The sequence below is a fragment of the Eleutherodactylus coqui genome, chromosome 6, assembly GCF_035609145.1.
Source record: "Eleutherodactylus coqui strain aEleCoq1 chromosome 6, aEleCoq1.hap1, whole genome shotgun sequence".
Taxonomy (NCBI): domain Eukaryota; kingdom Metazoa; phylum Chordata; class Amphibia; order Anura; family Eleutherodactylidae; genus Eleutherodactylus; species Eleutherodactylus coqui.
This window is the reverse complement of record NC_089842.1, coordinates 223,663,113-223,734,390: the sequence shown is the minus strand read 5'-3', so window position 1 is coordinate 223,734,390 and position 71,278 is coordinate 223,663,113. Positions and strand designations below refer to the sequence as shown.

The following is a 71,278-nucleotide window of genomic DNA, read 5'->3' as shown; positions in this document are numbered from 1 at the left end:
CTCCATGGGTGATGGGTGACGCTTCTTCTGTAGGTGATGGGTGACGCCTCCTCCGCGGGTGATGGCTGAGCCCTCTTCCATGGGTGTAACACCTCCTCTGCGTGTAACGAGTGACACTTCTGCATGTGACGGGTCTGCTTGTGATAGGTGACGTCTCCACTGTGAGTGACGGTTGTTGCCTCATCTAGGTTGAAGGGATGACGCCTCCTGCGCATGAGATGGATGACGCCTTCTTTGTAAGTGACGGCTAACGCCTTCTCCGTGTGTGATGGGTGATGACCCTTCACCCCCTGCTAGGTTAGGGCCAGGCTTCCTTCTCCCTGAAATGGTGCTACTGTTCAGCATAGCGTGGTGTGTGTCTCTTTCCCGCAGTGTGTATGTCTCTGATGCCATGCTGAATTTAGTACTCTTGTGCCACACTGGCTTTACATACTGGTTTTCAAACTCCTGTTGTGGTGCGCACTGTTCTACAGTGCATATGGATTATCAACTGCAGTGGTTGTGAGCGTCACCCTGCGTCCGTGCTGAGCGCGGTGCTTGTGTGCCGCACGGACGTGACATCACTATTACTACTGGGATTGATATAGGGGACACCATTACTACTGAGGGCCACTGTGGGGGACACTATTACTACTAAGACTGATATAGGGGACACTATTACTACTGAGGGCCACTGTGGGGGAAACTATTGCTACTGAGGCCACTGTGGGGGACACTATTACTATATGGGGACACTGTGGGGGACACTATTACTACGGAGGCCACTCTGCATGTGACAGCATAAATCAAGCTGACTTAGGGCATGTTTAAATGTGGTGGAAATGCAACTGAATGTCCGTAGGTGAAATTTCCATGGAAAATTCCGCAGCATTTCTGCATCCAAAAAAGCAGGCCAAATCAGTGCCATTTCCCATCGTTCACCTCCTGGAAGGTAAAGCAAACATTTATCTCTCAGTAGACCATAGGCTGTTATCTGCACATGAGTTGGTGGATAACATTGTAACCTGCTGACAGCCACAAGGAGAACAATGCAGTTGTGTGCACAGCTGGGCATGGGATTAATCCCATGCTGGGCTCTGCAAACAGCTCCTGGAGGACCTTTTACATGCAAATGAAGATGATGGCCATTAACACTTTATGCAAATAGATCGCAAAATCTTTCAGTCTTTTGAATGATAACACTGTGCAACAAATTTTTATAACATTTTCATAACAGAAAGTAATTGATGTTTCTGTAAAACGAAAACCTGCTGATTCCACTGGTAACATTGAATACTAGCAGCACGTCTCACTTTCAAATTACAAACCATTTCCTTTATTTAAGATAACAGTTTGGATGTGCCGTAATATTGCTATTCCACTGTTTTTGGTGGAAAATGACGCTTGTGTAGTAGCCCGAAGTCTATATTTCTGGCGCCTCCATAATTGTCATACATGTCATGTCTTCAATGTAGATGCACTGTCTTGTCTGCTGATATGCGTATTGCACAGCGGCCGCATATGAGAGGTTAAGTGGCTGGGATATGTCTGGAAAAGTATCAATATCTGTCTAGTCCCACGATGTCTGTACCCTATAAATGTGAGTGATTGGGGTGTAGTGCGAGAGTCCATGATCTTCAACGGTAGTGCGAGGAGTGATAGTGCTGGCCACATGGGGGTACCTTTGACCCTCATGTTGTGAAGAGAATGGAGGCTGAGGAAAGGTATCCTGATGTCCCTATCCCAGGAACCTTCATTTAAGAGTGAGAGGTGAGTGGTGAGAAGAGTCTGCCGTGCAGTGATCCAAGTTTTGAATCAATTGTGTGTCTGTGGAGTGTTCCTACCCCGTCTTCCTCCAGAGTGTTCCCCTTCCAGTAGCGGTACCTTACAGATAACGTGGACTGTAGGAACGGTGTCATCCTGAGTCTCCTCCCTGACCTCAAGTCTACTGTCCTGCCTGCAGCGGTGTGTATTAAGCTGTATGCTGTCAAGCTTCAAGTAAGGTTTTTCCAGTCTCTGCCCGTTCCCAGGGACTGAGGTACTTAAAGGGGTTGTCCCGCACCGAAACGTTTTTTTTTTTTTTCAATAGCCCCCCCGTTCGGCGCGAGACAAACCCGATGCAGGGGTTTAAAAGAAAAACCGGATAGTACTTACCTGAATCCCCGCGCTCCGGTGACTTCTTACTTACCTTGCGAAGATGGCCGCCGGGATCTTCACCCACGGTGGACCGCAGGTCTTCTCCCATGGTGCACCGTGGGCTCTGTGCGTTCCATTGCCGATTCCAGCCTCCTGATTGGCTGGAATCGGCACACGTGACGGGGCGGAGCTACGAGGAGCAGCTCTCCGGCACGAGCGGCCCCATTCAGAAGGGAGAAGACCGGACTGCGCAAGCGCGTCTAATCGGGCGATTAGACGCTGAAATTAGACGGCTCCATGGAGACGAGGACGCTAGCAACGGAACAGGTAAGTGAATAACTTCTGTATGGCTCATATTTAATGCACGATGTATATTACAAAGTGCATTAATATGGCCATACAGAAGTGTATACCCCCACTTGCTTTCGCGGGACAACCCCTTTAAGTTAACTGTGTGTGTGGACTCTTTTCATTTAACCGCCGGGTACAAGCTACGGTGAGAAGGAACGGTGGCGTCACGTGTGACAAGTCTACAGTCTACCACACATATACAGGTAACCGCTGTCGGTATTAGTGTATCTTGATGCCACCGGAAGCTAGGGGTTTAACAGGAGGAACGCCTCTCTTACACCCCTAGCTCCTGATAGGGTCAAGGATGGCAGATCCTGGTAGCTTACATTATGAGCTGTAAATGCTGCCATGTTACCGGTGTAACATGCCACCATTAACATGTACTAATGTAAGCCTAAACATAGATGTTACCCTCACCCTAAGGTCCCCCGCTCACAGGTGCTGGCCTCATCGGGAATGCACTACTGCCTTAACTGTAAGGTTCATGTGAGCTGCTTCCGCACTCACTGCTGTCGTCCTTAGCAGTTAGCCTCCACCGGCGGGACTGTGACATCCGGGCCAGCCCGTCCATCACTGATAGCTGCGGCCGCTAGGAAATGCACATCTGGTGGGGGGTGGAAGGCATCCGGGGTGTGCTCCTGCACTGTGTGGCTGACGCATTACATTCTCTTTCCCCCCAGTCCTGTCGCCTCTCTGCAGCCGCCGGTCTGTTAAATGGACATCGGGTGGTGGTGGTGAAGCGCTGATTCCGGGACAGTACTAAGTGCTTCAGCAGAATGTTAACTGACATCGGGTGGGGGTGAAGCGCCGATGCCGGCACAGTACTAAGCGCTTCAGCAGAAAGTTGTCTCTGTGCTACACCTGTCAGGCTCTTAGCGCCTTGTGCCTTGGTAGGCAGCCTGCCCGTTTGCACCACGGCCCGCAGGAAGTTTTTTAACACTAATTTTACTGGCCTTCCAGGACCTATTTGGCAGGCTGATGTGCAGCCAATGAGGTTCAGGGGGCGTCAACCCCCTGTCAGTCTTGACTCCACCAGGACTTCCTGGTGGCGTCAAGATACACTAATACCACGGCTGTCCCAGCGTTGCCTGAAAGAGGCCTAGCGGTATTTGGTCTAGGGTTGTGTTTGCTCTGCGGGGAGGAGTCTGGTAAGAGCCACTGTGACAAGTGCCAACTCTACCCTCCCAGCACCACACTTGTATCTTGACTTCCTCCTGTAGGAAACATTACCTTCCCTTTGTAAGAACCAGCAATAGTTATCCATCATATTCAGATTGTACTTTCCTTTGTAACGGTCTTCAATGACTGACAAGTCTTGTGTGTGAAATACGCAGTGAATAGAACCCATTGATTTCATGTACAATCGCCTGAAAAAATACGCAACATGACCTTGGTGGGGCGTATTACACACTGCAGTAAGCCATTATAGTGAATGGGCGGCACAAATACACAGTGTATTGGTGCACTTAAAGACACGCCAGAGCAGGCTGAAGCGATTTTTGGTTGTGCAAATACATATCGTATTTGCACAACTGAAATGCACTTACGTCCATGGGAATGAGCCCCAATAGTGACCCCCACACTGGCCTCAGTAGTAATAGTGTCCCCCAGAGTGGCCATAGTAGTAAGTGATCCCCATAGTGGCCCCAGTAGTAACAGTGGCTCCTACAGTGGCTCCAGTAGTAACAGTGTCCCCTATAGTGGCCCCATTAGTTACAGTGTCCCCTATTGTTGCCTCAGTAGTAACAGTGTCCCCTATATTGGCCCGAGTAGTAATAGTGACCACCGTAGTGGCCCCAGTAGTAACAGTGTCCCCTATATTGGCCCCAATATTAATAGTGACCACCACAGTAGTCCCAGGGATGCTGCCCAGCCACATGCCAATAGCAACCCTCCCATTGGATCAAGAATAGGTAATCTGGTGTCATGAGGCACAGGTTTCATTGCAGAAGGTATATCTGGATACAGAATGTTATCCTTCTGTTTACTGGAGAAACTTTGGTATTTGTCAGGCAGAAATACCAGTCAGTATGGTGGTCTCCTTGTTCTCGCCATACCATCGGATTATGTGTGGTGCCACTGCTTGTATTGGTCGGCAAGCTTTATTCTGAAATACTTGTGATGGGCCCACATTACCAAGGATGTTATTTTCCTCCGCTGTGTCTTTGTTGTCAACTGTCTGCAAACATTGCAGAAATTGTCTGGGTTGTTCAGACATCCGCGCCGCTCAGCCATATTGTTATTAAATGTCTAAAAACACAGTTCATCGTCACGTGGAAACATACCTTATATGTTACATAAACCTACCCTTAGGTTGGGTTCACACAAGGCTTATATTGCCAGCCTCTCTGCTGTTAGAGCCTATCCAATGTGTCACCGCATGCATTACTGGCTTTAGCCAGCATATAGCGCCGTTGTATAACGGACGAAAAAGAGTAAGCCCCCTAGGAAAACCAGGATACCAATTTGATTGGAAAGGATTAATGACGAGCCGACCAATTATGGTTTTCCAATTATGGTTAATTTCCCCATAATTGGAAAACCTTACGTGGCAGAAAAAAATGAATATCATGTTTGAATGCAGCGCACTGAAGTTACTATAAGCCGTCTATCTGCTTATCGGTTACAAAAACTGTGTTGCACAGTGTTATCTTTGCGTGTAAATGGGCCTGAACACTTGCTGCAGTTGGTGCAATACACTGCTATATACTGAAGACAGCAGGCTCTGTGCTAAAAGAGCAGCCTAAACTTTTGTGGCATCTCACAGATGGGTTTGGGTCCACAAAAAGGAAATTTGGATAAAAAATGATTAAAAGAGGAAGTTAGGGGAATTTTCCATCTTAGGGCGCCCACCCACTGGCGATTTTTTTCCCTGCGAAATTCGCAGCATTTTTTTCTCTGCAGGGGTCTATGGGACTTGTAATGTTAAAATCGCGATCGCGCAAAATCGCGATTTCGCGGTAAATTGCGATTTTGCGCGATCGCGATTTTAACATTACAAGTCCCATAGACCACTGCAGAGAAAAAAATGCTGCGAATTTCGCAGGGAAAAAAATCGCCAGTGGGTGGGCGCCCTTAGAGCTTTTACCCACTAGCGTTTTTTTAACGCTGCGATACCGCTGCGTTTTTTTCCTCTGCAAGTGTCAATGGGACTTTCTAATGTTAAAATCGCGTCGCACAAAAATCGCAGAAGCGCAAACTTGCGATTTTTGTGCGATGCGATTTTAACATTACAAAGTCCCATTGACATTTGCGGTAAAAAAAAATGCAGCGGTATCTCAGCGTTAAAAAAACGCTAGTGGGTAAAAGCCCTTAGGCGTGCTTTTTGCGCATGAATAGGCGAGCAAAAAGATTGCGTCTATTAGAACTATTGGTTTCCTATGAAGTGTTCACATGTCCATTTTTTAGAGGCGCAAAATACTCGCACCTGCAAAAGAATGGGCATGCGAGTGCCAATGCACCCCTTCACACACATTTTGGAAATCCGTGGAGCGCGTTTTTCTTTTGCGCACATAGGCACGCAAAGAAACACACTCATCTGACTGAGGCCTCAAAAGTAAAACCCCTCTGGGACTGAATGAGGATTTCTCCTTCGTTGTCTTTATCTAGCGCAGGGCATCCCAAATTCTGAGGTAATAGAGAAAGCTGCGTTACAAGAGTAATTCATTCATTTTTGCAGCAAGTGTTACAGGTGTGACCCCGATGATTGTATATATTCAGCTAGGCAGGATAGTGTCTCTTAGACTGCTCTCGTCTCATGTATCACACTCACTCACACTATATTGAAACTCAGATCTTTTTAACTTATCGCTACTCTATTTATTACATATCGATAAAAGTTACTTTTTAAGGGGACCCAACTGTGGGTTTGAGTTTATTGCAAAGGCTGTGGTGAGATTGGTTACAATTCAACCCTAGTGGGCCCTTGAGCCCCCCCCAATTTTTGTTCCTCCATGGGTGACGCCTCCTCCTTGGGTGACGGATGATGCTTCAAGGTGAGACAGGTGATGCCTCCACTAAGTGTGACGGGTAACTCTTCCTCTAGGTATGACATGGGTGACAGGTGACGCCTCCTCAAAGAGCACCAAACAACGCCACTTTAAGGTGACCTGGGTGACACCTCTTCAAGGAGAGCCAGGTGATGCCTTCTCAAAGTGAACAAGGTGACACCTTCTCTGTGTGTGATTTGTGATGCCTCCTCCCCTGTTTGGAACTGGTGACACAACATAACAGGTGATGCCTCCTCCATTTGTGACGGTGACACAGTGGCGTAGCAAGGTCAGGTGGTACCCAGTGTGGAAGTCCTTTTTGTCACCTCTCCCCAATATTGAAATTATTAAAAAAAAGAAAGATAAGATACTTACAGTTGCGAGCGTAATTTTCAGGTTTATTTACTTAACATTGTAATCATAAACACTTAAAACCTTTGTCTTCTAATTTTGTTCTCGCATCATCAAAATCAATTCCTTTTGCTACTTTGTTTTCAGTTGACGAGATGGCTAAGCCGGAGAGCCGAGCCTGACTCATAGTCAGCTCCGCTACATCCATCTTGACCTCCAGACATCACATACACAACTCTGCTACATACATCCTGATCCCCAGACATCACACACACAGCTGCGCTACATCCATCCTGATCCCCACACATCACACACACAGCTCTGCTACATCCATCCTGATCTCCACACATCACACACAAAGCTCCACTACATCCATCCTGATCCCTACACATTACACACAGATCCGCTACATCCATTCTGATCTGCAGACATCACACACACAGCTGCGCTACATCCATCCTGATCCCCACACATCACACACACAGCTCTGCTACATCCATCCTGATCTCCACACATCACACACAAAGCTCCACTACATCCATCCTGATCCCTACACATTACACACAGATCCGCTACATGCATCCTGATCCCCAGACATCACACACACAGTTCCGCTACATCCATCCTGACCCCCACAACTCTACTCCATCCATCCTGATCCCAAGATATCACACACACAGCTCCGCTAGATCCATCCTGACCCCCACACATCACACACACAACTCTGCTACATCCATCCTGATCCTCAGACATCACACATACAACTCCACTACATCCATCCTGCTCCCCAGACATCACACACAGCTATACTCCATCTATCCTGTTCCCCAGACATCACACACACAGCTCCGCTACATCCATCCTGATCCCCAGACATCACACACAGCTCTGCTACATCCATCCTGACACCCACACATCACACACATAGCTCCGCTACATCCATCCTGATGCCAAGACATCGCACACAGCTCTGCTACATCCATCCTGACCCCCACAGCTTCATTCCATTAATCCTGATCCCAAAACACACACAGCTCCGCTACATCCATCTTGATCCAAAGACATCACACACAACTCCGCTACATCCATCCTGATCCCCACACATCACACACAAAGCTCCACTACATCCATCCCGATCCCCACACATCACACACACAGCTCTGCTTCATCCATCCTGATCCCCAAACATCACACACACAGCTCCGCTACATCCATTCTGACCCCGCACATCACACATACACAACTCTGCTACAACCATCCTGATCCCCACATCACACACACAGCTCTGCTACATCCATCCTGACCCCCACAGCTCCACTCCATCAATCCTGATCCCAAGACATCACACACACAGCTCCGCTACATCCATCTTGATCCACAGACATCACACACACAACTCCGCTACATCCATCCTGATACATAGACATCACACACAGTTCCGCTACATCCATCCTGAAGCCCACACATCACACATACACAGCTGTGCTACATCCATCCTGATCCTGACACATCACACACACAGCTCTGCTACATCCCTCCTGATCCCCACACATCGCTCACACAGCTCTGCTACATCCATCCTGATCCCCACACATCACACACACACAGCTCCGCTACATCGATCCTGATCCGCACACATCACACACACAACTCTGCTACATCCATCCTGATCCCCTGACATCACACACACAACTCTGCTACATACATCCTGACCCCCACACATCACACACAGCTCCTCTACATCCTCCTGATCCTCACACATCACACACTAAGCTCCGCTACATCCATCCTGATCCCCACACATCACACACACAGCTCTGCTACATGCATCATAATCACGACATCACACACAGCTCCGCTACATCCATCCTGATCCCCAGACATCACACATACAACTCTGCTACATCCATCCTGACCTGCAAACGTCACACATACAGCTCTGCTACATCCATCATGATCCCCAGACATCACACACAGCTCTGCTACATCCATCCTGCTCCCCAGACATCACACACAGCTCTACTCCATCTATCCTGATCCCAAGATATAACACACACAGCTCTGCTACATCATCCTGATCCCAAGACATCACACACACCTCCTCTACATCCATCCTGATCCACCAGACATCACCCACAGCTCCGCTACATCCATCCTGATCTCCAGACATCACACACACAGCTCCGCTACATCCATCCTGATCCCCAGACATCACACACACAGCTCAACTACATCCATCCTGACCCCCACACGTCACACCCTCAGCTCTGCTACATCCATCCTAATCATCCCACACATCACACAAACAGCTCCACTACATCCATCCTGATCCCCAGACATCACACACGCAACTCTGCTACATCCATCCTAATCATCCTACACATCACACACACAGCTCTGCTACATCCATCCTGACCCCCACACATCACACACATAGCTCCGCTATATCCATCCTGATGCCAAGACATCACACACACAGCTCTGCTAAATCCATCCTGACCCCCACAGCTCCATTCCATCAATCCTGATCCCAAAACACACACAGCTCCGCTACATCCATCTTCATCCACAGACATCACACACACAACTCCGCTGCATCCATCCTGATCCCCACACATCACAAACAAAGTTCCACTACATCCATCCTGATCCCCACACATCACACACACAGCTCTGCTACATCCATCCTGATTCCCAAACATCACACACAAAGCTCCGCTACATCCATCCTGATCACCACACATCACACACAGCTCTGCTACAGCCATCCTGATCTCCACACATCACACACACAGCTCCGCTACATGCATTCTGTACCCGAGACGTCACACTCAGCCCTGCTACATGCATCCTGATCCCCAGACATCACACACAGCTCTATTCCATTCATCCTGATCCCAAGACATGACACACACAGCTCCGCTACATCCATCCTGATCCCAAGACATGACACACACAGCTCTGCTACATCCATCCTGACCCCCGCACATCACACACACACAACTCTGCTACATCCATCCTGATCCCCACATCACACACACAAAACTCTACTACATCCATCCTGATCCCCACATCACACACACAGCTCTGCTACATCCATCCTGACCCCCACAGCTCCTCCATAAATCCTGATCCCAAGACATCACACACACAGCTCTACTACATCCATCCTGATACATAGACATCACACACACAGCTCCGCTACATCCATTCTGTACCCGAGACATCACACACAGCTCTGCTACATGCATCCTGATCCCCAGACATCGCACACAGCTCTACTCCATTCATCCTGATGCCCAGACATCACACACACAGCTCCGCTACATCCATCCTGTCCCCCACAGCTCTACTCCATCCATCCTAATCCCAAGATATCACACACACAGCTCCGCTACATCCATCCTGATCTAAAACATCACACACACAGCTCCGCTACATCCATCCTGACCCCCACACATCACACACACAACTCTGCTACATCCATCCTGATCCCCAGACATCACACATACAACTCCACTACATCCATCCTGCTCCCCAGACATCACACATAGCTATACTTCATCTATCCTGTTCCCCAGACATCACACACACAGCTCCGCTGCATCCATCCTGATCCCCAGACATCACACACACAGCTCCGCTACATCCATCCTGATCCCCAGACATCACATACACAGCTCTGCTACATCCATCCTGAGCCCCACACATCACACACGTAGCTGCACTACATCCATCCTGATGCCAAGACCTCACACACAGCTCTGCTACATCCATCCTGACCCGCACAGCTCCATTCCATCAATCCTGATCCCAAAACACACACAGCTCCGCTACGTCCATCTTGATCCAAAGACATCACACACACAATTCCGCTACATCGATCCTGATCCGCACACATCACACACACAGCTCCACTACATCCATCCTGATCCCCAAACATCACACACACAGCTCCGCTACATCCATCCTGATCCCCACACATCACACACAGCTCTGCTACATCCATCCTGAAATCCACACATCACACACACAGCTCCGCTACGTCCATTCTGTACCCGAGACGTCACACACAGCTCTGCTACATGCATCCTGATCCCCAGACATCACACACAGCTCTATTCCATTCATCCTGATCCCAAGACATCACAGACTCAGCTCCGCTGCATCATTCTGATCCACAGACATCACACACACAGCTCTCCTACATCCATCCTGATCCCCAGACATCACACACACAGCTCCACTACATCCATCCTGACCCCCACAGCTGTACTCTATCCATCCTGATCCCAAGACATGACACACACAGCTCCGCTACATCCATCCTGATCCCAAGACATGACACACACAGCTCCGCTACATCCATCCTGACCCACGCACATCACACACACACAACTCTGCTACATCCATCCTGATCCCCACATCACACACAGCTCTGCTACATCCATCCTGACCTCCACAGCTTCACTCCATCAATCCTGATCCCAAGACATCACACACACAGCTCCGCTACATCCATCTTGATCCACAGACATCACACACACAACTCTGCTACATCCATCCTGACCCCCACACATCACACATACACAGCTCTACTACATCCATCCTGATCCTCACACATCACACACAGCTCCGCTACATGCCTCCTGATCCCCACACATCGCTCACACAGCTCCACTACATCCATCCTGATCCCCACACATCACACACACAGCTCCGCTACATCCATCCTGACCCTAAGACTTCACACACAGCTCTACTCACTCACTCCATCCAATCATCCAGGCCCCCCACAGCTCCAACACACACAGAACACAGCAGAGTCCTTCATTTACTGATCTCCCCATGGTCATGTTATCCCTGACTCCTCCTACACAGTGTATTACATGAGAGTGACATCACCACAGGTCCTGGAAGCTGCCGGCTCTGCAGGTCTGTCTGTCCCCTCATGACAGGGCTGCCGGGGAAGGATTAACCGGCACTAGGGGGCAGTGCAGGCTCTGTGAGGGTCTTCTGGCAGACTGGGCTGTACGGAGAAGGCCTGTATGACAGTCAGTCACACGTGGCACCGGGCAGAGTGCAGACAGGGCTGATGGCAGGTGCTGGTTCTCCTGCAGCAGCTTCAATAGTAGCTTCCCCACCCGCTGCCACAGCTGACTGGCTGAGCTGTCACCCCCTCACTGATAGCACCCGGGGCGTCCCGCACCTCCTGCACCCAGCTTGTTACGCCACTGGGGTGACGTCTCCTTCAGATGTGATGAGTGATTTCTCCTCAAAATGTGATCGGCGCCACCTTTTCTGGGTGTGATGGGTAATGACTCCTCTATGTATGACTGCGACGTCTCGTCTGTGCATGACAGTGACATCTCCTCCATGCCTCCTCTGTTTATGATGGATGATGAGTCCTGTCCTGACAGACGACACCTTCCAGGTGTGACCGCTGAATGCTCCTCAAGGTTTGTGACATGATGGTGAGGGAACAGAATGGAGGTGCAGGTGATATGAGGCGTGCCACAAGGAAAAGCAGTCTCCTGTAGAGGGGACATCCATGACACTAGGATGAGGGAGAACAGTGTGCAGCACCAAGGACATACCATAGATGACACAAGGAAGAGTGTGCTATGGATTAGGAGTGTTGACTCACTGGACCAACCAACCAGCCTGGCCTGGCTGACAGCTGACTCTTACAGTAAGAGGGACTGTTACCAGTAAATGAGAGATGAGAGTCTGACCTTTGGCTATAAAGGAAATGGAAAAACTGCTAACTGCAAGCAAGACGATCGCCCCGATAAGGACGGCCCTGCACTGGAACCTTGGGTCTGACTATCCCTGATGGGGTATCGAACGCAGAGGTTGGCAGCAGTCAGACGTACATGCAGATGCAAGAAAGGACAGGAGCAAACCATTCAACAGGAAAGGAAACTGACAGAAAACAAACATACACATGGAAAGATATTCAAGAAGCCACACAGAGAGGCTGAAGGAGACCTGCAAGACACAGAGCAGACTATACACACAGAGGTAGGCAACCTAGAATAGCTGAGTGTCAGAACCTAACACGCATCAATTTCCAGGCAAAAAGGAAGTGCCAAAACCCAGCTTAAATAGAATAGTAATGCCTATTAACCCCAGAGCTGATCTGAGAACTGGTTAACCCTCTCAGTGCTGGACGAAAACAGACATATAGGGTCCATACATTCAGGAAGAGCACAGCCATGCGTGCGTCTGCCGGAAACCGCAAGAGGGCGGCAGACATGATAGGCGGAACTTACAGATGGAAAGCAGTGTGCAGCAGAAAGGACACCCATGACATGGGGAAGAAAGAAAGCAGTGTGCAGCAGAGAGGACACATATGGCACAAGGGGAAATGGTGTGCAGCAGGAAGGACACTGGTGACACAGGGAAAAGGGAAAGCAGTATGCAGCAAAAAGGACACCCATGACACAAGGAAGAGGGAAAGCTGCATGCAGCACTGAAGACACAGGTGACACAAGGCAAAAAGGAAAGCAGTGTGCAGCAGAAAGGACACCCATGACATGGGGAAGAAGGAAAGCAGTGTGCAGCAGAGAGGACACATATGGCACAAGGAAGAGGAAAAGCAGTGTGCAGCACAGAGGACACAGATGACACAAGGAAGAGGGAAAGCAGTGTGCAGCATGGAGGACACGAATAATAATAATCAACTTCATTTGTATAGCGCCAACATATTCCGCAGCGCTTACATAGACAGGGGATACAGAAAGACAAAAGTACAAACATTACAGAACCACGGTTACATAGTAATCAATTGATGGAAACAATAGGGGTGAGGGTCCTGCTCCAACGAGCTTACATACTACAAGTAATGGGGTGATACAGAAGGTAAAGGGGCTGGAGATGTGCAGGTATGGCGGGGTGGAGAGTGAGGGATGCTATATACAGACAATGGTCAGACATTTAGCCGTGTGACGGCAGAAACAGTATGACTGCAGGAGCGGTTTATGATGGCTAGCAGGGATTGCAGTCAGTAGGTCAGGGAGCATGTTATCAGGCGGAGTACAGAGGGGTTTGTTTAGGGAATGCGGTATGCCTCCCTGCAGAGGTGCGTTTTTAGAGCACGCCTGAAGTTCTGCGAGTCCTGGATTGCTCGGGTAGCCTTTGGTAGTGCGTTCCAGAGGATCGGTGCTGCTCTGGAGAAGTCTTGGAGGCGGGAATGAGAAGTTCGAATTAAAGGGGCGCTCAGTCTGGTTTCGTTAGCAGAGCGGAGAGCCCGGGCTGGTTGATGGATTGAGATGAGGGAGGCGATGTAGGGGGGCGCTGCACTGTGGAGGGCTTTGTGGATGAAGGTAGCAAGTTTAAATTGAATTCTGTATTTAACGGGCAGCAGTGCAGTGACTGGCACAGGGCAGAGGCGTCCGGGTAGAGGCTGGACAGGAAGATGAGCCTGGCTGCCGCATTCAGGATGGATTGGAGAGGGTAGAGTCTGGTGCAGGGGAGGCCGATCAGCAACGAGTTGCAATAATCGAGCCGGGAGTGGATGAGGGCAACAGTAAGCGTTTTTAGCGTGTCCACAGTGAGAAAAGAGCGGATTCTTGCGATGTTCTTGAGGTGCAGCTGACATGTTCGAATGACACAAAGTAGAGGGAAAGCAGTGTGCAGAAAAGAGGACTCTCATGGCACAAGGTAGATGGAAAGCAGTGTGCAGCGGAGAGAACGCGGATGACACTAGGAAGAAGCATACCATATTTCAGTTAAGCACATTAAAGTTACTATGAGCCAGCTATTTGCTTAGCTGTTACAAAAAATGTGTTGCAGTGTTACATGAGAAAAGCATAAGCAGTGTGCAACACAGAGGACATCCATGACACAAGTAAAAAGGAAAGCAATCAGGAGTACATTGTCCTCCGACACACAAAAAGGAACTTATCCCTGTAAGGTAGGGAGCTGTGAGACCTGCTGACATGTGCGGACCGCGGACAGGATACAAATCCCCAACACACAGCAGAACTATAAGATCCCCGGGGACATTCGCATGTTCCACGTCTGATGTTGTACCTGACCCTGTGCAGTAAATGTCCTGTTAGGGGGGGCTTTATATTGGGGAAACAGGACAAAAACTGAGAGCGAAGATGAGATCTCATCGTCACACGATTAGAGAGGGAAAGATGGAATTACCTGTGGTGGACTATTTTTGTGGTCACGGACACAGCATAGAGCAGATGAGAGTTATCATACTGAAGGGCAACTTCAAGTCGCAGCGTCACAGAAGAATTTGAGCGTATACATTTATGGACATTTTTGATACCCTCAAGAATGGAATGAACCTCGGAGCTGGGTTCTTGCATCAGTGGAGAATATGAAAGTTCTGAAGGAGGTCAAAAATGTTATCCTCTTCCCAATCATTGTTTTTAAAAACTTCATAAAAATGTATGCATTGATTTGCAGGAATGCTGCCACCCAACAGGTGGCAATGCAGAGGTATTGTTGCATCTCCTGTATGTGTAGGTCTGAAGAAAAGATACCACACATCATAAGTATTTACGCCTCAGCTTGTCTGGTATTGTTTTAAGTGCAAATCAGTCTCAAATTTCTGTGTGTGAACTTTGTATTTAGATCACGAGGGTTGTCTTCTCTGCATTTGTAAATATATATATATTCTAGCTGATTTAGGCCGCCTGCAGACGAGCGGGTCGGATCCGGCAGCGAGAAATCTCGCCGCGCGATCCGACCCCAGAGCCTGCAGGGACGAGCGCGTACTCTCCCGCGCCTGGCGGCCCCGGCTCTTTGATGTGTCGGCTGCCGCGCAGCCGGCGCATGCGCAGACCGGAGCCGGCGGCCGGGTGAGTGCGAGCCCCGCAGAAAATTAGAACATGCCGCGGTTTGTTTGCCGCGCGAGATTTCGCGCGGCCAAACCGCGGCCGTCTGCATAGGAGTGCGTATTGTAATGCACTCCTGTGCAGACTTTCAGCGGCGGAAATCCCGCGGGAAATCCCGCGGCGGGATTTCCGCTCGTCTGCAGGCGGCCATACCCGGCTTCGCCCGAGTTAATTTGGTACTGGTGTTTATGTGGTGTTCACACGGAAAAGCTTATGAAGTCATGGTTACTTTAGAGATACCGAGGAAAAAAATATGTTCACCATTTTGCATAGTTCTCTGCGTTACCCAGGAAATACCACGGGGAGGCAACCATGCAATGTTTCCTTTATATAAAATGACATCAGGAAGTGAGAGAATTAGATTTCATACGTAAAATTTGGATGCTAATTCTTTTGCGCTTAGAATTGAACAATCAAGTTGGGACCCATTAGCTTTTCCAATTTATGACATAATCAATGTCCATTCCAAATTTCATGTTTCTATGACACCAAGAAGTGAGAGAATTAGATTCCGTACGTAAAATTTGGACGCTAGTTCTTTTGCGCTAGAATTGAATAATCGAGTTGGGACCCATTAGCTTTTCCAATTTATGACATAATCAATGCTCGTGCCAAATTTCATGTTTCTATGACACCGGAAAGTGAGAAAATTACATTCCGTACGTAAAATTTGGACGCTAATTCTTTTGCGCTTAGAATTGAATAATCGAGTTGGGACCCATTAGCTTTTCCTATTTATGACATAATCAATGCTTGTGCCAAATTTCACGGTTTTATGACGCCGGAAAGTGAGAAAAATACATTCCGTACATAAAATTTGGACGCTAATTCTTTTGCGCATAGAATTGAATAATCGAGTTGGGACCCAATTACTTTTCCTATATTGGAGATAATCTATGCCTCTGCCAAAATTCATGTTTCTACGACATCGGGAAGTTGGAGAACTTTTGGCGAGTCAGTGAGTGAGTGAGTGAGTGAGTCAGCCAGTCAGTGAGTCAGTGAGGGCTTTCAGCTTTATATATATATATATATATATATATATATATATATATATATATATATATATATATATACTGTATTAGTGTTAGGGGGTCACCAGGCCAGAGTTTTAGCTGTGCTATACATTGCTCATAATTCCCAGTGACACATAAATCCTCTTACAGAATGTCAAGACTGTCACACTCCTAGCTTTCGGTGGCGTCAGGATACAACAGTACCTATACTGCCATGGAGGGATGTCACAACCCTAGCTCCCAATTGGGTTTCAAGAAACTTTGGGCATCCGCTGTGCTGTAGTTCCGAGAAGAGGCCGTGGAGGGCTACTCCACTCCCCATCTGCCTCTGAGCAGCGGCGGCCGTGCCAGCTGCCGAAGGGAGAGGAGGCAGGGGAATGGAGTAGCCATCAGCGGCCGCATCCCGGCTCTGCCGGCGCTGTAGCCTGCCAGCCCTCTGACTCTGATCCCCGCTCCCTTGCCGCAATAGTAGCTGTGCTCACCAGCCTGGTAGCTCTAAAGGCAATCTTTAGCCCACGCTACTTATGTGCTGCGCCTCTCCATCTCGCCACCGCTGCTCATCGATCTCAGAGCTGCTCCGCTGCTCCGTTGCCAAAGCCCACTGCTCCTCCGCTGAGCGCACGCAGCACCTCCGGCGCTCAGATGGCCTCACAGTATCAATGGCTATACCATGTGCAGTGGTCCGCCGTTGCCAGACAGTTGTGCTCCTCTCAGCGGCCTCCGTCCCGCAGTGTGCAGCACATACATGGAGACACAAGCTCTGTGCGGACAGCCAATCACACGCTGTGGGCGTCACCAACATGTCATGGCACCTGTATTATGTCACCACCCCTAACTTCCGGTGGCGACATAATACAACAGTACCAGCAGCACTGAAGACACAAGTGATACTCAGCACAGAGTACACCAATGACACAAGGAGGATAAACAGCAATATGCAGCCGAGAGGAGACCCATGACACAAGGAAGAGAAAAAGCAGTGTGCAGCAGTGAGGACACCCGTGACACATGGGAGAAGGAAAGCAGTGTGCTGCACACAGGACATAGATGACACAAGGAAGAGGGAAAGCAGAGTGCAGCAAAGAGTACACATGACACAGGGAAAGCAGTATACAGTAGAAAGGACACAGATGACACAGGGAAGGAGGAAAGGAGTGTGCAGCACAGAGGACGAGGATGACAAAAGTGAGAAGGAAAGCAGTGTGCAGCACAGAGGACAGGGATGACAAAAGTAAGAGCGAAAGCAGTGTGTAGCAGAGAGGACACAGATGACACAGGGAAGAGGGAAAGCAGTGTTTAGCACAGAGGACAGGGATGACAGAAGTAAGAGGGAAAGCAGTGTGCAGCACAGATGACACAAGGAAAAAGACAAGCAGTGTGCAGCACAGAGGACACATGATACAACAGAAAGCAGTGTGCAGTAGAGAGGACACCGATGACACAGGGAAGAGGGAAAGCAGTGTGCAGCACAGAGGACAGGGATGACAGAAGTGAGAGGGAAAGCAGTGTACAGCCGAGAGGACACAGATAACACAAGGAAGAGGGACAGCAGTGTGCAGCACAGAGGACACATGATACAAGGGAAAGCAGTGTACAGTAGAGAGGACACCTATGACACTGGGAAGTGGTAAAGCAGTGTGCAGCAGAGAGGACAGGGATGAAAGGGAGGAGGAAAAAGCAGTGTGCAGCAGAGAGGACAGGGATGACAGAAGTAAGGGAGAAAGCAGTGTGCAGCAGAGAGGACACAGATGACAGGGAAGAAGGGAAAGCAGTGTGCAGCACAGAGGACACAGATAACACAGGAAGGAGGGAAAGCAGTGTGCAGCAGAGAGGACAGGGATGACAGAAGTAAGAGGGAAAGCAGTGTACAGCAGAGAGGACACAGATTACTGGGAAGAGGAAAATCAGTGTGCAGCAGAAAGGACACATTTTACACAGGGAAGAGAAAAAGCAGTGCGCAGCAGAGAGGACACAGATGAAACAGGGAAGAGGGAAAGCAGTGTCTAGCAGAGGCGACAGGGATGACAGAAGGGAAAGCAGTGTGCAGCACAGAGGACAGGGATGACAGAAGTAATAGGAAAGCAGTGGGTAGCAGAGAGGACACAGATGACACAGGGAAGAGTGAAAGCAGTGTGCAGCAGAGAGGACAGGGATGACAGAAGGAAGATAAACAGCAGTGTGCAGCCGAGAGGAGACCCATGACACAAGAGAGAAAGTAGTGTTCAGCAGAAAGGATAAGGATGACAGAAGTGAGAGGGAAAGCAGTGTGCAGCACAGAGGACAGGGATGGCAGAAGTAAGAGAGAAAGCAGTGTGCAGCACAGAGGACAGGGATGACAGAAGTAAGATGGAAAGCAGTGTGCAGCAGAGCGGACAGAGATGACAGAAGAGGGAAAGCAGTGTGCAGCACAGAGGACAGGGATGGCAGAAGTAAGAGAGAAAGCAGTGTGCAGCACAGAGGACAGGGATGACAGAAGTAAGATGGAAAGCAGTGTGCAGCAGAGCGGACAGAGATGACAGAAGAGGGAAAGCAGTGTGCAGCACAGAGGACAGGGATGGCAGAAGTAAGAGAGAAAGCAGTGTGCAGCACAGAGGACAGGGATGACAGAAGTAAGATGGAAAGCAGTGTGCAGCAGAGCGGACAAGGATGACAGAAGAGGGAAAGCAGTGTGCAGCACAGAGGACAGGGATGGCAGAAGTAAGAGAGAAAGCAGTGTGCAGCACAGAGGACAGGGATGACAGAAGTAAGATGGAAAGCAGTGTGCAGCAGAGCGGACAGAGATGACAGAAGAGGGAAAGCAGTGTGCAGCACAGAGGACAGGGATGACAAAAGTAAGAGGTAAAGCAGTGTGCAGCACAGAGGACAGGGATGGCAGAAGTAAGAGAGAAAGCAGTGTGCAGCACAGAGGACAGGGATGACAGAAGTAAGATGGAAAGCAGTGTGCAGAAGAGCGGACAGAGATGACAGAAGAGGGAAAGCATTCTGCAGCACAGAGGACAGGGATGACAAAAGTAAGAGGTAAAGCAGTGTGCAGCACAGAGGACAGGGATGAGAGAAGTGAGAGGGAAAGCAGTGTGCAGCACAGAGGACGGGGATGAGAGAAGTGAGAGGGAAAGCAGTGTGCAGCACAGAGGACAGGGATGACAGAAGCGAGAGGTACAGCGGTGTGCAGCACAGAGGACAAGGATGACAGAAGTAAGAGGTAAAGCAGTGTGCAGCACAGAGGACAGGGATGACAGAAGTAAGAGGTACAGCAGTGTGCAGCACAGAGGACAGGGATGACAGAAGTAAGAGGTAAAGCAGTGTGCAGCAGAGAGGACACATGACACAAGGAAGAGGGAAAGCAGCGTTTAGCACAGAGGACAGGGATGGCAGATGTGAGAGGTACAGCAGTGTGCAGCAGAGAGGACATGGATAATAGAAGTGAGAGGCAAAGCAGTGTGCAGCAAAGAAGACAGGGATGACAGAAGTAAGAGGTAAAGCAGTGTGCAGCAGAGAGGACAGAGATGACACAAGGAAGAGGGAAAGCAGTGTGCAGCAAGGAGGACAGGGATGGAATATACCAGTATACTGTTTAGAATGTAAAGCATCTGTGGCATTGGAGGCCTCCCTGCTGCACACTGCTTCTCCTCTTTTTCATATGAGGGGGCCTAGGTTACATAAAGGGTGTGTACAGGACTGTTGTGTCGGGGGTCACCGGGCAGGCGGGTTGAGGGGTCACGTGAGGTGCTGATGCCCGGGCAGCAGTGGGTTAAGCGGCGGAATGCGGGGCGGCGGTCGGGGGCGGGTCCGGGCAGACAGGAGCCGCTGTGTCCGGTGCTCTGCGCTCCCAACTGCGCTCCGATGTCGCCGCTGTCGCTGACCGTCCTGCTCCTCCTCTACCTCAGCGGCGCCGCCGCCCGCCAGGAGCTGCAGGGTGAGAGTAGGAGACCGCCCGATATACCGGGGCTGTAGGGGAGCTGCATGTATATATATATATATACCGGGGCTGTAGGGGAGCTGCATGTATATATATATATACCGGGGCTGTAGGGGAGCTGCATGTATATATATATATACCGGGGCTGTAGGGGAGCTGCATGTATATATATATACATACGGGGCTGCATGAGTATATATATTGGGGCTGCATATATATATATATACATACACACACACGGTTGTACGGGTGCATGTATCTATATATTGGGCTGTACTGGGGCTGCATATGTGTGTATATATATATTTATGTACCGGGCTGTACGGTGCTGCTTGTACATATATGTATATATTGCCTGTTTCCCTGAAAATATGACAGGGTCCTATAATAATTTTTGCTCCAAAAGATTTGACTTTTTTACATGTATTGCTGCCTAGATACTATTCAAACCCTTTTTGAGTAACTGTATCTAGGGCTTATTTTTGGAGTAGGGCTTATAGTTTAAGCAGCCCTAAAAATCCTGAAAAATCATTCTGCATATGAAAATTCCTGATTTTTTTTTTTTGCTAGGGCCTATTTTTGGAATAGGTTTTATTTTCAGGGAAACAGGGTGTATATATATATATATATATATATATATATACACATATATATATATATATATATATATATATATATATATATATATATATATATATATATATATATATATACACACACACCCTGTACGGGGGCTGTTTCTAGGTGGGGACCCCTAGTGCCTCTCCTTCTTCATGGACCACTATGTAGACTTGAGCCCCTAGTGCCTCTCCTTCTCCAAAGGCCTCCTCTTAGGCTGGGACCCCTGGTGCTCTACTTCTCCACATACCTCCTTTTAGGCATGGACCCCTAGTGCCTCTCCGTCTTCATGGACCTCTATGTAGGCGGGGACCCCTAGTGCCTCTCTTTTTTATGTACCTCTATGTAGGTGGGAACCCCAAGTGCTTCTCTTTCTTCATGGACCACTATGTAGACATGGACCCCTAGTGCCTCTCCTTCTTCACAGACCATTTCTTAGGCAGGGACCCCTAGTGCTTCTTCTTCTTTATGGACCTTCTCTTAGCCGGGCACCCCTCGGGTCTCTCCTTCTTCATGGACCTCCTCTTAAGCAGGGACCCTTAGTGCCTCTCCTTTTCCACTGACCTCCGTGTAGGCAGGGACCCCGAGTGCCACTCCTGCATGTAGGTAGGGACCCATAGTGCCTCTCCTTCTCCACCGACCTCTATATAGGTATGGACCGCCAGTGCCTCTCCTTCATTGACCTCTATGTGGGTAGGGACCCCTAGTGCCTCTCCTTCTCCATTTATCTCCGTATAGGTGGGGACCCCTAGTGCTTCTTCTTCTCCACTGACCTCTATGTAGGTGTGGACCCCTAGTGCCTTTCCTTCTCCATTGACCTCTGTATAGGTGGAGACCCCTAGTGCCTCTCCCTCTCCACTGAACTCCATATAGGTGGGGACCCCTAGTGCCTCTCCTCCATTGACCTCTATGTGGGTAGGGACCCCTAGTGCCTCTCCTTTTCCATTGATCTGCGTATAGGTGGGGACCCCTAGTGCTTCTTCTTCTCCACTGACCTCTGTGTAGGTGTGGACCCCTAGTGCCTTTCCTTCTCCATTGACCTCTGTATAGGGGGAGACCCCTAGTGCCTCTCCCTCTCCACTGACCTCCATATAAGTGGGGACCCCTAGTGCCTTTGCTTCTTCATGGACCTCTATATAGGTGGGGACCCCTGGAGCCTCTCCTCCAGTAACCTCCATATAGACAGGGACCACTAGTGCCTCTCCTTCTTCATGGACCTCTATGTAGGGAGTTAGACCTTCTTATGTCCAGATCCCTCATTCCTTGGATATGTTCCTGCTCTGCACAGCGCTATGGAGTTAAACCCCTTTGTCTTCCATACTTTTAATGTTATGATTTGACTATTTGGGGGGGGTGGGGGAAGCTCTGACAACGTCTTGTTGACCTGGTGCTCTGACAACCTCTGTTATTTCCTCCACAGTGGTGGACCTTATGACAGTCAGTGAGTCTCGTCACATGAGCAGTGCAGTGGAGAAGGTCCGCTCGGAGATGCTGACTGTCAATGACATTTATTTCCTGGCGACGCTCCGTCTTCCTGCCAAAGCTGGCGGGGTTCTTTTTGGCTTCTACTCCAAGAAAGATAACACCAAGTGGCTGGAGGCATCCATAGTGGGGAAGGTCAACAAAGGTAAAATGAGCAGGTGGAACGAGACATGAGCCAGGCGTCTGTGTAGGGGGGACGAGACTCTATCTGGGTGTCTGTGGGGCGGGGACGAGACATTATCTGGGTGTCTGTGGGACTGGGACGAGACACTATTCGGGTGTCTGTGTGGGGGGGGACGAGATACTATCTGGGTGTCTGTGGGGTGGGGATGAGACATTATCTGGGTGTCTGTGGGGCGAGGACAAGACATCTGGGTGTCTGTGGGGCGGGTACGAGACATTATCTGGGTGTCTGTGGGGTGGGGACGAGACATTATCTGGGTGTCTGTGTGGGGGGGGGACGAGATACTATCTGGGCGTCTGTGTAGGGGGGACGAGACTCTATCTGGGCGTCTGTGGGGCGGGGACGAGACATTATCTGGGTGTCTGTGGGACTGGGACGAGACACTATTCGGGTGTCTGTGTGGGGGGGGACGAGATACTATCTGGGTGTCTGTGGGGTGGGGATGAGACATTATCTGGGTGTCTGTGGGGCGAGGACGAGACATTATCTGGGTGTCTGTGGGGCGGGGACGAGACATTATCTGGGTGTCTGTGGGGTGGGGACGAGACATTATCTGGGTGTCTGTGTGGGGGGGGGACGAGATACTATCTGGGTGTCTGTGTAGGGGGGACGAGACTCTATCTGGGCGTCTGTGGGGCGGGGACGAGACATTATCTGGGTGTCTGTGGGACTGGGACGAGACACTATTCGGGTGTCTGTGTGGGGGGGGACGAGATACTATCTGGGTGTCTGTGGGGTGGGGATGAGACATTATCTGGGTGTCTGTGGGGCGAGGACGAGACATTATCTGGGTGTCTGTGGGGCGGGGACGAGACATTATCTGGGTGTCTGTGGGGTGGGGACGAGACATTATCTGGGTGTCTGTGGGGTGGGGACGAGACATTATCTGCGTGTCTGTGGGGCGGGGACGAGACATTATCTGGGTGTCTGTGTGGGGTTGGGACGAGACATCTGGGTGTCTGTGGGGCGGGGATTAGACATTATCTGGGTGTCTGTGTGGGGTGGGGACGAGACATTATCTGGGTGTCTGTGGGGTGGGGACGAGACATTATCTGGGTGTCTGTGGGGCGGGGACGAGACATTATCTGGGTGTCTGTGTGGGGCGAGGACGAGACATTATCTGGGTGTCTGTGGGGCGGGGACGAGACATTATCTGGGTGTCTGTGTGGGGTAGGGACGAGACATTATCTGGGTGTCTGTGGGTCGGGGACGAGACATTATCTGGGTGTCTGTGGGGTGGGGACGAGACACTATTCGGGTGTCTGTGTGGGGGGGGACGAGATACTATCTGGGTGTCTGTGGGGTGGGGATGAGACATTATCTGGGTGTCTGTGGGGCGAGGACAAGACATCTGGGTGTCTGTGGGGCGGGTACGAGACATTATCTGGGTGTCTGTGGGGTGGGGACGAGACATTATCTGGGTGTCTGTGTGGGGGGGGGACGAGATACTATCTGGGCGTCTGTGTAGGGGGGACGAGACTCTATCTGGGCGTCTGTGGGGCGGGGACGAGACATTATCTGGGTGTCTGTGGGACTGGGACGAGACACTATTCGGGTGTCTGTGTGGGGGGGGACGAGATACTATCTGGGTGTCTGTGGGGTGGGGATGAGACATTATCTGGGTGTCTGTGGGGCGAGGACGAGACATTATCTGGGTGTCTGTGGGGCGGGGACGAGACATTATCTGGGTGTCTGTGGGGTGGGGACGAGACATTATCTGGGTGTCTGTGTGGGGGGGGGACGAGATACTATCTGGGTGTCTGTGTAGGGGGGACGAGACTCTATCTGGGCGTCTGTGGGGCGGGGACGAGACATTATCTGGGTGTCTGTGGGACTGGGACGAGACACTATTCGGGTGTCTGTGTGGGGGGGGACGAGATACTATCTGGGTGTCTGTGGGGTGGGGATGAGACATTATCTGGGTGTCTGTGGGGCGAGGACGAGACATTATCTGGGTGTCTGTGGGGCGGGGACGAGACATTATCTGGGTGTCTGTGGGGTGGGGACGAGACATTATCTGGGTGTCTGTGGGGTGGGGACGAGACATTATCTGCGTGTCTGTGGGGCGGGGACGAGACATTATCTGGGTGTCTGTGTGGGGTTGGGACGAGACATCTGGGTGTCTGTGGGGCGGGGATTAGACATTATCTGGGTGTCTGTGTGGGGTGGGGACGAGACATTATCTGGGTGTCTGTGGGGTGGGGACGAGACATTATCTGGGTGTCTGTGGGGCGGGGACGAGACATTATCTGGGTGTCTGTGTGGGGCGAGGACGAGACATTATCTGGGTGTCTGTGGGGCGGGGACGAGACATTATCTGGGTGTCTGTGTGGGGTAGGGACGAGACATTATCTGGGTGTCTGTGGGTCGGGGACGAGACATTATCTGGGTGTCTGTGGGGTGGGGACGAGACATTATCTGGGTGTCTGTGTGGGGCGGGGACGAGACATTATCTGGGTGTCAGTAGGGGGGGACGAGACATCATCTGGGTGTCTGTGTGTTGGGGGGGATGAGACATTATCTGGGTGTCTGTGGGGTGCGGACGAGACATTATCTGGGTGTCTGTGTGGGGCGGGGATGAGACATTATCTGGGTGTCTGTGGGGCGGGGACGAGACATTATCTGGGTGTCTGTGGGGTGGGGACGAGACATTATCTGGGTGTCTGTGGGGCGGGGACGAGACATTATCTGGGTGTCTGTGGGGTGGGGACGAGACATTATCTGGGTGTCTGTGTGGTGCGGAGACGAGACATTATCTGGGTGTCAGTAGGGGGGGACGAGACATCATCTGGGTGTCTGTGTGTTGGGGGGGGACGAGACATTATCTGGGTGTTTGTGGGGTGCGGACGAGACATTATCTGGGTGTCTGTGGGGCGGGGATGAGACATTATCTGGGTGTCTGTGGGGCGGGGATGAGGCATTATCTGGGTGTCTGTGGGGTGCGGACGAGACATTATCTGGGTGTCTGTGGGGCGGGGATGAGACATTATCTGGGTGTCTGTGGGGCGGGGATGAGACATTATCTGGGTGTCTGTGTGGGGCGGGGATGAGACATTATCTGGGTGTCTGTGGGGCGGGGATGAGGCATTATCTGGGTGTCTGTGTGTGGGGGGGACGAGACATTATCTGGGTGTCTGTGGGGCGGGGATGAGACATTATCTGGGTGTCTGTGGGGCGGGGATGAAGCATTATCTGGGTGTCTGTGTGGGACGGGGACGAGACATTATCTGGGTGTCTGTGTGGGGCGGGGACGAGACATTATCTGGGTGTCAGTAGGGGGGGACGAGACATTATCTGGGTGTCTGTGTGGGGTGGGGACGAGACATTATCTGGGTGTCTGTGGGGCTGGGACAAGACATTATCTGGGTGTCTGTGGGGCGGGGACGAGACATTATCTGGGTGTCTGTGGGGTGGGGACGAGACATTATCTGGGTGTCTGTGTGGGGCGGGGACGAGACATTATCTGGGTGTCAGTAGGGGGGGACGAGACATCATCTGGGTGTCTGTGTGTTGGGGGGGATGAGACATTATCTGGGTGTCTGTGGGGTGCGGACGAGACATTATCTGGGTGTCTGTGTGGGGCGGGGATGAGACATTATCTGGGTGTCTGTGGGGCGGGGACGAGACATTATCTGGGTGTCTGTGGGGTGGGGACGAGACATTATCTGGGTGTCTGTGGGGCGGAGACGAGACATTATCTGGGTGTCTGTGGGGTGGGGACGAGACATTATCTGGGTGTCTGTGTGGGGCGGGGACGAGACATTATCTGGGTGTCAGTAGGGGGGGACGAGACATCATCTGGGTGTCTGTGTGTTGGGGGGGACGAGACATTATCTGGGTGTTTGTGGGGTGCGGACGAGACATTATCTGGGTGTCTGTGGGGTGGGGATGAGACATTATCTGGGTGTCTGTGGGGTGGGGATGAGGCATTATCTGGGTGTCTGTGGGGTGCGGACGAGACATTATCTGGGTGTCTGTGGGGCGGGGATGAGACATTATCTGGGTGTCTGTGGGGCGGGGATGAGACATTATCTGGGTGTCTGTGTGGGGCGGGGATGAGACATCATCTGGGTGTCTGTGGGGCGGGGATGAGGCATTATCTGGGTGTCTGTGTGTGGGGGGGACGAGACATTATCTAGGGTGTCTGTGGGGCGGGGATGAGACATTATCTGGGTGTCTGTGGGGCGGGGATGAAGCATTATCTGGGTGTCTGTGGGGGACGGGGACGAGACATTATCTGGGTGTCAGTAGGGGGGGACGAGACATTATCTGGGTGTCTGTGTGGGGCGGGGACGAGACATTATCTGGGTGTCAGTAGGGGGGGACGAGACATTATCTGGGTGTCTGTGTGTTGGGGGGGATGAGACATTATCTGGGTGTCAGTAGGGGGGGACGAGACATTATCTGGGTGTCTGTGTGGGGCGGGGACGAGACATTATCTGGGTGTCTGTGTGGGGCGGGGATGAGACATTATCTGGGTGTCTGTGTGGGGCGGGGATGAGACATTATCTGGGTGTCAGTAGAGGGGGATGAGACATTATCTGGGTGTCAGTAGAGGGGGACGAGACATTATCTGGGTGTCAGTAGAGGGGGACGAGACATCTGGGTGTCTGTGGGGCGGGGATGAGACATTATCTGGGTGTTTGTGGGGCGGGCACAGGTCTTGAGCCGCTGTCTTCTTGCAGTCCTAGTGCGCTACATGCGGGAAGACTCCAAGCTGCACTTGGTGAGCTTACAGAATGCCAACCTGTCCGACGGGAGCCCCCACAGTGTGATCCTGCGGCTTAGCGGTCTGCGGGGTGACACTCTGACCCTGGAGCTCTATGTGGACTGCAAGCAAGTGGACACCAGCCAGGGGCTCCCCGAAATGATGATCATCCCACAGTCTGAGGTGGAAGCGGGCGAGATCCGCTCCGGGCACAAGGCGTACCAGCGAATGCAGGTATAGAGGGGGAAGGGCAGGGGGGCCTGTATTATGAGCGCTGTAGCTTTCTAATACACTATATGAGCTCCTTACTATCTCAGCTTGCTGTCAGGGAATTGGTGTATTCCAGCCTTTTACAACTGTTGACCTGTCCTGCGGCTCCGCCACTCGGGATCCCAGTCTATCAGCTGATTGCCTGGCCTGCTGTCCGCTGTCAGTGGTCACAGCAGGAAGTGTAGTAGAAGAGCGGCGCACCCACTTCCTGTTCTGACCACCGGCAAGGAGTTACCATGGCAGCTGGAAGCCTAACAAAGGCCTCCATGTCTGCCGTGTGACTTAGCCTGTTAGGCCCTGCCTCCGGCAGAGTCTGATTGGCTGCTGAGGCATAGTAGAAGGCGCTACATAAGTCATGAAGATGCGATTTGTGCAATCACTGGGATAATACACTCCAAGTCCACGAGGGATGAAGAATATATCATTTATCTGTGTATCACTATCAGTGTGACGGCCGCCTTTCCCATGTAATGACTCCTTTTTGAAAAGGATTGCAAGTTGTAAACGGGTATCCACTTTAAATTGGGGGAGAGGGACCCCCATATCCGTGTATTCATAAAGAGATGGATATGAGCCTCCCTGACGATATTAGGTATTGGTGACTGTGGTGCCTAATTTGATGTCACCAATATGACCCGGCGTCCTTTTGATGGTTAATCTATATGGTGAAAGGAACAGCAGAAATCCTTAAAACTAGAATTTTAGGGATTTGCATTAGTCATATTTCAGAATCGCATAGGATCATTCACGAAGTGAGAGAATATATGCCTAAGGCCGCCTGCACACGGGATTATCCGCGGGATTTCCGCCACTGAAAGCCTGCATAGGAGTGCATTACAATACGCACTCCTATGCAGACGGCCGCGGTTTGGCCGCGCGAAATGTCGCGCGGCAAACAAACCGCGGCATGTCCTATTTCTGTGCGGGGCTCGCAGAGCCTCGCACAGAAACGTCACTCACCCGGCCGCCGGCTCCGGTCTGCGCATGCACCGGCTGCCCGTCAGCCGGCACATGAAAGAGCCGGGGCCGCCAGGCGCGGGTGAGTACGCGCTCGTCCCTGCAGGCTCTCGGGTCGGGTCCCGCGGCGAGAATTCTCGCCGCCGGATCCGACCCGCTCGTCTGCAGGCGGCCATACTGTATGTCTTTTGTGTATACGCCATTTTAATAAATAAACGTTAAGTTTTGGGTCTTCTCAGTGATCTCTTATTCTGGGGGTCGGCACGTTTACTACGATTCCAAATTTCCTGGGTGGGGGTCCGGTCTCATTTCCCTCCTCTTACCTGAGGGTTAGGGTCCGGCTTAGCGTCCTTCCTCTTACCTGGGTGGGGGTCCGGTCTTATTTCCCTCCTCTTACCTGTGGGTTAGGGTCCGGCTTAGCGTCCTTCCTCTTACCTGGGTGGGGGTCCGGTCTTATTTCCCTCCTCTTACCTGTGGGTTAGGGTCCTTCTTAGCGTCCTTCCTCTTACCTGGGTGGGGGTCCGGTCTCATTTTCCTCCTCTTACCTGGGGGTTAGGGTCCGGCTTAGCGTCCTTCCTCTTACCTGGGAGGGGGTCTTGTCTCATTTCCCTCCTCTTACCTGTGGGTTAGGGTCCTTCTTAGCGTCCTTCCTCTTACCTGGGTGGGGGTCTGGTCTCATTTCCCTCCTGTTACCTGTGGGTTAGGATCCGGCTTAGCGTCCTTCCTCTTACCTGGGTGGGGGTCTGGTCTCATTTCCCTCCTCTTACCTGTGGGTTAGGGTCCGGCTTAGCGTCCTTACTCTTACCTCAGTGGGGGTCCGGTCTCATTTCCCTCCTCTTACCTGTGGGTTAGGGTCCGGCTTAGCATCCTTCCTCTTACCTGGGTGGGGGTCCGGTCTCATTTCCCTCCTCTTACCTGTGGGTTAGGGTCCAGCTTAGCGTCCTTCCTCTTACCTGGGTGGGGGTCCGGTCTCATTTCCCTCCTCTTACCTGTGGGTTAGGGTCCGGCTTAGCGTCCTTCCTCTTACCTGGGTGGGGGTCTGGTCTTATTTCCCTCCTCTTACCTGTGGGTTAGGGTCTGGCTTAGCGTCCTTCCTCTTACCTGGGTGGGGGTCCGGTCTCATTTTCCTCCTCTTACCTGGGGGTTAGCGTCTGGCTTAGCGTCCTTCCTCTTACCTGGGTGGGGGTCCGGTCTCATTTTCCTCCTCTTACCTGGGGGTTAGCGTCCGGCTTAGTGTCCTTCCTCTTACCTGGGTGGGGGTCCGGTCTCATTTTCCTCCTCTTACCTGTGGGTTAGGGTCCTTCTTAGCGTCCTTCCCCTTACCTGGGTGGGGGTCTGGTCTCATTTCCCTCCTCTTACCTGTGGGTTAGGGTCCGGCTTAGCGTCCTTACTCTTACCTCGGTGGGGGTCCGGTCTCATTTCCCTCCTCTTACCTGTGGGTTAGGGTCCGGCTTAGCGTCCTTCCTCTTACCTGGGTGGGGGTCTGGTCTCATTTCCCTCCTCTTACCTGTGGGTTAGGGTCCGGCTTAGCGTCCTTCCTCTTACCTGGGTGGGGGTCCGGTCTCATTTTCCTCCTCTTACCTGGGGGTTAGGGTCCAGCTTAGCGTCCTTCCTCTTACCTGGGTAGGGGTCCGGTCTCATTTTCCTCCTCTTACCTGTGGGTTAGGGTCCGGCTTAGCGTCCTTCCTCTTACCTGGGTGGGGGTCTTGTCTCATTTCCCTCCTCTTACCTGTGGGTTAGGGTCTGGCTTAGCGTCCTTCCTCTTACCTGGGTGGGGGTCCGGTCTCATTTCCCTCCTCTTACCTGTGGGTTAGGGTCCGGCTTAGCGTTCTTCCTCTTACCTGGGTGGGGGTCCGGTCTCATTTCCCTCCTCTTACCTGTGGGTTAGGGTCCGGCTTAGCATCCTTCCTCTTACCTGGGTGGGGGTCCGGTCTCATTTTCCTCCTCTTACCTGTGGGTTAGGGTCCAGCTTAGCGTCCTTCCTCTTACCTGGGTGGGGGTCCGGTTTAATTTTCCTCTTCTCACCTGGGCATTTCTTCTCTTCCTTCCTATTCAGGGTTCTGTGGAGTCCATGAAGTTGGTTCTCGGGGGTTCCCTGAGCAGGGTGGGTGCCCTGAGTGAGTGCCCCTTTCAGGATGACGAGTCCATCCACAATACAGGTAGGGTGTCAGGGTGAGGGTGATCTGTACATGTGTGTGGCCCCTTCTTCACCTGTCGGCTTTGTGTCTCCTCCTCACAGTGAATGGCGTTGTGAACTCCATCCTGGGTGAGTACACAGCTCCTCTGCGGTAGTGGTGGCGATATGTGGGTATTACAGCCCTGTCGTCTCTTCTCAGGGGAGCACACCAAGGCCCTGATCACACAGATGACCCTCTTCAATAAGGTCCTGGCCGAGCTTCGGGAGGACATTCGGGAGCAGGTGAGGGGCTGTTACACTGCAGGGTACAGTCTGCAGTCACATGTATAACCCGGTGGGGGCAGCACTGATAGCTCTTACTATGAGACAGCGAGGGTCCTCAATGACTGATCTCTCTGTTTATGGCCAGGTGAAGGAGATGTCCCTCATCCGGAACACAATCATGGAGTGCCAGGTTTGCGGTAAGTACCCAGCATACTCTGCACAACTCTATACAGCCACTCAGAAACTGGGAGCTGATCTAATCGGTCACTGACTACAAATGACCAGCACAGTCACCTCTCTGAGCAACCCCTCATAATGTAGAATGATGGAGGGCTAGAGAGGACCAGCAGAGTGACTCCTCCTACTATAGGATGACAGAGGACCAGCAGAGTGACTCCTCCTACTATAGGATGACAGAGGACCAGCAGAGTGACTCCTCCTACTATAGGGTTACAGGAGGGCTACAGAAGACCAGCGTAGTGACTCCTCTTACTATAGGGGGACAGGGGGGGCTACAGAGGACCAGCAAAGTGACTCCTCCTACTATAGGGTAACAAGGGTCTAGAGAGGACCACCAGAGTGACTACTATAGAATGGTGACGGGGGCTACAGAGGGCCAGCAGAGAGGACCAGCAGAGTGGCTCCTCCTACTATAGGGTGATGGGGGCGGGGTCACAAAGGACCTGCAGAGTGAATACTCTTACTATAGGGTGACATGGATGGGGGAGAGATGACCAGCAGAGTGACTCCTCCTACTATAGGATGACAGAGGGGGGGGGCTACAGAGGACCAGCAAAGTGACTCCTCCTACTAAAGGATGTTTGAGGGCTGCAGAGGACCAGCAGTCACCACTCCTACTTAAGGATGACGGGGGGGGGGGGGGCTACAGAGGACCAGCAAAGTGACTCCTCCTACTAAAGGGTGTCTGAGGGCTACAGAGGACCAACAGAGTAACCCCTCCTACTATAGGGTGACAGGGGGCTACAAAGGACCAGCAGAGTGATTCCTCGTACTATAGGGTGACGAGGGGGCTACAGAGGACAAGCAAAGTGACTCCTCCTACTATAGGGTGACGGGGGGACTGCAGAGAACCAGCAGTCACGCTTCCTACTTAAGGTTGACAGGGCGGCTATAGAGAAGCAGCAGAATGACACCACTGCTATAGAGTAAAAGGTGGCTAGAGAGGACCAGCAGAGTGAGCCCTCCTACTAAAGGGTGTCTGAGGGCTACAGAGGAACGGCAGAGTGACTCCTCCTACTATAGAATGGCAGAAGAATAGCATAGTGACTACTCCTACTGTAAAGTGACGGGGGGCTACAGAGGACCAGCACAGTGACTCCTACTAAAGGGTGACGGGGGCATCAGAAGACCAGCAGATTGACTCCTTCTACTATAGGGTGACAAGGATGCTAGACAGAACCAGCAATATGACTCCTCCTACTATAGGGTGACTGAGGGCTGCAGAGGACCAGCAGAGTGACTCTTCCTACTATAGGGTGACGGGGGGCTACACAGAAGAAGAAGAATGACTCCTCCTAGTATAGGATGACAGGGGCTAGAGAGGACCAGCAGTTTGACTCCTCCTACTATAGGATGACAGAGGACCAGCAGAGTGACTCCTCCTACTATAGGATGACAGAGGACCAGCAGAGTGACTCCTCCTACTGTAAGGTGACAGGAGGGCTACATAGGACTAATAGAGTGACTCCTCCTACTATAGGGTGACAGGGGGGCTACAGAGGACCATCAAAGTGACTCCTCCTACTATAGAGTGACAGGGGGGGGGGCTACAGAGGACCAGCAAAGTGACTCCTCCTAGTAAAAGGGTGTCTGAGTGCTGCAGAGGACCAGCAGAGTGATTCCTCCTACTAGAGGGTGACAGGGGAGGGGGAGGATATAGAGGACCAGTAGGGTGACTCCTCCTACTATAGGGTGATGGGGGACTAGAGAGGACCAGCAGAGTGACTCCTCCTAATATAAGATGACAAAGGACCAGCAAAGTGACTCCTCCTACTATAGGGTGACAGTAACTACAGAGGACCAGCAGAGTAACTCCTCCTACTATAGCATGGCAGAGGACCAGCATAGGGACTACTCCTACTGTAATTTGGCGGGGGGCTACAAAGGACCAGCAGAATGACTCCTCCTACCATAGGGTGATGGGGGGGGCTGCAGAGTGACTTCTCCTACTATAGGGTGACGGGGGGAAAGGGGGAGGGCTACAGAAGACCAGCTGAGTAACTCCTCCTACTGTAGGCTGACGGGGAGCTAGAGAGGACCAGCAAAGGGACTTGTTCTACTATGGGGTGACAGAGGGCTGCAGAGGGCCAGCAGAGTGACTACTCCTACTATAGGGTGACGTGGGGTGGGGGGCTAGAAAGGACCAGCAGAGTGACCCCTCCTACTATAGGGTGACGGGGGGGCTAGAGAGGACCAGCAGAGTGACTTGTTCTACTATAGGGTGACGGGGTATACAAAGGACCAGCAGAGTGACTACTCCTACTGTAAGGTGACGGGGGGGGGGCTACAGAGGAACAGCATACTGACTCCTCCTACTCTAAGGCGACGTGGGGGGGGGGGGCTACAGAGGAGCAGCAGAGTGACTTCTCCTACTAGGGGGTGACAGGGGGCTACAGAGGACTAGCTGAGTAACTCCTCCTACTGTAGGCTGGCGGAGAGCTAGAGAGGACCAACAAAGGGACTTGTTCTACTATAGGGTGACAGAGGGCTGCAGAGGACCAGCAGAGTGACTCTTCCTACTATAGGGTGACTGAGGGCTGCAGAGAGCCAGCAGAGTGACTCCTCCTACTTTAGGGTAACAGGGAGCTAGAGAGGACCAGCAGAGTGACTACTTTTACTATAGGGTGAAGGGGGGCTAGAGAGAACCAGCAAAGTGACTTGTTCTACTAATTAGGGTGCTGCAGAAGACCAGCAGAGTGACTCCTCCTACTGTAGGTGGGGGAGGGGCTACAAAAGACCAGCAGAGTAACTCCTCCTACTATAGGGTGACGGGGGAGGTACAGAGGACCAGCAGTCACCCCTCCTATTTAAGGGTGACGGGGGACTACAGAGGACCAGCAAAGTGACTCCTCCTACTGTAGGTTGACAACCACCCCCTGCAGTCATACTGATTCAACCACTATACGGTCTGACCATTGTCTATGTGTATATCACCCCACACTCTCCACCTCGCCATACTGTGCACATCTCCAGCCCCTTTACCTTCTGTATCCCCCCACTATTTGTAGTATGTAAGCTCCTTGGAGCAGGACCCTCACCCCATTATCTGTAGTATGTAAGCTCCTTGGAGCAGGACCCTCACCCCATTATCTGTAGTATGTAAGCTCCTTGGAGCAGGACCCTCACCCCATTATCTGTAGTATGTAAGCTCCTTGGACCCGCACCCTTATTGTCTCCATCAACTGTTTTTTGTATTTTTGAGGTTTTGTCTTTCTGTACCCCCTGTTTTTGTAAGCGCTGCGGAATATGTTTGCGCTATATAAATAAAGATTATATCATTCTTACTATTAGTCACCCCTACTACTATAGGGTGAGGGGGCTGCAGAGGACCAGCAGTCACTCCTCCTGTAGGGTGTTGTGCTATTGGATGTCGGCCTCGTTGTTATCTGCTGTCTCACTCTCAGGGTTCCATGAACACCGCTCCCGCTGTAACCCCAACCCGTGTTTTCAGGGTGTGGACTGTATGGAGACATATGAGTACCCCGGGTATCGCTGTGGCCCCTGCCCCACGGGCTCTCACGGTAATGGCACGCACTGTGCGGACATCGACGAGGTATGGATGGTGATACAGGGGCAGTGGGGGGTGAGGGGATGCCCGTTGACCCCCTATTCTCCTTGCAGTGCTCTCATGCCAATCCTTGTTTCACTGGTTCTAAATGCATCAACACATCTCCTGGTTTCCGCTGTGAGGCCTGTCCACGCGGATTCAAAGGCAACTCCGTGTCTGGAGTGGGCACAGACTATGCCAAAGCCAGCAAACAGGTGGGCAGAAAATCAGCCTTTATGGTGTTATTGCCCTCAGCATGTGGGGTAAGTCTGTTGGGTGCAAAACTCTGAGGAGGGGTGCTGGACCCTGGGTGTGGTGTGTGAGGTAAGTCTGTGGGGTGCAAGACCCTGAAGGGGGTGCTGGAACCTGGGTGTGGTGTCGGGTGCAAGACCGTAAAGGGGGGTGCTGGACCCTGGGTGTGGTATGTGGGGTAAGGCCGTGGGGTGCAAGACCCTGAGGGGTGTGCTGGACCCTTGGGTGTGGTGTGTGGGGTAAGTCTGTGGGGTGCAAGACTCTGAGGAGGGGTGCTGGACCCTGGGTGTGGTACGTGGGGTAAGTCTGTGGGGTGCAAGACCCTGAGGGGGAGGGGTGTGCTGGACCCTTGGGTGTGGTGTGTGGGGTAAGTCTGTGGGGTGCAAGACCCTGAGGGGGGTGATGGACCCTTGGGTGTGGTGTCGGGTGCAAGACCATGAAGGGGGGTGCTGGACCCTGGGTGTGGTGTGTGGGGTAAGTCTGTGGGGTCAAGACCCTGAAGGGGGGTTCTGGACCCTGGGTGTGGTACGTGGGGTAAGTCTGTGGGGTGCAAGACCCTGAGGGGGAGGGGTGTGCTGGACCCTTGGGTGTGGTGTGTGGGGTAAGTGTGTGAGGTGCAAGACTCCGAGGGGAAGGTGGACCCTGGGTGTGGTGTGTGGAGTATATATCTGTTGGGTGCAGCACCCTGAGGCGTTGGTCTGTGGGGTGCAGGACCCTGGAGGTGCTCTTTGCGGTGCAGGATCCTGGAGGGGGAGTGTGGGTAAGTCTGTGGGGTGCAGCACCCTTTGGGGTTGCTCTGTGGGGTGCAGGACCCTGAGGGGTTGCTCTGTGGGGTGCAGCTCCCTGCTGGGGTTGGTCTGTGGGGTGCAGCACACTGAGGGGTTGGTCTGTGGGGTGCAGCACACTGAGGGGTTGGTCTGTGGGGTGCAGGACCCTGAGGGGTTGGTCTGTGGGGTGCAGCACACTTAGGGGTTGGTTTGCGGGGTGCAGTACCCTGAGGGGCTGGTCTGTGGGGTGCAGGACCCTGAGGGGTTGGTCTGTGGGGTGCAGCACACTGAGGGGTTGGTCTGTCGGGTGCAGCACACTGAGGGGTTGGTCTGTGGGGTGCAGGACCCTGAGGGGTTGGTCTGTGGGGTGCAGCACACTAAGGGGTTGGTTTGCGGGGTGCAGTACCCTGAGGGGCTGGTCTGTGGGGTGCAGGACCCTGAGGGGTTGGTCTGTGGGGTGCAGCACACTGAGGGGTTGGTTTGCGGGGTGCAGTACCCTGAGGGGCTGGTCTGTGGGGTGCAGGACCCTGCTGGGGTCTACTTCATGCCTCATTTTTGATCTGTCCTGTTTTCCAGGTTTGCACAGACATTGATGAATGCAATGATGGGAATAATGGTGGCTGCGCCGCGAACTCCATCTGTACGAACACGGTGGTAAGTGTCTACATGCTCGTATGCCCTGCCGCTCTCATCGCACTCACCCCTGCTCTCCTTTTTCAGGGCTCATATAAATGTGGCCCCTGCAAGCCAGGATTTGTTGGGAACCAGTCTTTGGGATGTGCACCGAAGAAGTCGTGTGCGGGACCTACCTTCAACCCCTGCCATGTGAACGCGCACTGTGTGTTTGAAAGGAATGGGGATGTCACATGTGCGGTAAGAGGCGTCTTGCCGTATACCACGGGCATGCCTGTGGCCCCAGCAGCTGACACTTCTTCCACTTTGCCTTCTTGCAGTGCAATGTTGGTTGGGCTGGTAATGGATACACGTGTGGCAGAGACACGGATATCGACGGGTACCCCGACGAGGCTATGCCATGCATCGATAACAACAAACATTGCCGCCAGGTATGAGAAGCAGTAATGGGATCTGGTGATGGGGAGCAGGGATGGGATCCGGTAATAAGTGGGTATGTGCAGTGATGAGGGGTGTCATTATGGGATCTGGTTACAGGGGGCAGTGATGGGATCCAGTGATATTGTGGGGTGTGGTGATGGGATATGGGGGTGTGCACTGATGGGATTTAATGATGAGGGGTTTGCATTGATGGGATCCAGTCACGAGTGGAGTTAAGCAGTGATGGGATCCGGTGATGGGGGTATGCACTGATGGCGTCCAGTGATGGGATCTGGTGATGGAGGTATGCATTGATGGGATCTGGTGATGGAGGTATGCATTGATGGGATCTGGTGATGGAGGTATGCATTGATGGGATCTGGTTATGGGGGTATGCACTGATGGGATCTGGTGATGGGGGTGTGCACTGATGGGATCTGGTGATGGGGGTGTGCACTGATGGGATCCGGTGATGGGGGTATGCACTGATGGGATCTGGTGAGGGGGTTTGCACTGATGGGATGTGGTGATGGGGGTTTGCATTGATGGGATCCAGTGATGAGTGAAGTTAAGCAGTGAAGGGATCCAGTGACGGGGATATGCTCTGATGGGGTCCAGTGATGGGATCTGGTGATGGGAGTGTGCACTGATGGCATCTGGTGATGTAAGTATGCATTGATGGGATCTGGAGATGGGAGTGGGTACTGATGGGGTCCAGTGATGGGATCTGGTGATGGGGGTATGCAATGATGGGATCTGCTGATGGGGTATGCATCTATGGTATTTGGTGATGGGGGTGTGCACTGATGGGATCTGGTGATGGGGGGATGCACTGATGGGATCTGGTGATAGGGGTATGCACTGATGGGATCTGGTGATGGGGTTTGCTCTGATGGGATCTGCTGATGGGGTGTGCGCTGATGGGATTTGGTGATGGGGGTGTGCACTGATGGTATCCGGTGATGGGGGTATGCACTGATGGGATCTGGTGAGGGGGTTTGCACTGATGGGATGTGGTGATGGGGGTTTGCATTGATGGGATCCAGTGATGAGTGAAGTTAAGCAGTGAAGGGATCCAGTGATGGGGATATGCTCTGATGGGGTCCAGTGATGGGATCTGGTGATGGGAGTGTGCACTGATGGCATCTGGTGATGTAAGTATGCATTGATGGGATCTGGAGATGGGGGTATGCACTGATGGGATCTGCTGATGGGGTATGCACCTATGGTATTTGGTGATGGGGGTGTGCACTGATGGGATCCGGGGTATGCACTGATGGGATCTGGTGATGGGGGGATGCACTGATGGGATCTGATGATGGGGGTTTGCACTGATGGGATCTGGTGATGGGGTTTGCTCTGATGGGATCTGCTGATGGGGTGTGCACTGATGGGATTTGGTGATGGGGGTGTGCACTGATGGGATCCGGAGTATGCACTGATGGGATCTGGTGATGGGGGTATGCACTGATGGGATCTGGTGATTGGGGGATGCACTGATGGGATCTGGTGATTGGGGTATGCACTGATGGGATCTGGTGATTGGGGGATGCACTGATGGGATCTGGTGATTGGGGGATGCACTGATGGGATCTGGTGATTGGGGTATGCACTGATGGGATCTGGTGATTGGGGTGTGCACTGATGGGATCCGGTGATGTGTGATATTGGAGATTTAAATGTCCCCACATTAACCCATTGATGAGTAGCTGCACCTCCATCTGCAGGTTCTCTTCCCCGCTCTGTAGGCTTGCTGATTTATTTCTGCTCTCCGACAGGACAACTGCAGACTAACCCCGAACTCCGGCCAGGAGGACGCCGATAATGATGGGATCGGGGACCAGTGCGACGAGGACGCAGATGGTGATGGCATTAAAAACGTGGAGGTAATGTGAAGTCGTAAATGTGGAATCCTGGGGTTCGTTGTCCGCTTCCCTCGCTCCGGAGCCGGGATGCGACCCCTCACTTGGCTCTTGTCTTTCAGGATAACTGCCGACTAGTCCCCAACAAGGACCAGCAGAACTCAGACACCGACTCATTTGGTGATGCCTGTGACAACTGTCCCAACGTCCCCAACAATGACCAGAAAGACACCGATGCCAACGGAGAGGGAGATGCTTGTGATAATGACATTGATGGGGACGGTGAGTGACGGGCGCCTGGGGTTATGTGACCAGTATGGCGGGGAGGGAAAAACACGCCCTACTCTGAGATAGTATGCATCAAGGTCCAAATGACCTCAGATCTTACAGATTACTGATGGGAGAGGCTGATGAAATCTCGCCCCCCCCATCTTTATATATAATAACTGTGCTGTAATAAATATGTATACCTATGTGTGTATATGTACACGGCCGTGCCAGAAGTCCTGGAATAGCGAAATGTACCCCACCACTGATGGGGCGGCTCGGGAACCCCTCTTCAAGTTGTGAGGTTGAACAGCGCCCCGTGTGCTCACAGCGAGGCGATAGGAATTATCGGATGAGGCTGATAGCGGGCCACAGTAAACAGCGCAGTGACCGCCCTCAGGCGCTTAATGATGGCGGCCGATGGACGTCTGGCTAGAATTGTCCGTGCAAGCAGAAAAGCAGGTAGAGCCACCCGCAGACCCCGCAGGTCAGCGTCACGATCAGGCTCCATACTGCTGTGGGGCGTTCTCATGGGTTGGGTCCACTGGTCTGCCACGTCTGTGACTGGTGCCGGCTACATGTCACTGCTCGGTAACCGTGTGCAGCCCCTCATGTCTCCCACAATGATGGGATATTCCCGCAGGATAATACTCTGCGCCGTCGGGTCCAAGTTGTCCAGAATTGTTTAGAGCACTCTGGAGAGTTCCTATAAATGGTGCGGCCGGCATGGTCACCCGACATGAGCGCAGTGGAGCATTTATGGGGTGTGGTGGAGAGGATCCTGTACCTACAAATACACCGGAGCTGTGGGGGCTATGCAGACGGCTCAACATCCCCCCAGAATCCTTACGTCCAATTGTGGAGTCGATGCGACGATGAGTTGCTGCACCCTGCTGGGCTGGAGGGGTCCTACAGGGTTTTAGTTCCTGTCCCGTGACTTCTGGCACGTCGGTGTTAAGATCCATTTAGACACAACGATTATCGCTCAAAATTCTCAGTCACATCCCTTCCCTAGAAGGAATATATAATAGTAATAATATAATCTTTATTTATATAGCGCAAACATATTCCGCAGCGCTTACAAAGACAGGGTGATACAGAAACTCCAAAAATACAAAAAAACAGTTGATGGAGACAGTAGAGTTCAGGGGCTCCAATGAGCTTACATACTACAAATATTTGGGTGATACAGTAGGTAAAGGGCTGGAGATGTGCACGGTATGGCGGGGTGGAGAGTGTGGGATGCTATACACATAGACAATGGTCAAACCGTATAGTGGTTGAATCAGTATGACTGCAGGGGGCGGTTGATGACGGCTAGCAATGGTTGCAGTCAGTAGGTCAGGGAGCATGTTATCAGGCGCAGTACAGAGAGGTTTGGTTTAGGGGATTTGGTATGCCTCCCCGAAGAGGTGTTTTTTAGAGCACGCCTGAAGTTTTGTGAGTCAGGGATTGCCCGGATAGTTTTTGGGTAGCGCGTTCCAGTGGACCGGTGCTGCTCTGGAGAAGTCTTGGAGGCGGGAATGAGAGGTTCGAGTTAAAGGGGCATTTAGTCTGATTTCATTAGCAGAGCGGAGGGCGCGGGCTGGGTGGTGGATTGAGATGAGGGATGCAATGTAGGGTAGCGATGTGCTATTGAGTGCTTTGTGGATGAGGGTAGTAAGTATTTGACGGGCAGCCAGTGCAGTGACTGGCACAGGGCAGAGGCGTCCGAGTAGCAGCTGGACAGTAAGATGAACCTGGCTGCTGCATTCAGGATGGAATAGAGGGGGTAGAGTCTGGTACGGGAGAGGCCGATCAGCAGCGAGTTGCAATATATGGATGAGGGCAACAGTGAGCGTTTTTAGCGTTTCCACGGTGAGAAAGGGGGGGATTCTTGCGATGTTCTTGAGGTGCAGCTGACATGTTCGGCCCAGTGATTCGATGTAGGGGGTAAAGGAGAGAATGGGGTCGAATATAACATCAAGGCGGCGAGCGTTCTGGGAGTTATGGTGCCACACACTGAGATGGAGATGTCAGGATGAGGTCGGTTAGTAGAGGGCAGAAACACCAGTAAGTCAGTTTTTGAGAGGTTCAGTTTTAGGAAGAGAGAGGACATAGTGTTAGAGACAGCAGACAGACAGTCGGTGGCATTCTGGAGGAATGCTCCTTTGATGTCACAGAACGAGGTGTATAACTGGGTGTCGTCAGCATACAGATGGTACTGAAAGCCAAATCTGATGGTTTGTCCAATAGGGGCTGTGTAGATGGAGAAAAGGAGGTGGCCGAGGACCGAGCCCTGGGGGACTCCCAACAGCAAGGGGTCGAGGAGGGGGCCAAGGACCGAGCCCTGGGGGACCCTAACAGCAAGGGGAAAAGGAGGAAAGGTAGAGCCTGAAAATCAGACACTGAAGGAGCAGTCAGATAGGTAGGAGGAGAACCAGGAGAGAGCAGTGTCCTTTAGGCGATGGAGCGAAGCATACTGAGCAGCATTTGTGATCAACAGTGTGAAACGCTGTGGAGCGATCGAGGAGGATCAGCAGGGAATAGTCGCCCCTCGATTTGGCTGTCAGGAGGTCGTTTGACACTTTTGTAAGGGCGGTTTCTGTCGAGTGTAGGGGGCAGAAGCTGGACTGTAGGGGTTCGAGAAGAGAGTTTTCTGATAGATAGCTTAAAACACGAGAGTAAACCAGCCGTTCTAGTAGTTTGGAGATGAAGGGGAGATTTGAGATCGGTCGGTAGTTGGCAGCATTAGTCGAATCAAGAGTTGGTTTCTTTAGCAGTAGGGATATGATGGCGTGTTTACAAGAGGAGGCATAAATGCCAGAGGTTAAAGACAGGTTGAATATAGTGGTGAGATAAGCGATGACAACCAGGGAGAGGGAGGAGGTGTGAGGGGAGAGGGATCCGAGGAGGTGTAAGGGGAGAGGGACCGGAGGATATGTGACGGAAGAGGGTCGCTAGCGCAGGTGGTGGGGCAAGCAGAGGAAAGCAATTTGGAGACTTCTTCCTCTGTCGTTGGTCTGAGTACAGAGAGTGAATAGGAGCTGGTACTGATGAGGTTAGGGTCGGGGCTAGTCTGGGATTAGGAGGTAATTTCCTGCTGGATGATGATGATTTTCTTTTTGAAGTAAGCAGCCAGCTCTTCAGCACTGAGATCCGTCACCGGGGGCTGCAGTTTAGGGCTGAGAAGGGAGTGAAAAGTGTCAAAGAGCCGTTTAGGGTTGTGAGAGGAGTGAGGAGTGAGGAGAGGAGAGAGATGAAGTAGACTTGTGTTGCATGGTGGAGGGTTAGCTTGTAGGTACCGAGCATGAATTTGTAGTGGAGAAAGTCCGTGGACTTTTGCGACTTTCTCCACCGCCGTTCAGCACACCTACAGCACCGCTGGATGAAGCACGTTTGAGGCGTGAGCCATGGTTGCCACGGTCTGCACCGGATGGCTTGGGTCACGGGGGGCATGTTTGAGAGTGGTTCTGTAATGTGCGGCAGCCAGTTTGGGGCAGGAGACTCATCAAAGTATTGGGTGTGAACGGCCTGAAGGTTCCTGTATGTACGGTAGGTAGGACGGGCTGGGGAGATACTAGAAGGCTTAACAGAGAAAGAGAGCAGGTTATGGTCCGAGAGCAGAAGAGGGGAGTTAGTGAAGTGGGAAGCAGAGCACCGACAGAGGAAGACCAGATCCAGAGTATTGCCATCCTTGTGAGTGGGAGAGGCTGTGAGTTGTGCGAGACCAAGGGAGGAGATGAGCGAAAGAAGCTGAGAGGCAGATGGAGAGACGGGGTCATTAGTGGGGATGTTAAAGTCGCCTAAGATGAGGGTTGGAATTTCACAGGATAAGAAGTGGGGGAGCCAGGCGGCAAAGTGCTCAAGAAACAGGTGGGGAGGACCTGGGGGCGGTAGTTGACTGCAACTCGCATGGACAGTGGACGGAAGAGTCGTAGCATATGAACCTCAAATGATGGGAAAGCAAGTGCGGGTATGGGGGGGATTACCTGGAAGGTGCATTGCACGACGAGAAGAGCACCTACTCCTCCACCATGCCTGTTTTCCGGTCTGGGGTATGGGAGAACTGCAGGCCGTTATAAGACAATACAGTGGGAGGCAGTGTCAGATTGCTGTATGCACGTTTCTGTGAGAGCTAGCAGGTTTAGAGATTTAGCATGCATGCTGACTGGCAGTTCCACAGTGCGCATTTAAAGGAGTCAGGGGAGGGTATGCATGGGCTAGTAGTTGGGCTTGAGGCGTGTCTAAGTGAGTCAGGTAGGGGGTAATGGTTAAGGGCAGTGGAGGGTGGGCCAGGATTGGGAGAGATATTCGTTGCCGCTAGTAGCAGGAGGATAGCTAGGGTGAGCAAATGGATTGGGGATTTTTGAGGGCGACTGTTATGTTTGCCAGTGGTATTAGGGGGTTTGAGGCTTAGTCAAACTACTAACGACCACTTGTCTGTAAGTATGTATGTATGTATGTATGTATGTGTGTGTGAGTGATTCTTATGCTCCACCCCTGGTGATGTCATCTCCGCCCCCTGGTGACATCATTGAAGCACCTACAACATATATAAATCACAGAGTCTGACTGACAGAAGAACAACACAGTTAGGCTCTTGAAAAGGGGAGGGCAAGAATAACAAAATGAGAATACAACTAAACTGCTATTATGTCAAGACAACTCAGCAGTCCTGACAGATCACACTGACCTACCTCCACCACAGAGATCCGGTGGGCTGAAGGACATATGGTGATGTCACTGCTGTGGGAGGAGCCAAGCTGTGTTTGTCTGGTGTAGTAATCAAGCTGCTGTGTGTGTCGTGTGGGGATCATAATGCATGTATCATGTAGCACAGCTGTGTAGCGCATTGCGCCACCAGAAACACTGGTACTATAATTTCCTACACAACTCCGCAGCTGTTTAAACTTAGCGATGAGCTGCTTCATCGCTCCTCTTATATGCTGCATAAAAGATGAGCGATGCAGCTAATCTCTCATCGTTAAGTTTAAACAGTGTCCGTTCCATAGTGAAGGGCCGCTGTGTATGAAGGCCCTATTACACTGTTGGGCCGCCTCTTGCTTTGATACAAGATGTGATACGGGCGGGCATGGAGACATACTGGTTCTGTATGGTATCCTGTGGCATATCCCACAGTTGGAGCTGCGGTTGCTTGTCAGACAATCAGACGCTACTCTCTACTGGTGGTCTGTGGGGGGCGTTCTGAGCCCGGTCACCTTGTGTGCCCTCACACATCCACTGGTCCCAATACCTCCGAACAGTCTGGTCAGATGCTCCTCTCTACTTGTGGTCTGTAGGGGGCATCCTGAGCCGGTCACCTTGTGTGCCCCCATCTACTGGTCCCAACACCTCCTAACAGTCTGGTAAGATGTTCCACTCTACTGGTGGTCTGTCGGAGGGTCCTGAGCCCTGTCACCTCGTGTGCCCTCACACATCCACTGGTCCCAACACCTCCTAACAGTCTGGTCAGATGCTCCTTTCTACTGGTGGTCTGTAGGGGGCGTCCTGAGCCCGGTCACCTTGTGTGCCTTCACACATCCACTGGCCCAAATACCTTCTAACAGTCTGGTCAGATGCTCCTCTCTACTGGTGGTATGTCGGGAGCGTCTTGAGACAGGTTACCTTGTGTGCCCTCACACATCCACTGGTCTCAACACCTCCTAGCAGTCTGGTCAGACGCTCCTCTTTGCTGGTGGTCTGTCAAGGAGTCCACTCGCCTTGTGTGCCCTCATCCACTGGCCCCAACACCCCCTAACAATTTTGTCAGATGCTCCTTTCTACTGGTGGTCTGTAGGGGGCATACTGAGCCCGGTCACCTTGTGTGCCCCCATCCACTGGTCTCAACACCTCCTAACAGTCTGGTCAGATGCTCCACTCTACTGGTGGTTTGTTGGAGGGTCCTGAGCCCGGTCACCTTGTGTGCCTTCACACACCCACTGGTCCCAACACCTCCTAACAGTCTGGTCCAACGGTCCTCTCTACTGATGGTCTGTTGGGAGGTCCTGAGCCCGGTTACCTTGTGTGCCCTCACACATCCACTGGTACCAACACCTCCTAACAGTCTGATCAGATGCTGCTCTCTACTGGTGGTCTGTAGGGGGCATCCTGAGTACGGTCATCTTGTGTGCCCCTATCCACTGGTCCCAACACCTCCTAACAGTCTGGTCAGATGCTCCTCTCTACTGGTGGTCTGTCGGGGCGTCCTAAACCCGGTCATCTTGTGTGCCCTCACACATCCACTGGTCCCAACACTTCCTAGCAGTCTGGTCAGACGCGCCTCTCTACTGGTGCTACCGCAAGATCCTGGTGCGCCATCCCTTCCAGTCCCCATCATGTTGTGGTTTCACGCAACAGCAGAACAATGACCCAAAACATGCGGACTGGACATCGGGGGTGAAGAACGCACTTTGTGGCCCAGAGTCCTGGTTACCATCCAGTTCGGCACCGTCATCAGGACGGATGTGTCGGTTACCGACCAGAGTCACCTCTGGGGGGCGCTACAAGAGAAGATGCAAGCGCAGCTGAAACATTAGACAAGGTCATGAAATACCCAGCGTCTGCGCTGCTGAGGGGTAATACAAGTCATCAGTATCCGGCGTGTGCGGGTGACATCCACCATCACATACTGGGGCCGCTTCTCTCCACCGCTCTGTGTTGGCATGAAGGACCAGGGGTGTACACGTATGTAGAGTGCGCACATACACCCACACTCATGTATACGCATATCTGTGCTTCTCTACAGGCATCCCTAATACACTGGATAATTGTGCTAAAGTACCGAACCCCCTGCAGACAGACCGAGACCTAGACAGTGTAGGAGACGCCTGTGACAGCTGCCCCGAGACCAGCAACCCAACACAGGTAGGAATGCTGCACTGCCACATCCCCTGCCAGTACGTAACCTCCCTCTATAGCTGTAGGATATGTACATACCCGCCCTCTGTAGCTGTAGGATATGTATATACCTATCCTTTGTAGCTGTCAGATATATGTACCCGCCCTCTGTTGCTGTAGGATATGTATATACTCATCCTTTGTAGCTGTAAGATATGTATGTACCCGCTCTCTGTAACTGTAGGATATGTATTTGCCCGCCCTCTGTAACTGTAGGATATCTGTACCTGCCCTCTGTAACTGTAGGATATATATATATATATGTATATATATACCTGCGCTCTGTAGCTGTAGGATATATGTAACCACCCTCTGTAACTGTAGGATATGTATATACCTGTCCTCTGCAGCTGTAGGATATGTGTATATCCGCCCTCTGTAACTGTAGAATATATGTACCTGCCCTCTGTAGCTGTAGAATATAGGTACCCGCCCTCTGTAACTGTAGGATATATGTACCTGCCCTCTGTAACTGTAGGATATATATATACCTGCGCTCTGTAATTGTAATATATATGTACCCGCCCTCTGTAACTGTAGGATATGTATATGCATGGTCTCTGTACTCGTAAGATATATGTACCCACCCTCTATTGCTGTAGGATATATATACCCACCCTTTGCAACTGTAGGATGTGTATATCCGCTCTATGTAGCTATAGGATATATGAACCCGCCCTCTGTAGCTGTAGGATCTTTATATCTGCCCTGTGCAGCTGTAGGATATATGTACCTGTCCTCTGTAGCTGTAGGATCTTTATATCTGCCCTCTGTAGCTGTAGGATATATGTACCTGTCCTCTGTAGCTGTAGGATATATGTACTCGTCCTCTGTAGCTGTAGGATATATGTACCCGTCCTCTGTAGCTGTAGGATATATGTACCCGTCCTCTGTAGCTGTAGGATATATGTACCCGTCCTCTGTAGCTGTAGGATATATGTACCCGTCCTCTGTAGCTGTAGGATATATGTACTCGGCCTCTGTAGCTGTAGGATACATATACCCGTCCTCTGTAGCTGTAGGATATATGTACCTGCTTTCTGTAGCTGTAGGATATATGTACCTGTGCTCTGTAGCTGTAGGATATATGTAACCATCCTCTGTAGCTGTAGGATATATGTACCTGCTTTCTGTAGCTGTAGGATATATGTAACCATCCTCTGTAGCTGTAGAATATATATACTCGCCCTCAGTAGCTATAGAATATATGTACCTGCCCTCTGTGGCTGTAGGATATATGTACCCACTCTCAGTGGCTTCTATATACCCACACTCTGTAGATGATATATACACTCATCCTCTTTGGCTGTAGGTTGTATATACCCACCCTTAGCAGCTGTATTTAACTCCATGCTACCTGTCCTACTGATGAGTTGTCTCTCCCTCCAGTCAGATGCGGACAGCGATCTAGTAGGCGACATGTGTGACACCAACCAGGACAGGTGAGTCCTATACTAGAGAGGCGTCTCCTGGAACCCCGGTGACTGGTGGCAATGGATTTGGTGAGGCTTCGTCTTCTGATTCCCCTCATTCTTCAGGGATGGCGACGGGCACCAGGACACCAAGGACAATTGTCCCGACATTCCCAACAGCTCCCAGCTGGATTCCGACAACGATGGGATTGGAGACGAGTGCGACCAGGATGACGATAATGATGGCGTTCCTGACTACGTTCCCCCAGGACCGGACAACTGCCGGCTCATCAACAACCCCAACCAGAAGGACACGGATGGTGAGTGGCTCTTGAGCACGGCTGTGTAAGGCGGGTGTGAGGTGCGGAGGTAACTAGCGCTCTGTGCCCGCAGGGGATGGCATTGGAGATGTGTGCGAGATCGACTTTGATAACGATTCTGTAGCTGACTCGTACGACGTCTGCCCCGAGAGCGCTGAGGTGACGCTCACAGACTTCAGGGCCTTTCAGACCGTCGTTCTGGATCCAGAAGGAGACGCACAAATAGATCCAAACTGGGTGGTGCTGAACCAGGTAATGGACCGATCATGGTGGAGTCTTCTTCCCCAGGAGATCAGCGGCACTGCTGCCACTGTTCATATACTCAGACCATCAGCTGTTTCTCTCTGGTGTCTGCCATATCCTTGCACTGAGTGTTTTTTCCGTGTCTTCCTGGCAGGGAATGGAGATCGTGCAGACCATGAACAGCGATCCGGGCCTGGCAGTAGGTAAGGGGAACTCGACAGTCACATGCCCATAGACCCCCCCCACCCGTAAGCAGCACTTACCTGTCCCGTGTCTTCCTGCAGGTTACACTGCCTTCAATGGCGTGGACTTTGAGGGGACATTCCACGTGAACACGGTCACGGATGATGACTACGCTGGCTTTATCTTCAGCTACCAGGACAGTGCAAGCTTCTATGTGGTCATGTGGAAGCAGACGGAGCAGACGTACTGGCAGGCGACGCCGTTCAGAGCCGTGGCAGAGCCAGGCCTGCAGTTGAAGGTAACCACTGCCATCCCCGGTAGTACCACCTTGGCACTAGTGCTGCCATCCCCCATTGTACATAATATGCCTAATAACATACATGTGTCCCACGCCCCCTACCCATAACATACATGACGTTGTGCAGTTACACATGTCCCCTGTTGTTACCGTTTGTTTGTGTATCAACCTTGTGGCGTTAAACCTCGGCCGGCGACCCCATACCTGCGCCTACATCTTATAATCTCCTCCTCCAGGCCGTGAAGTCAAAGGTCGGACCAGGAGAATATATGCGGAATGCCTTGTGGCACACGGGACACACGCCTGACCACGTGCGCCTTCTCTGGAAGGACCCACGGAACGTTGGCTGGAAAGATAAGACCTCGTACCGCTGGCATCTCACGCATCGGCCCCAGGTGGGGTACATCAGGTCAGCTCATGCTCCAGATACAGGTCGGGTATATCAGCTTATTCCCTGGTCCCAGATGGGCTATATTGGCTCACATAAGGAGCCCCCATGGGCTATATCGGCTCACATATATCCCACAGGGGGCCCTTATCGTCTCACATAAGGGTGCCCCTTGGGCTATATCGGCTCACATAAGGCTCCCCTGTGGGCTATATCGGCTCACATAAGGGCCCCCCGTGGGCTATATTGGCTCACATAACGGCCCCCCGTAGGCCGTATCGACTCACATAAGGGCCCCCCATGGGCTATATCGGCTCACATAAGGGCCCCCCGTGGGCTATAACGGTTCACATAAGGGCCCCCCATGGGCTATATCGGCTCACATAAGGGCCCCCCGTGGGCTATAACGGTTCACATAAGGGTGGCTCGGGGGCTATAACCTCACTCTTTACTTTTGTTCTCCTTAGTCTGACCTGCCTCCATCTGTGTAATCATTGCATTCAGTACAATCAGACTCTAAGGGGTTAATTCTCTGCAGTATAAGGAGAGGGTTGGGGGGGGGGGCTGACGCCAGTGGGCAGAATATCCCCTCTTCTTGTTTACTGAAGCGATGATATCAGCGGGGAGCGCGCCCGCCAAGTCCTTGTGGCCATCGCCCCAGCAACACAATCCCCGTTAGGAATGCCGGACCGCAGTACTAGCGAGTCGCCTTTCATATGGAAAACCGCTGAACAATGCCCTGCTCCTGGGAACTGGATTGTGCTGGGCACCCCTGCCGCGGGCCTGCCAGCGCTGAGCTCATCGCATAGGAGAACAGCTGGACGGGTAGAGGCGGATTAACCAGATGTTGTGTGACCTCCTATACAAAGAGCCGCCAGGCGCCCAGAACAAGGGGTTAATAATGACCTCCATAGGCGCTTCAGGTGTATATACCATCTCCTTACTCTTTGGCAGGGTGAAGCTGTATGAGGGGGCAGATCTGGTGGCCGATTCTGGGGTGGTCATAGACACCAGCATGCGAGGAGGACGACTCGGGGTCTTCTGCTTCTCTCAAGAAAACATCATCTGGTCCAACCTGCAGTATAGATGCAACGGTGAGAGTGGAGTGCAGAAACGGGGCCTCATAGGAGGAGGGTTGTGGGGTGCAGGATTGGGACCTCGGGGGAGGAGGGTTGTGGGGTGCAGAAATGGGGCCTCGTGCGAGGAGGGTTGTGGGGTGCAGGATTGGGACCTCGGGGGAGGAGGGTTGTGGGGTGCAGGAACGGGGCCTCGTGCGAGGAGGATTGTGTGCAGGGACGGGGCCTCGTGGGAGGAGGGTTGTGGGGTGCAGGAACAGTGCCTCGTGCGAGGAGGGTTGTGGGGCGCAGGAACGGGGTCTCGTTGGGAGGAGGGTTGTGGGGTGCAGGAACAGGGCCTTGTGGGAGGAGGGTTGTGGGGTGCAGGAACGGGCCTCGTGGGCGGAGGGTTGTGGGGCGCAGGATTGGGACCTCGTGGGAGGAGGGTTGTGGGGTGCAGGAACAGTGCCTCGTGCGAGGAGGGTTGTGGGGCGCAGGAACGGGGTCTCGTTGGGAGGAGGGTTGTGGGGCGCAGGAACGGGGCCTCGTTGGGAGGAGGGTTGTGGGGTGCAGGAACGGGGCCTCGTTGGGAGGAGGGTTGTGGGGTGCAGGAACGGGGCCTCGTGGGAGGAAGGTTGTGGGGTGCAGGAACAGGGCCTCGTGGGAGGAGGGTTGTAGCGTGCACGGACAGGGCCTCGTGGGATGAGGTTTGCGGGGTGCAGGGACGGGCCACATGGGAAGAGGTTTGCAGGGTGCAGGACTTCTAGAGAGGGTTGTGTGTGGTGGAGTGATGGGACCACAGCGAGAGGGTAGCATGGGGTACAGGAACCGAGTCTGTAAGGACAGGGTTCTGCGGGGGCAGCAGGCTGCAGAGCAGTACATCGGTGTGTGTGGGCTCCTTGTGCTGTACTCACTGTCTTCTTCTCCTGGCAGACACCATTCCCGAGGACTTTGAGCCATACAGACGAGTTCTACTGGAAGGTCGAGAATAAGCCTCCGGCTCCACATGTGTGTATTTCCACCCTAACATGTCGGGGTCTGTGGTCAGACTTGGGGCATTCCATCTATGGAGACAAGTGGCGCCCTGAACCTCTGCGCTGGCGAGCAGACCCAACTGCTCTCTCATCTGATTTTGCATCTTTATCGGATGACCAAGATTACTCGTCGTCCCCCGCTGCCAGTGCGGGTGCTGTGACTGGTTCTGCTGAAGGGGGACATTATATGGACATGAGACTAGATCTGTAACGGGCCTCCAGGCTTCTCACACTCTTCGTGTCCCACACCCGCTCATAAAGTTTTTGGAGTTTTTTTTTATTGCTCGTCTTTTGTGTCTTCATGTCAGTGACACTGCCACCTTAGAATATAGTCCCACCATTGTACCCAGGCTCTAGTCATGTGCTCAACACCTACTCCAGGGTAAGGAGATCCGATCCTGTGCAATATGGGGGACGACCACAGTGCGTGGCCTCTTCTGGGTGCTGAGTTGTATCTGCTGGGGGTATATGCAGATATGAATAACACCGATGATCTGGTGACAATGGTGCTTGCTGGGGGAAAATATACTATGTGGTGTGAATATATCCCAGAATGTTATATATGCGCATCACATTCCAGCCCTTGCGATTGATGATTTACAGCCAAATATAGATAGATAGATAGATAGATAGATAGATAGATAGATAGATAGATAGATAGATCTATGTCATCAGTCACAAGGGACGGAATGTGATATGTAGATGACTGATCAAAGTGACGCTAAAACAGCTGGTCTTGTGGGTTGTGACCAGACTGTAGTGATCAGTACCTACCAAAAGTGCTCCAAGTAGGGAAAACTGGGTGGTGGACGCCCAAAGCTAATGTGGGGGTGAAGGCCGCCCATCTAGTCCGATCCCACAGAAGAGCGACTGTAGGAGACATTACTTATGACGGCCCTGCTGGCGGTGATAGAAAGGTGTCGCATCACACAGGACATCGCAGCTCGCTGTGTGTACGGGGGCTTCGGACAGGTCAGAGTGCCCATGTGACCCTAGTCCAACACCGAAAGTGTCTACGATGGGCATCAGAACTGGAGCTATGGAAGAAGGCGCCCGGTCTGATGGATCATATGTTACATCATGTGCCAGGAGCGTCACGCACCTGGGAAGAGATGGTACCAGGATGGGAAGAAGACAAGCCGGCAGGGCAGTGTGATGGGTGATGTACTGGCATCATGTGGACGGTTGGGGTGTTACTTACTTGGCAAGAGATGGCACCAGGATGAGAAGAAGACAAACCAGTGGGCAGCGTGATAGGTGATGTGCTGCTGGGTACTGGGGTCTTGGCAGCATGCGGACGGCGGGGAGAGTCACTTATATGGGAAGAGATGGCACCAGCTTGGGAAAAAGACAAGCCATGAGGGCAGTGTGATGAGTTATGTTCTGGTGGGTACTTGGGTCCAGGCATCATGTGTACGGCTGGGTTGTCACTTACCTAGGAAGAGATGGCACGAGGATGGGAAGAAGACAAGTCGACGGGCAGTGTGATGAGACATGTTCTCCTGGGTATTTGTATCTTGGCATCATGTGGACGGCCAGGAGTGTCACTTACATAGTGAGAAAATGGCAACAGGATGGGAAGCGGACAAGCCAGTGGGGGCAGTGTGATGGGGGATGTGCTGCTGGGTAATTGCATCCTGTCATCAGGTGGATGGCCGGGGTGTAATTTACCTGGGCAGAGACTGCACCAGGATGGGAAGAGAACAACCTGGTAGTGCAGTGTGATTGGGATGTTTTGATGGTTACTTGTATACTGGCATCATGCCGACAGGCAGGAGGATCTGTTACCTGATTAGAAGATGGCAACAGGATGGGAAGAAGACAAGCCGGTGGACAATGTGATGTTCTGCTGCGTACTTGGGTCCTTGCATTAGGTGGATGGCTGGAAGCATCACTTACCTGGGACGAGATGGCACCAGGATGGGATGAAGACAAGCCGGAAGGGCAGTATGATGGGAGATATTCTACTTAGTACTTGGATCCTGGCATCATACGAATGGCCAGGGTGTCACTTACATAGAGAGACGATAGCACTAGGATTGGAAGAAGACTTGCTGGGTGGCAGTGTGATGTGCTGCTGGGTAAATGGATACTGTCATCATGTGGATGGCTAGTGTGTAATTTACCTGGGAAGAGATTGCACCAGGATGGGAAGAAAACAAGCCAGTGGGGGCAGTGTGATGGGAATATTCTGCTGGTTACTAGTGTCCTGGCAACATGCGGATGGGCAGGAAGATCTCTTACCTGGTGAGAACATGGCAGCAGGATCGGAAGAAGACAAGCCGGTGGGCAATGTGATGGGTGGTTTTCTGCTGGTTACTTGGGTCCTGGCATTATGTGGATGGCCGAAAGCATCACTTACCTGGGAAGAGATGGCACCAGGATGGAAAGAAAACAAGCCGGTGGGGGCAGTGCAATGGGTTATGTTCTGGTCGGTACTTGGGTCCTGGCATCATGTGGATGGCCAGGGTGTAACTTACCTGGTAAGAGATGGCACCAGCATGGGAAGAAAACAAGCCAGTGGGGGCAGTGTGATGGGGATGTTCTGCTGGTTACTTGTGTCCTGGAATTATGCGGACAGGCAGGTTGATCTCTTACCTGGTAAGAAGATGGCAACAGGATCAGAAGAAGACAATTCGGTGGGCAATGTGATGAGTGTTGTTCTGCTGGGTACCTGGGTCCTGGCATCACGTGGATGGCCGAAAGCATCACTTACCTGGGAAGAGATGGCACCAGGATGGAAAGAAGAAGACAAGCCGTTAGTGCAGTGTGATGGGTGATATTCTGCTTGGTACTTGGGGCCTGGCATTGTGCGAATGGCCAGGGTGTCACTTACCTAGAAAGAAGATGGCGTCAGGATCGAAAGAAGACAAGCTGGTGGGCAGTGTGATGGATGATGTTCTGTTGGGTACTTTGGTCCTGACATTGTGTTCAGCTAGGAGCGTCACTTATCTGGGAAGATGTGGCACCAGAATGGGAAGAAGACAAGCCAGCGGGGAGTGTGATGGGTGATGTTCTGCTAGCTATTTGATTTCTGGCATCATGCTAATGGCTGGGACGGTCACTTACCTGGGAAGGCGATAACACAGGATGGGAAGAAGACAAGCCGGGAGAACAGCGTCATGGGTGATATTCTGCTGGGTACTTTGGTCCTGGCATCATGTGGATGGCTAGGGTCGTTACTTACCTGGTGAGAAGATGGCACCAGGGTGGGAAGAAGACAAGCCCATGCGGGCATTGCACTGGTTGATATTATGGTGGGTACTTGGATACTGGCACCATGTGAACGGCTGGGAGCGTCAATTACCTGGGAAGAGATGGCACCTCGATCGGAAGAAGACAAGCCAGTGCGGGCAGTGCGATGGGTGATCTGCTTGGTACTTTGGTCCTGTCATCATGTGGACGGCTGGGTAAGTCACTTACCTGGGAAGAGATGGCACCAGGATGGGAGGAAGACAAGCTGGGGGGCATGTGGACGGCCAGGTGTCACTTGGTGAGACGATGTGAATGTAACATGTACCACCTACCTTACATTGTGCAGACAACAACTCCATTCATGGCAGCGGGTTTCCCTAATGGCAGCGCCCTCAGCAGGATAATGCTCCGCAATGCAGGATAATGCTCCGCTCATGAACAGGAACACTGAGCAACGTACAGGATCTGGGGCAGATAGCACAGCACTCCTCATAGGTCTGCTGTAGTCCAGGGGGCACAGAGGGGAACACAGCATGAGGTGGGGTAATATTCTGGCTGCGGGTGGTGAGGGAGGAATAACAATGGATCTGTTGGAGATGTGACTGCACATAGCTGACGGAGGGTGGTAGCGGCTGTTGCTGGACTCTAGAGCGGTCGGCACTGCATTGTATAAGGTCCTGCAGTGACAAGCCGCTATGCTGGCGCCAGCACCCTTCTATCTACATCCCACCATAAGCACCTGCAGCCAAGGAAGGACACGTGGTAGAGAAGTGCCGGCGAGCAGCCCAGCAACGCAGGAGGCCGGGACGAGTGCAATATTGGAAGAAGTACGACAACAGTGCACACCTTCCCGATCCTTCTGCATCCCTAGAACCAAGCCACAGCACCCGGCTCCACATACCGCCATGATGGACCGACTGCACATACAACACATATCACACTAGTGGACATACAGCTCTGCTACATCAGATATGGATTACCCGGTGAAGCGTCTGGCCCGCAGTCCTCTGTCCTGTGTCTCACTGGCAGACCTGAACAGAGAGTTTTACAGTGTGAGAGGAGGGGTGTCGGGGGAGTCGCCCTCTTTAGGCCTCTGAAGTTTGCATCGGGGGCCCTCTTTGAATATTAAATCTGTTAGAGGCACAATCTGGCTGCCATGGCAACCGGCGCCCAGCAACCGGCCCAGAATGTCGCTAACAATGCACCAGGGCTGACACCCCGTGAACGTCCAGTAGAATTCCCCCCCGGGAACTCCAGTGCAGCTCCCTCTGCGGCCCCCAGTACAGAGTGACGACACCCCTGACCCAAAACAGGGGAACCAACCAGGCCACGTCCTCAGGTGACCGCAGGTGAAACTAACATAGCAAGGGCCCTAAAAGACGATTGGTCATGGGGCCCGACCGAAAGGTGATTAGCACAGAGAATGATTGGTGTATAGTAAGAGGAGGGATCAGACCTGAGGATGATGGGTGTATAGTAAGAGGAGGGATCAGACCTGAGGATGATGGGTGTATAGTAAGAGGAGGGATCAGACCTGACGATGATGGGTGTATAGTAAGAGGGGGGATCAGACCTGAGGATGATGGGTGTATAGTAAGAGGAGGGATCAGACCTGAGGATGATGGGTGTATAGTAAGAGGAGGGATCAGACCTGAGGATGATGGGTGTATAGTAAGGAGAGGACTCAGACCTGAGGATGATGGGTGTATAGTAAGGAGAGGACTCAGACCTGAGGATGATGGGTGTATAGTAAGGAGAGGACTCAGACCTGAGGATGATGGGTGTATAGTAAGGAGAGGACTCAGACCTGAGGATGATGGGTGTATAGTAACAGGAGGGATCAGACCTGAGGATGATGGGTGTATAGTAAGGAGAGGGCTCAGACCTGAGGATGATGGGTGTATAGTAAGAGGAGGGATCAGACCTGAGGATGATGGGTGCATAGTAAGAGGAGGGATCAGACCTGAGGATGCTGGGTGTATAGTAAGAGGAGGGATCAGACCTGAGGATGATGGGTTTATAGTAAGAGGAGGGATCAGACCTGAGGATGATGGGTGTATAGTAAGAGGAGGGATCAGACCTGAGGATGATGGGTGTATAGTAAGAGGGGGGATCAGACCTGAGGATGATGGGTGCATAGTAAGAGGGGGGATCAGACCTGAGGATGATGGGTGTATAGTAAGAGGAGGGATCAGACCTGAGGATGATGGGTGTATAGTAAGAGGAGGGATCAGACCTGAGGATGATGGGTGTATAGTAAGAGGAGGGATCAGACCTGAGGATGATGGGTTTATAGTTAATGGGATGGATCAGACCTGAGGATGATGGGTGTATAGTAAGAGGAGGGATCAGACCTGAGGATGATGGGTTTATAGTAAGAGGAGGGATCAGACCTGAGGATGATGGGTGTATAGTAAGGAGAGGGGTCAGTCCTGAGGATGATGGGTGTATAGTAAGAGGAGGGATCAGACCTGAGGATGATGGGTGTATAGTAAGGAGAGGGGTCAGTCCTGAGGATGATGGGTGTATAGTAAGAGGAGGGATCAGCCCTGAGGATGATGGGTGTATAGTAAGAGGGGGGATCAGACCTGAGGATGATGGGTGTATAGTAAGAGGAGGGATCAGACCTGAGGATGATCGGTGTATAGTAAGAGGGGGGATCAGACCTGAGGATGATGGGTGTATAGTAAGAGGACGGATCAGCCCTGAGGATGATGGGTGTATAGTAAGAGGAGGGATCAGACCTGAGGATGATGGGTGTATAGTAAGGAGGGGGATCAGACCTGAGGATGATGGGTGTATAGTAACAGGAGGGATCAGACCTGAGGATGATGGGTGCATAGTAAGAGGAGGGATCAGACCTGAGGATGATGGGTGTATAGTAAGAGGAGGGATCAGACCTGAGGATGATGGGTGTATAGTAAGGAGAGGGCTCAGACCTGAGGATGATGGGTGTATAGTAAGAGGGGGGATCAGACCTGAGGATGATGGGTGTATAGTAAGAGGAGGGATCAGACCTGAGGATGATGGGTTTATAGTAAGAGGAGGGATCAGACCTGAGGATGATGGGTGTATAGTAAGAGGAGGGATCAGACCTGAGGATGATGGGTGTATAGTAAGAGGAGGGATCAGCCCTGAGGATGATGGGTGTATAGTAAGAGGAGGGATCAGACCTGAGGATGATGGGTTTATAGTAAGAGGAGGGATCAGACCTGAGGATGATGGGTGTATAGTAAGAGGAGGGATCAGACCTGAGGATGATGGGTGTATAGTAAGAGGGGGGATCAGACCTGAGGATGATGGGTGTATAGTAAGAGGAGGGATCAGACCTGAGGATGATGGGTGTACAGTAAGAGGAGGGATCAGACCTGAGGATGATGGGTATATAGTAAGAGGAGGGATCAGACCTGAGGATGATGGGTGTATAGTAGGAGGGATCAGCCCTGAGGATGATGGGTTTATAGTAAGAGGAGGGATCAGACCTGAGGATGATGGGTGTACAGTAAGAGGAGAGATCAGACCTGAGGATGATGGGTTTATAGTAAGAGGAGGGATCAGACCTGAGGATGATGGGTGTATAGTAAGGAGGGGAATGAGACCCAAGGATGATGGGTATATAGTAAGGAGGGGGTATCACACCTGACGATGATGGGTGAATAGCAAGGAGGGGGATCAGACCCGTAGATGATGGGTGTAAAATAAGGAGGAGGATCAGACCTGACGATGGTGGGTGTATAGTAAGAGAAGGGATCAGACCTGAGGATGATGGGTTTATAGTAAGAGAAGGGATCAGACCTGAGGGTGATGGGTTTATAGTAAGAGGAGGGATCAGACCTGAGGATGAAGGGTGTATAGTAAGAGGAGGGATCAGACCTGAGGATGATGGGTGTATAGTAAGAGGAGGGATCAGACCTGAGGATGATGGGTGTATTGTAAGAGGAGGGATCAGACCTGAGGATGATGGATGTATAGAATGTAGGGGGCTCAGACCTGAGGATGATGGGTGTATAGTAAGGAGGGGAATGAGACCCAAGGATGATGGGTATATAGTAAGGAGGGGGTATCATACCTGAGGACGATGGGTGAATAGCAAGGAGGGGGATCAGACCCGTAGATGATGGGTGTAAAATAAGGAGGAGGATCAGACCTGAGGATGATGGGTTTATAGTAAGAGGAGGGATCAGACCTGAGGATGAAGGGTGTATAGTAAGAGGAGGGATCAGACCTGAGGATGATGGGTGTATAGTAAGAGGAGGGATCAGACCTGAAGATGATGGGTGTATAGTAAGAGGAGGGATCAGACCTGAGGATGATGGGTGTATAGTAAGAAGGGGGGGCAGACCTGAGTATGCTGGGTGTATAGTAAGAGGAGGGATCAGCCCTGAGGATGATGGGTTTATAGTAAGAGGAGGGATCAGACCTGAGGATGATGGGTGTATAGTAAGAGGAGGGATCAGACCTGAGGATGATGGGTGTATAGTAAGAGGAGGGCTCAGACCTGAGGATGATGGGTGTATAGTAAGAGGAGGGATCAGACCTGAGGATGATGGGTGTATAGTAAGAGGGGGGGATCAGACCCGAGGATGCTGGGTGTATAGAATGTAGGGGGCTCAGACCTGAGGATGATGAGGTATAGAATGTAGGGGGGGGGGGGGTCTCAGACTTGAGGATGATGGGTGTATAGTAAGGAGGGGAATGAGACCCAAGGATGATGGGTATATAGTAAGGAGGGGGTATCACACCTGAGGACGATGGGTGAATAGCAAGGAGGGGGATCAGACCCGTGGATGATGGGTGTAAAATAAGGGGGAGGATCAGACCTGACGATGGTGGGTGTATAGTAAGAGGGCGTATCAGACCTGAGGATGATGGGTCCATAGTAGGTAGAGAGATCAGACCTGAGGATGATGGGTGTATAGTAAAGAGGGGGAGCAAACCTGAGGATGATGGGTTTATAGTAAGACGGGGAATCAGACCTGAGGATAATGGTTGTATAGTAGGGAGGGGGATCAGACTTGAAGATAATGGGGGTATAGTAAAGAGGGGGATCAAACCTGAGGATGATGGGTGTATAGGAAGGAGGGGGATCAGACCTGAGGATGATGGGTGGATAGTAAAAAGGGGATTAAACCTGAGGACGATGGGTGTATAGTAAAGAGGGGGGGGGGGAATCAAACCTGAGGATGATGGGTGTACAGTAAGGAGAGGGATCAGACCTGATGATGGTGGGTGTATAGCAAAAGATGGGATCAGACCCGAGGATGATGGGAGCATAGGAAAGAAGGGGATGAGACCTAAGGATGATGGCTGTATACTAAGGAGGGGGAATCAGACATGAGGTTGAAGGATGTAAAGTAGGGAGGGGGATCAGACCTGAGGATAATGGGTGTATAGTAAGGAGGGGAATCAGACCCGAGGATGATGGCTGTAAAATAAGGAAGAGGATCAGACCGGATGATGGTGGGTGTATAGTAAGAGGGTGTATCAGACCTGAGGATGATGGGTCCATAGTAAGGAGGGAGATCAGACCTGAGGATGATGGGTGTATAGTAAGGAGGGGGATCAGTCCTGAGAATGATGGGTGTATAGTAAGGAAGGGGCTCAGACCCGAGGATGATAGGTGTATAGCAAGGAAGGGGCTCAGACCCGAGGATGATGAGTGTATAGTAAGAGGGGGGGGGGGGGGGGGGATCAAATCTGATTATGATGGGTGTGTAGTAAGCAGAGGGATAAGACTTGAGGATGCTGGTTGTATACTAAGGTGGGGGATCAGACCTGACGATGATGGGTGTACAGTACAGAGGGGGATCAGTCCTGAGAATGATGGGTGTATAGTAAGGAGGGGAATCAGATCTGAGGATGATGGTTGTATAGAACGGAGGGGGATCAGACCTGATAATAATGGGTGTATAGAACGGAGGGGGATCAGTCCTGAGGATAATAGGGGTATAGCAAGGAGGGGGATCAAACTCGAGGACGATGGGTGCATAGTAAGGAGGGAGATCGGTCCCGAGGACGATGGGTGTATAGTAAGGAGAGAGATCAGTCCTGAGGATGATAGGGGTATAGTAAGGAGGGGGATCAGTCCTGAGGATGATAGGGGTATAGTAAGGAGGGGGATCAAACCCGAGGATGATGGGTGTAAAGTAAGGGGGAGGATCAGACCTGACGATGGTGGGTGTATAATAAGATGGGGGGAATCAGACGTGAAGATGATGGGTGCAGAGTAAGGAGCGGGATCAGAAGGGAGGATGATAGGTGTAAAGAAAGGAGGGGGCTCAGAGCCCGGATAATGGGTGTATATTAATAGGGGGGGATCAGACCTGAGGATGATGTGTGTATAGTAGGCAGGGGGAATCAGACCTGAGGATGATGGGTGTATAGTAGGCAGGGGGAATCAGACCTTAGGATGATAGGTGTATTGTAAGGAGGGGGATCAGACCAGAGGAGGATGATTGTATAGTAAGGAGGGAGATCAGACCTGAGGATGATGGGTGTATAGTACGGAGGGGGATCAAACCCGAGGATAATGGGTGTATAGTGAGGAGGGAGCGAAGACCAGAAGATGATGGTTGTGTAGTTTGGAGAGGGATCAGACGTGACGATGATTGGTGTATAGTATGGAGGAGGATCAGTCCTGAGGATGATGGGTGAATAGCAAGGAGGGGGATCAGACCCGGGGATGATGGGTGTAAACTAAGGAGGAGGATCAGACCTGACGATGGTGGGTGTATAGTAAAAGGGGGTGTCAGACCTGAAGATGTTGGGTGCATAGTAAGGAGAGAGATGAGACCTGAGGATGATGGTTGTATAGTAAGAAGGAGGATGAGTCCTGAGGATGATGGATGTATAGCAAGAGGGAGGATCAGACCTTAGGATTATGGGTATACAGTAAGGAGGTCGATCAGACCCGAAGATAATGGGTGTATAGTAAGGAGGGGGATCAGTTCAGAGGATGATGGGTGTATAGTACGGAGGGGGATAAGTCCTGAGGATGATGGTTGTTTAGAAAAGAGGGGGATCAGACCCAAGGATCATGGGAGTATAGTAAAGAGGGGGATTAGACCCGAGAATTATGTGTGTAGAGTACAGAAAGGGATCAGTCCTGAGGATGATGGGGGTATAGTAAGGATAGGGATCAGTCCCAAGAATAACGGGTGAATGGTAAGGTTTGGCTTTGACCTGAGGATGATGGGTGTATAGTTAGGAGGGGGATCAGTCCTGAGGATGATGGGTGTATAGTACGGAGGGGGATAAGTCCTGAGGATGATGGGTGTATAGAAAGGAGGGGGATCAGACCTGAGGATGATGGGTGTATAGTAAGGAGGGGGATCAGATCCGAGGATGATGGGTGTATAGTAAGGAGGGGGATCAGACCTGAGGATGATGGGTGTATAGTAAGGAGGGGCATCAGACCTGAGGATGATGGGTGTATACTAAGGAGGGGGGTCAGACCTGAGGATGATGGGTGTATTGTAAGGAGGGGGATCAGTCCTGAAGATGTTGGGTATATAGTAAGGAGGGGTATCAGTCCCAAGGATAAAGGGTGTATAGTAAGGAGGGGTATCAGATTCGAGGATGATGGTTGTATAGTGAGGAGGGGGATCAGACCCGATAATGATGGGTGTATAGTGAGGAGGAGGATTAGACACCAGTATGGTGGATGTATAGCAAGGAAGGGGATTAAACCTAAGGATAATAGGTGTATAGTAAGAGGGGGGATTAGACATGAGGATGATGAGTGTATAGTAAGAGCGGAATCAGATCCGAGGATGATGGGTGTATAGTAAGGAGGGGGATCAGACCTGAGGATGATGGGTGTATAGTAAGGAGGGGGATCATACCTGAGGATGATGGGTGTATAGTAAGGAGGGGGATCATACCTGAGGATGATGGGTGTATAGTAAGGAGGGGGATCATACCTGAGGATGATGGGTGTATAGTAAGGAGGGGGATCATACCTGACCATGATGGGTGTATAGTAAGGAGGGGGATCTGACCTGAGGATGATGGGTGTATAGTAAGGAGGGGGATCTGACCTGAGGATGATGGGTGTATAGTAAGGAGGGGGATCAGACCTGAGGATGATGGGTGTATACTAAGGAGAGGGATCAGACCTGAGGATGATGGGTGTATAGTAAGGAGGGGGATCAGACCTGAGGATGATGGGTGTACAGTACAGAGGGGGATCAGTCCTGAGAATGATGGGTGTATAGTAAGGAGGGGAATCAGATCTGAGGATGAATTCTGTATACTTGATGAGGAACTAATCACAAAGGTTGAAGCATTTCATTACTACACAGATTTCTATTTGCAGCACAATATACCGCCTCTATATAATGTACAAAAATTTACCTCCATATAATGCAGAATATATATTTACTGCATAATATACTATCTCCCTATGCTGCCCAATGTACTAACTCCATATACTGCACAATATACTACCTCCTTATACTGCACAATATGCTAACTCCATATACTGCACAATATACTACTTTTTTATACTGTACAATATATTACCGCTATATAATGCACACTATACTAACTGCATGCACTGTATAATATCAAGATACTAATGACAACCTGTCTGTCAGTGATTAGTGACTAAAGGTCCATTTAGACAGGAGGATTGGCTCACAGCAGGGTGGCTGGAGGAGATTTCTCTCCTCGCGCTCCCCCGCCCCTCTCCATTGTCTTAATATAGTGTTCGTTTGGCATCGTTTGCTCGACATTCATCTAGTCTAAATGGGCCTTAAGTGACTGTGTGAGTTACATGTGATTATGTTCACGTCACGTGATGAGTAGAGATGAGCGAGCGAGTAGTGCCTTAGCCAAGTATCTCCACGCTCATCTCTAAAGATGCGGGGGGCGGGGAGCGGCGGGGGAGAGCGGGGAGGAATGGAGGGGAGATCTCTCTCTCCCTCTCTCCCCCCCTGCTCACCGCCGCAACTCACCTGTTTCCTGCGCTGGCCCCCGAATCTTTAGAGACGAGTGGGGAGATACTCGGCTAAGCCTCTCCTCGCTCGAGTAATGTGCCTTAGCGAGTATACTCGCTCATCTCTAGTGATGAGTCAACAGGGTTCTGATAGGACTGTGACGTCATCACAGATCCTTCAGCCTTGTGATCCCCTTCAAACCCCCGCAGCCTCAATATGGATACAGCAGTACTGACTCTGGCAGTTTGTATCTGGTTGTGATACAGCTGCACACCTGTGTGGAGACTATAATAAATGACACCTCACAAATGTCCACATACATAGCTGGCAGTGCATATTGACTAACAACAGTGAAGCATAGACCTTAACCACTATCCTCACATCTCCTGAACATGATATCATGTCATCTCAAGTGCTAATACATCAGTCCAGCCTTCATCTTATCGTCAACCGTTGTCTAGTGTTGGAACAAACCATCGCTGTCGTGCAAACATGTCACCACAGAGGGTCCATCGCTGCCAGGAAGCTAATGCAGCTTACATGACACAGCGACAAGCCACGATATCACCTCATCCACCAGCTGAAGTTTGCAAATATCGCGCAGCTTATATGCGAAAGCACTGAGTGAACATGTCTCCTCAGAGAGCTGTTGAAATTCGTAAATCACATACAGCTCATGCAAAAGTAACGAACCAACATGTCTCCTCAGCGAGCAGCTGAAGTTTATAAATCACGTGCAGCTCATATGCGAAAGCAACAAACGAACATGTCTCCTCAGCGAGCAGCTGAAGTTTATAAATCACGTGCAGCTCATATGCGAAAGCAACAAACGAACATGTCTCCTCAGCGAGCAGTTGAAGTTCGTAAATCACGTGCAGCTGATATGCGAAACCAAAAAGCGAACATGTCGCCCCAATGAGCAGATGAAGTTCACAATTGACATGCAGCTGATATGCGAAAGCAACAAGTGAACATGTCTCCTCAGCGAGCTGCTTAAGTTCGTAAGTCATGTGCAGCTCATATGCGAAAGCAAAAAGCGAACATGTAATTTTAGTAAGCTGATGAATTTCGTAAATCACATGCAGCTTCTTTGCGAAATAGCAACAAGCGAACATGTCTCCTCAGCGAGCTGCTGAAGTTTATAAATCACGCGCAGCTCATATGCGAAAGCAAAAAGCAAACATGTCAGTTCAGTAAGCTGCTGAAGTTCGTAAATCACATGTAGCTGATATGTGAAAGCAACAAGCTAAACATGTCTCCTTAGCAAGCTGCACAATATACTACCTCTATAAACTGCACAATATACTACCTCCATATAGTTTGTTAGTTATCTCGCTTGGACGACAAGGGTCCGTAGCGCCGATGACCACGACTGAGAGCATTGGTCCATTCAGTGTTGATGTCAGAGGAGCTACTGTTTCCTATCTGTTGCACCCACGAGCACCATGGACGACCAGGAGGCCTCCACCATCCTAGAAATTGCTGTGGTTAGAGCACCGTGGGCCGGGACAACTTCTGACCAGCGTGCAACGTGACCAAAAAGTGCAAGTCGTCTCTTTGTTATTGTGATTGACTCAAGCCCCGTGCAAGCCTGTATCTCGCTGTTTCTGATGAAGTCAAACCAACGGACACGGAGAATCTGGAGTTGGCATCACATACGAAAGGACTCCAGAAGCTCATTTGTTAGTGACCGCAAGGTCCAAGTCTCCGAGCCGTACAATAATATTGGCATTATGCAGGACTGGTAAAATCGAATCTTAGTCCTGAGTGTTATGTTCTGCCTCCGCCAGAGTTTATCCAGGGACCTCTTTTTAAAAAAATTTACCTCCCTATACTGCAAAATATACGGGCTTATCTAGACGACCGTATATCGGCTCGGTTTTCACGCCGAGCCGAAATACGGTCTCCTTGTCTGCAGGGAAGGGAGGATGGAAGAGCCAGGAGCAGGAACTGAGCTCCCGCCCCTTGCCACTATTTGCAACGGGAAGGGTGGGGCGGGGGTGGAGCCAAGCACCGTTACTTAGCTCCACCCCCATCTCGCTCCCTCCTATTGCAAATAGTGGAGAGGGGCGGAGAGGGGGCGGGAGCTCAGTTCCTGCTCCTGGCTCTTCCATCCTCCTCCCCCTGCAGACAAGGACACCGTATATCGGCTCGGCGTGAAAACCGAGTCGATATACGGTCGTCTGAAATAGCCCTACTACTGTATCTCTATATACTGCACAATATTCTGCCTCTATTTACTACACAATATATTACCTTCAAATACTGCACAATATGCTACCAACGTATACTGCACAATCTACTGTAGGAGCTTGCTGCATAACACGGCGCAGTATTAGGCAAGACCAATCCCTTCACGCCCGTATAAAAGACTAGCTGATATACCCGGCTTCGCCCGAGTTAATTTGGTACTGGTGTTTATCTGGTGTTCACACGGAAAATCTTATGAAGTCGTCGTTACTTTAAAGATACCGAGGAAAAAAATATGTTCACCATTTTGCATGGTTCTTTGCGTTACCCAGGAAACACCACGGGGAGGCAACCATGCGACGTTTCCTTTATATAAAATGACATCAGGAAGTGAGAGAATTAGATTATGCACATAAAATTTGGACGCTAATTATTTTACACTTAGAACTGAATAATCGAGTTGGGACCTATTAACTTTTCTTATTTATGACATAATCAATGCCCGTGCCAAATTTCTAATTTCTATGACATCAGGAAGTGAGAGAATTGGATTACGTACGTAAAATTTGGACGCTCATTCTTTTGCGCTTAGAATTGTGTAATCGAATTGGGACCCATTAGCTTTTCCTATTTATGACATAATCAATGCCCGTGCCAAATTTCAAGTTTCTATGCCACCGGGAAGTGAGAGAATTAGATTCCGTACGTAAAATTTGGGCGCTAATTCTTTTGCGCTTAGAATTGAATAATCGAGTTGAGACCCACTAGCTTTTCCTATTTATGACATAATCAATGCTTGTGCCAAATTTCTAATTTCTATGCCACCGGGAAGTGAGAGAATTAGATAACATACTTAAAATTTGGACCCTAATTCTTTTGCGCTAGAATTGAATAATCGAGTTGGGACCCATTAACTTTTCCTATTTATGATATAATCAATGCTGGGGCCAAATTTCATGTTTCTATGACATTGGGAAGTGAGAAAATTAGATTATGTACGTAAAATTTGGACGCTAATTCTTTTGCTCTAGAATTGAATAATCAAGTTGAGACGCATAAACTTTTCCTATGTATGACATAATAATCAATTCTCATGCCAAATTTCAAGTGAGAGAATTAGATTACGTATGTAAAATTTGGACGCTAATTCTTTTGTGCTTAGAATTGAATAATCGAGTTGGGACCCATTAGCTTTTCCTATTTATGACCTAGTCAATGCTTGTGCCAAATTTTAAGTTTCTATGGCATCAGGAAGTGAGAGAATTAGATTCTGTACGTAAAATTTGGACGCTAATTCTTTTGCACATAGAATTGAATAATCGAGTTGGGTCTCATTAGCTTTTCCTATTTATGACCTAATCAATGCTTGTGCCAAATTTCATTCTTCTACGACATCGGGAAGTGAGAGAATTAGATTATGTACGTAAAATTTTGACGCCAATTCTTTTGCGCTAGAATTGAATAATCGAGTTGGGACCCATTAACTTTTCATATTTTGGAGATAATCTATGCTCGTGCCAAAATTCATGTTTCTACGACATCGGGAAGTTGAAGAATTAGTGGCGAGTCAGTGAGTGAGTGAGTGAGTGAGTGAGTGAGGGCTTTCAGCTTTATATATATATATAGATACGCCCAGAAGACGGAGCAGGTCCAGTTTTTCTCACACAAATATTTTGCTCATTTCCTGAATGAAGGAATTGAAATCAAACTTATCACCTGATCGCATTCTATGTTCGACTGATTACCGCACAGAACTGACTGCGCAAATACAAGCGTGTGAAAGAGGCCTAAGGGCTCCTTTCCACTGGCGAGGTAGTCACACGTTTTCAGTGCGATGCGAGAGTTCTAGCCCTCGCAGGGAAGTCCCACACATGTTGTTCTATGACGACCTTTCCACTAGAGATGTTTAAGGGCAAGCTATGATGGAAGGACTAAAAATCTCAGCCGGAGGATTGTATCAGCGTTTTGCATTTTTCTGTCGCCCATACAGTGCAAGGGCAAAACAGATTCTCGCATCGCAACGCAAAAGCTTGTGATTTTGCAGCGTTGCGATGCGATTTTAACATTGCGATTTTCTCGCAGCGATAGCGCTATCATCAGTGGAAAAGAGCCCTTAGGCTGGGTTCACACTTGGCGTATTCCCGTCGGAAATCTCGCGGTTTGGCCGCAGCAAAAACCGCGAGATTTCCGCCGGGAGAACCGTCGCGGTTTAGGCCGTGGCGGCTTTGAAGCGGCCCGGCCGCTCGCTTTTCCGTTGCGGCCGGCGCTCCCATAGAGGAGAGCGCGGCCGTAACATAAATAAACAAAAAAACGAAAGTAAACAGACATGCTGCTTCTTTTGAAACCGCGGCGGTTTCCACCGGACTTACCGCAGCGGATTAGCCGTCCCGTGTGGACGAGGTTTCTGAGAAATCTCATCCACATGGCTGGCTAATCCCGAGATTAGCGGCCGTGGGCGAATCTGCTGTGGCAAATCCGCCCTGTGTGAACCTAGGCTTAGGGAGTAAAGCTCACGTCTCCAACAGAGGCGCCAGTTACCACGTTCAGCCACAAGGGGGAAGGAGAGAGCCACACAAAATCCTTCTGTCCTTATATCATAGGCTTGTGTGGTAGAGATGACTGTAGTCTATTACTCCCTGTTATCAGCCATGTCAGGCTGGGGGAGGTGACTGTAGGACAGGTGAATACAGCCTATTACTCCCTGTTATCAGCCATGTCAGGCTGGGGGAGGTGACTGTAGGACAGGTGAGTACAGTCTATTACTCCCTGTTATCAGCCATGTCAGGCTGGGGGAGGTGACTGTAGGACAGGTGAGTACAGTCTATTACTCCCTGTTATCAGCCATGTCAGGCTGGGGGAGGTGACTGTAGGACAGGTGAATACAGCCTATTACTCCCTGTTATCAGCCATGTCAGGCTGGGGGAGGTGACTGTAGGACAGGTGAGTACAGTCGATTACTTTCTGGTGTCAGCCATGTCAGGCTGGGGGAGGTAACTGTAGGAGAGGTCAATAGTCTATTACTCCTTGTTATCAGCCCTGTCAGGCTGGGGGAGGTAACTGTAGGAAAAGTGAGTACAGTCTATTACTCAATGTTATCAGCCATGTCAGGCTGGGGCAGGTGACTTTAGGACGGGTGAGTACAGACTATTACTCACTGTTATCAGCCATGTCAGGCTGGGGGAGGTGACTGTATGAAAGGTGAGTGCAGTCTATTACTCCCTGTTATCAGCCATGTCAGGCTGGGGGAGGTGACTGTAGGACAGGGGAGTACAGTCTATTACTCCCTGTTATCAGCCATGTCAGGATAGGAAGGTAACTTTAGGAGAGATGAGTACAGTCTATTACTCCCTGTTATCAGTATGTCAGGCTGGGGGAAGTGACTGTGCTACACATGAGTACAGTCTATTACTCTCTGTTATTAGCCATGTCAGGCTGGGGGAGGTGACTGTAGGTCAGGGGAGTACACCCTATTAATCCCTGTTATCAGCCATGTCTGGCTGGGGCACGTAACTAGGACAGGTGAGTACAAACTATTACTCCCTGTTATCAGCCATCTCAGGCTGAGGGAAGATGACTGTGCGACAGGTGAGTACAGTCTATTACTCTCTATCAGCCATGTCAGGCTGTGGGAGGTAACTGTAGGGAAAGTGAGTACAGTCTATTACTCAATGTTATCAGCCATGTCAGGCTGGGGCAGGTGACTTTAGGACGGGTGAGTATAGACTATTACTCACTGTTATCAGCCATGTCAGGCTGGGGGAGGTGACTGTATGACAGGTGAGTATACTCTATTACTCCCTGTTATCAGCCATGTCAGGCTGGGGGAGGAGACTGTAGGAAAGGAGAGTACAATCTATTACTTCCTGTTATCAGCCATGTCAGGCTGAGGGGAGATGACTTTACCACAGGTGAGTACAGTATATAACTCCCTGTTATCAGCCATGTCAGGCTGGGGGAGGTGACTATAGGACAGGTGAGTACAGTCTATTACTCTCTGTTATCAGCCATGTCAGGCTGCGGGAGGTAACTGTAGGGAAAGTGAGTATAGTCTATCACTCAATGTTATCAGCCATGTCAGGCTGGGGCAGGTGACTTTAGGACGGGTGAGTACAGACTATTACTCAGTGTTATCAGCCATGTCAGGCTGGGGGAGGTGACTGTAAGAAAGGTGAGTGCAGTCTATTACTCTGTTATCATCCATGTCAAGCTGGGGGAGGTGACTGTATGACAGGTGAGTATACTCTATTACTCCCTGTTATCAGCCATGTCAGGCTGGGGGAGGAGACTGTAGGAAAGGAGAGTACAATCTATTACTTCCTGTTATCAGCCCTGTCAGGCTGAGGGGAGATGACTATAGGACAGGTGAGTACAGTCTATTACTCCCTGTTATCAGCATGTCAGACTGGGGGAAGTGACTGCATCACACATGAGTAGAGTCTATTACTCCCTGTTATCAGCCATCTCAGGCTGAAGGAAGATGACTGTAGGTGAGGTGAGTTTTCTATTACTCTGTGTTATCGAACATGTCAGGCTGGGGGAGGTGAATGTAGGAGAGGTGAGCACAGTCTATTAATGCATGTTTTCATCCATGTCAGGCTGGGGGAGGTGACTGTAGGGCAAAAGGAGAAGACCCATGACCCTGAGGAACGCCAACAGCAAGGAGAAGAGAAAAGCCTAAACCAAATCCTGAGGATCCCTAAACTTGAGAAGACCCAGAACCGAACCCTATGGAGCCACAACAGCAAGGGTAATACCCAACACCGAACCCTGAGGAACCTCAATAGCAACAGGAAGAGAATACCCATGACGGATCCCTGAGGAACTTCAACAGCAAGAGGAAGAGGAGAAAACAAACAGACAAACCCTAAGGAAATCCAGCAACAAGGGAAAGAAGAGAAGACCCAGGACCGAATATTGATATACTCCAACAGCAAGCGGAAGACGAGAAGACCGAGAACTGAACCTTAGGGAAATCCAACAGCAAAGGGGAGAGGGAGCAGACCCAAAACTCAACCATGAGAACCCCCAACAACAAGGGTAAGAGCCAGGATCGAACCCTGAGAAACTTCAACAGCAAGGGAAAGAGGGGAAAACCCTCAACCCAACCCTAAGGAACTCGAGCATCAAGTGGAAGAGGAGGAAACCCAGGACCAAACCCAGAGGATCCCCAACAGCATGGGGAAGAATAGAAGACCCAGAAATGAACCCTGAGAAACCCCAACATGAAGGTGAAGAGGAAAAGACCCAGGACCAACCCTAAGGATCTCCAACAGCAACTCCAACAGCAAGGAAAAGACCCAGGACTGAACCCTGAGGAACCCCGACAGCAAGCAGAAGAGCAGAAAACCCATGACCGAATCCTGAAGAACTCCAACGGCATGGGGAAAAGGAGAGGAAAACCAGGGCCGAACCTTGAGGAACCCCAATAGCTTGGGGGAAAGGAGAAGACCCAGAACTGAACCTTCAGGAAGTACAACAGCAAAGGAAATAGGAGAATTCCCAGGACTGAAGCCTGAGGAACCCCTACAGCAAGAGAAAGAGGAGAAAACCCATGACCGAACCCTGAGGAACCCCAACAGCAGGAGAAGAGAAAATCCTTAACCAAATCCTGAGGATCCCCAAACTCAGTGAGAAGAGGAGAAGACCCAGTACTGAACCCTAAGAATCCCTAACTGCAAGGGGATGAGGAGAATACCCAGAACCAAACCATGAGGAATCCCAACAGCAAGGGGAAGAGAAGAAAACCCAGGACTGAATCCTGAGGAACCCCAACAGCAATGGAGAAAGGAGAAGACCCAAACCAAACCCCCGAGGAACCCCAACAGCAAGGATAAGACCCAGTATCAAACCCTGAGGAACTCCAACAGCAAGGGAAAGAGGAGAAAACCCATGACCGAATCCTGAGGAACCCCATCAGCAAGCAGAGGAGCAGAAAACC

At 51.2% G+C, this 71,278-nt stretch overlaps 1 protein-coding gene across 1 annotated transcript; it reads left to right on the top strand.

Annotated features, from left to right (window-relative positions):
- Nucleotides 1-20,458: 20,458 nt before the first annotated feature.
- Nucleotides 20,459-51,296, top strand: THBS3 (thrombospondin 3). The gene is made up of 23 exons (XM_066608946.1): nucleotides 20,459-20,593; nucleotides 22,635-22,841; nucleotides 27,566-27,822; nucleotides 30,872-30,974; nucleotides 31,055-31,081; nucleotides 31,152-31,234; nucleotides 31,362-31,413; nucleotides 34,861-35,009; nucleotides 35,078-35,218; nucleotides 36,599-36,676; nucleotides 36,743-36,895; nucleotides 36,976-37,086; nucleotides 38,854-38,961; nucleotides 39,060-39,219; nucleotides 45,932-46,050; nucleotides 47,473-47,525; nucleotides 47,622-47,815; nucleotides 47,889-48,067; nucleotides 48,213-48,261; nucleotides 48,343-48,539; nucleotides 48,776-48,948; nucleotides 49,882-50,021; nucleotides 50,916-51,296. Exons 1-23 carry the CDS (start codon nucleotides 20,521-20,523, stop codon nucleotides 50,972-50,974), a joined length of 2,865 nt encoding a protein of 954 aa, XP_066465043.1. The 5' UTR covers nucleotides 20,459-20,520; the 3' UTR covers nucleotides 50,975-51,296.
- The last annotated feature ends 19,982 nt before the right edge of the window (nucleotides 51,297-71,278 follow it).

What these genes read in the sequence shown, in the direction of transcription:
- THBS3 (XM_066608946.1), top strand. Translation starts at nt 20,521, where the DNA reads ATGTCGCCGCTGTCGCTGACCGTCCTGCTCCTCCTCTACCTCAGCGGC. An exon ending in CGATCCGGGCCTGGCAGTAG is followed by an intron (nt 48,262 to 48,342) that starts GTAAGGGGAACT and finishes GTCTTCCTGCAG; the next exon opens with GTTACACTGCCTTCAATGGC. An exon ending in CCCCAGGTGGGGTACATCAG is followed by an intron (nt 48,949 to 49,881) that starts GTCAGCTCATGC and finishes ACTCTTTGGCAG; the next exon opens with GGTGAAGCTGTATGAGGGGG.